Consider the following 72,089-nt stretch of genomic DNA (forward strand, 5'->3'; position numbering starts at 1 on the left):
TTTTATGGATTCATTCAGGCATACAAATGCATCAGAGCCTTTCATCTGCTGTCCATTTTTGCATTTCAGTGTTATTGCAAACTGTTTTGTAAATGCAGGAATAATAGTATTTTTCCTCATTTGTAATTCGACTGCATAAGGAACCAGTTGTGCACAATGATAAGCCCTTCTTTTGTCTTCAAATTCAGGTGCCGGACCACCTAGGCGTGACCATATTTTTTGATTAAGGAAATCTAACACCATACACATTCTGTGCATGATGTCATTGCCCATGTAAAATTCATTTTGTGCTCCACTCACTATCCATACATTATGGTAAATTATTTTCTGCCCAATGCTAATTTTAAGCATGCATCTGCCTGCAATTCGGTTTTCAAAGTCTGGACTGTCCAACCCAGAAACATATTGGTTTTTAATCCTAAATTTCGGGATTTCTTCCCTCTCCATAATTTTTTGCAACAATTTCTCATTAATGAAACTCCTTTCATGTTCAAGTGCTAAAGTGGCTTTTATTGTTTCAAGATAATCATTTATACCAACGTGAACCCATGGTTGCTCATCTTCCATGTGTATTTCTGCCAGAGTGGTAATGTGTTTTTCTGAATCTGTTTTAGGAACAATATTCTGTTTGCATGTATTCTCTTTTAAATAGAAACGTAATGTGTGCTCATTTATAGCAGTCTGCCAATCTTTCCTTAGGTCCAAGTATATTTGTACAGGTAGTTTTTCATTGTCGCTCTGATCTTTGTCTTGACACATTAATATAACAGTGACACTAGGTATGCAGCTATTCTGGAGATATACCTCCACAGCATCATTTGTTTTGGCAACGGTGTGACATTCATTTATATTGCTGTTTTGTGATTTTAGTTTCTTAGGCCTCAATGGTTTTTTGGTTAAGGACCACAGCACTCCATTCACCCCATATATGAGAGGAGACAATCTTTTCAGGCAATCTGTCCCCATCAGAAATGGAATTTCACAAATAGATGTGATCAATACCTCTTGTTTCATTCTGTGCTTTCCTATTTTTATGTCAACCTCAGTTACACCTATGATGGGCACCTCCTCCCCATTAAAGTTATGCACTGGGCCTTGATTTGCCTTCACTGTGTTCTGACTCTGTGGAGGCCTCCCTTCATTGATACTCTTTACCAGCTCCTTGGACATAATTGTGGCCTGTGCGCCAGTGTCAATCATAGCGAAGGTGTGGCATTTTTCTTCTACAGTGATGGGTGCATAATATCTGTCCTCAACTTCCTCTAATACACATAAGAAATGTGAATTCTTACTGATTTCAGGGCTCACCTTTCTCAGGTCTTTTTCACTTTTGGCTAAGCACATTGGTAAATGAAAAGACATTTTTCCCTCCTTTTTACCCATTTCTGTGCGAGATATTTTATTCATTTCTCCATGTTCAGAGGTTTTTTGGAGTGTGGCCACTGTTCGCCCATCCATCTGGGTAACATCAGAGACCCCATTACAACCTTCCAACTGAACATGTGTAACAACATCATTCAGCAATTTGTCATTTTTTAATTCTGTGCATTTGTGATCATTTAGTGTAATACCAGCCCTTGCAGCCTCGTCAAGAATATGTGGCTCAAAGAATTCTTCAGGTGATTGACTTGTACCCTCCTTGTGAGTATTTCCTTTTTCTGTCTGTGTTTGGTCATTGTTTTGCTTGCCCAGGGAAGGAGCTATGGCATCCCCACTTACTCCCTGTTCACTGGTATTCCCCATGCATGAGTCATTTTTCTTAAATCTGTTCCTTTGTTCTTTTGGAATTCCTAATGTTTCTTTTTCATTTGTGCAAATCTTTACTGTTTTATTTAGCTCTAAGTTAAACCGTACCTCTTTTTTAGAAGTATTTGCACTTTCTGTCACAATTTCATTTACTGGTACTTTCATTTTTAATCCATTAGGCATCTCAGAGTCGTTATGCAAATTTATATCAGAGCAATCTGTCATTTTGGCACTCCAGTTATCATGAGTACTTAGTCACTTTTCGGAAGCCCCCCGGTCATTGCTATGGCCATCAGCCCCCTCTTTGGAAGGTTGTTTTTGCGCTGTATAGAGCTTTCCTATTTGCTCAGCTAACATTTTCACTTGGGCCTCAAGGTACTGGAACCTTTCCATCTCTCTAGGATCCTCTTTCTGTGGCCTAGGTCGATATTGGTTGTTTTCCCCCTGATTGGATCTATTCTGATACCTCTCAGGTGATTGATACCGGTTGGGATGGTTTCTGAACTCTTGATTCATTTGTGGAGGGGAGCGGGTTGCACCCATCCTTTGATTATAGTCCCCTGGTGGGGAATCATTGTACTGGCGTGGACTGTAGTTCACGTTTTGCCTCATGTCCTGTCTCTCAGATTGTGGGTACTGGCCCCTATGTTGATTTCCATTATCAGTAAATCGATCCACATATCGGGGCCTATCCTGATTACCATATATCATGGTGCTGGGATCAAATCTGCTCTGTGTCCCCAATGACTGGTAGGGACCATCATTTCTTTGATCTTGATTTTGTCTCTGGTTATTGTTCATACCTGCCATATCAGACCGGTATCTTACCCGGGGTCTATCCCCTAAATATCTAGGGCTGATGTAGCTCTCTCTATTACTAGGATCATGTGTTTGGAACATTGGTACAGGAAATGGCGATCTTTGTTGATTACCCCTTTGTTCAGGTGTCACATTATTTTTACCTTGGCTTTGAGCAGACTCAAGGGACATTTTGGCTGACCTGATTTCCATTACTGTGGCTGAGGGTTCTTTAGATTTAGGCCTGGTATCTTTCATTTTATCACTTTCTCTACCCTGACAATAGAGTACCTCATATAGCTTTGTGCTTTGATGTACAATCCATTCAAGGGACTTGTCACGGTCAAATTCACGGACCAATTGGGATATGATGTCTTTCTGTAGCCCATAGAAGTATGCAGTTTTAAACTCATTGGAATTTGAGTCAAAAGATACATCAAAGCGAGAGAATGCTCTTTTTAAGTCTTGTAAAAATTGGCGAGGGGATGTATTAGGTCCAGCAGTAATAGTGTACGCGACTTTCTTTGCCTCCTGCAATGACTGAAAAGGAGAAAAATGACGCCTAATTTCTTTTTCAAACTCCAGCCATGTCATATTCTGCTGTTCATTTAATCCCCTTATGATGCTGGCCGTCGGGGCATCTAAAGTTAAATGAAAATATTGTCTGTACTGTTCCCTAGGTATCTGGAGTGCTTTAAAAATGTCCTGCACCGTTTCTAAGTGATCCTCAATGCAGCATTCACCTCCCTTTTTAAATGGTTTGATCAGGGCTTTAATGGATTTCATTATTTTTATGGGGCTACTTGTTGCAATGCATGAAATTGCACTATTTTGTGAGTCAATCCTGTTTTCAGGTGTATGAGATTGGTGACTGCCCCCAATGGGAGTATCAAATCCCCCAAGGGCGTTGCAACCAAGTTCAGTCACCGGCCCAGTCACTGGGGCACTAGCTCTTTGGGCAGAGCTAGAATTCACCTCCACTCCATTGAATGTGGTACCCTGCCGCCTCTCCTGGGACCTGGGAATGCACATTTGCTGTTCTAAGTCCTTACACTTTTTAAGGAGTCTAGTTGCTTCATTCTGCAAATAATTATTTTCATCGCTCATTTTATTAATCGCCTCCTGCATGTCGCACATTTGCATTTGGCATTCATTGAACTCTTTATTTCTTTTGTCTCTTTCTTGAATCATTTTAATCATTTCTTGTTCTGCACTCTGGAGATCACCTTCTTTTTCACAATGTTCTTTTTGTAAAATCTGCATTTCTGAAACAACCTCATCTTTATCCTGCCTAATGTGATCCACTAAGGCTTTTAAGTGTGCCAATTCTTGCTCACTATCTTCAAATTGTTTCTTGCTTTTGGATAACTGAGTATCAAAGTCTCTGCATTTTAATTGCATGTCTTTTTGGCATACATCCAATTCTGCTCTCAACATTTCCTGATTTTTACTTGCCCCCTCTAATTCAGTCTTTAACCTGTTAATTAGCTGAGTATCATTCTCTTGCATTCGCAGGGACTTGTTTAAAATAAACCATATTTTGCCGCATAGCCGTATTAAACAGTCTTTCTCTGCATTTTTATCGGCTGCATTCAATAATCTTGTAAGGCAGACCTGAATTATGCTGCCTTCTGCAAAAATATTGTCTAGTTTTTCTTTCTGCACCTCACCCTGAATGCGGTTACTCCATTCTAACGTGCTATTCGAAGACCAATTCCCATGTGCAAATAACTTTGCCTCTAAATATTGCACTAGATCTGAGAATGTGGTTTCCCTTTGTGACATTCTGAAATTCGTTTTTAGTGGCACACTGCTATTATAAAATGGGTTCCCTTTAATGTGCAAATGGCAGTGTGAGACACGCTTGCCACGCCCAGTAGGTACTCTATGATCACTTTCCCGGCCTGCAACGCACCATAAATATGTAGGGTATTTTGTGGAGATTTGGGGCCTGACGGTATTTTATTACCGCCGAAAAATAACTTAGCAATAATCACTCTTTGTATTCAGATTTGGCCATGTGCAACAATAATACAATGGACATGCATTATTTCAGCACCCAGACCTGCATATTTGGTATACGTGGTTGGTGGTATTTTGGTGAGCATAATTCCCTTGTTTTATTTGTGGCCCCAATGTCCAGAATCCCTTATCTTTGCTTAGATTTTCCTGTGATTACTAGAGAGACCTCAGACCTGCATTCTAGGAATACCACATTTTCCAGTGATAGTGTTGGTGTGCCACCATGGGTGAACTCACTGACTTATTTACGACAGAGAGCTATATGTGGTAGTCTTGTGGTAATTTCCACTACCTTATATACGGTAGGGAGCTATGTTCAGAGAGTCTCTCTTCCCGTTGGCTCATGTACCTCCAACAAGCTATGCTACAGTCACTCACAATTATTCATACTGATTTTGACATGCACACATCTGTCTTAAAATGACCATTGCACTGTTTAAAAATCTCCCCACATCATCAGCATTGTAATGGTAAACAATAAACATCACCCGTCTGTTTTCAAATATTTTTCTGTATTATAAAAGTTGTATTTAAAAACGATCTCATTCTTTACAGAAATAAAATGGTACAGTCAAAGCATTGTCTGTGACACTCTGCAAAGAGAGTGGCGGAGAACAGAACTCAAATTGCAACATTAGCACTTGATTAAGACACGCACAGGAATCCTACACTGACTGCATATTACCGTACACACTCAGCTCCCACACTTCTCATTACCTTATCTTTTTAGTTGTTCTCTTTGTGAATGTGGCTCTCTTGGATTAACTCCAGCAAAAAGGAACGCTTGCCTTCTCAAACCGGGGTCATTGCCTGGAATTCTCAGCTTTTGCAGATAGGAATGCCTCAGCCAGTGGAAAGGTCCTTCTTTCAGCTCTCCCCAATCTCGACTGCAGCAGGACACAGGAATCTGCATTCAGTCAGGAGCCCCACAGCCAGGTCTTCTCCCCAATAGTCCAGAAAGATGTCTCCTCTCTTTTTCCCTGATACTGCCCACTAAAACTCTCCTCTCAGCCCTCTGTATGACGTGTCCCAATGAAATCCATCATCTCTCATCCTCCTACTCTTCAACAATAGCTTCGCTTATACATTTGCAATTGTTGCAAATCTGACTTCCTTCTTCCTGCAGTTACTGTGCACAAAAACACGGAGAATCAGGCAGAGAAGAGAAGAAAAAAATCTGCACACGCATTTAAATGGTTTTCAGAGTATGCCTAATTCTGCAGTGGAGAACACATTTTATTAGTGGGTTATGTTAAATAAGGTTTTATTAGTCAGGTTAATTGTTAATAGGTTAGCTGTTAATTTTCAAATGTGTCTCTAGCAATATAGGCATTTCAGGTGAAAAATAGTGTGCATTTTTAAATGAGCACGTGTGCTTTTAACTGTAAAAATAGATTTGCATCTTATATGTTAAAATCGTTTTTGACTGAATAGCCTGTCTTTCCTTGTTAATCTGGTAACCCATATAGCAATGCACCGCACCCTTGTGGTGGTGCTGCAAAAAAAAAAATGTGCTACTTGTGCAGTATTACTGTACTCTGTACTGTAACACGCCAAATATCCTTACAGGCTGCTCTTAGGGCTTTATTTTGTATGAGTTGTAGTTTTTTTTTAATTATATTGTGTGGTAGCTAATAGTAATACATTGCAGTAGTCAAGTCGAGAGAGAATCAGAGCTCTGGCCAGAGTATGACAGTTAGCAGGGGTGAGGAACTTAGCGCAATTAATTTAGCTGTGTATGATGTGGTAGACGAGAGGCTACTGATGTGCTTAGTCATGGTGAGGTTAGCATCCAGGTAAACTCCTAGAGTTTTTACCTGTTTCAGGACTGGTATCATGATACCGTCGATGTTGATGGAAGCATAGTCAGGATGGAGGGCACTAATGTTAGGTTGGGAACCCACAATCAGAATTGCGGTCTTCTCATTGTTGAGACAAATGCTATTTAGGGCCATCCAGTTTTGGCTAAAAGCCTACATTTTGTTAATACGTAAGGTGTCTTGGGTGTAGTTACCTGAAAGTGGGATGAGGATCTGGGTGTCATCCGCAAAGTTAGTGTAGATGACACCCATATCATCTAAGGCTGAGAAGAGGAGCTTTGTGTATACGTTGTAGAGTGTGGGTGAGAGACAAGAGCCTTGTGGCACTCCAATGGGGACAGGGATGGGGTCAGCTGCTTCCTTGCCTATAGTGACTCTAGAGGTTCGGTCAGCTAGGAAGGATTGAATCCACATAGTTGCATCTATGGAGAAGTTAAAGTCTTTTGCTAGTGTGGCACAGAGTTTATCATGATCCACTAAGTCGAACGCAGCAGAAAGATCTAAAGCAGAAGGATACATAGTTTGCCTGAGTCTCTAATGGAGTCCATCTGGATTTTAAGGTCCAGAAGAGCCGTTTCTGTGCTGTGGTTTGACCTAAAGCCAGATTGTCGTAAGCCAAGAAGTTGGTTGCTTTCTAAATGGGCTTGTACTTGATTATAGGCTATTTTATCAATGATTTTAAGTAGGAAGGGGACTGTCTTTATTGGACGGTAATTTATGGGCACCGTTGGATCTAGAGAGGTTTTCTTTAGCAGTGGGGTGACCCAGGCTTCTTTGATACTAGCTGGGACCAAGTTGGCTTTGAAGGAGGCATTCACGAAATTGGTAATGATAGCTGTGACTGTGTGGGCGCATGATTTAACTATTTGAGATGGGACGGAGTCTCTTTTGCAGTTTGATGCTTTAAGTTTGGAGATGATGTCACAGACTGATTCTTGGGAGACTGGGGTGAAGGCAAATAGTGGACTGGTATTAGTAATGGGATTAAGAGGGTGTTTGTTACTGGTGGGTTTGCTTGCTAGCAAGTCCTTTTTGGTGGTAATTTTGGTGTGTAACTATTTGATTTTGGTAGCTAGAGCATCTTGTATGGTAGTGTACCATTCTTGGCTCGGCTTGATAGGGTTAATGATGGGGATTGGGTTTCCCAGTTCTCTCAAGATGGAAAATAATTCTTTGGAATCAGAGGCCGCATTGTTGATCCGTGTGTTATAGGCATTCGCTATGGATGAGATTTTGGTTGATTTATAATTTTTATTAGACAAAAGGAAGGCATTTTCTGATTCTAGTGTGGGATTCTTCCTGTACGCATGTTCCAGGGCGCATTTCTTTCTTCTAAGAGCGACCAAGTCATCATTGAACCAAAAGCATGACCGTTTATTGGTGCGTTTCATTTTGGTGGTTAGGGTTGCTACCGCGTTGATATTAGAAGTAAGACAATTTTTGTAAATGTCATCTAGAACACATGGGTTGTCGCTGGTGATTGACGGGGTGTCTAAGGCTTTGCTCAGTATGGGACTAATGTTATCTGGTGTGAGCTTTCAAAAATTTCTAGCTTCATAAGTGTGAGTTGATTTTTGTTCAGTGGGGAGGGGTTCATCAGTAATAATAGTGAACTGGATGTTAAAGTGATCTGTCCAGCTAAGTGAAGATATAGAATCAATAACAATGGTGGAGTTATGCGTAAGGATCCAATCTAGGGTTCTACCCTTGATGTGGTGGGGGAGTTCACATGTTGTGTAAAGCTCATATCCTTAAGAGCTGAGTGAATCCCTTCTGCTTTGATGTCACGACTATCATTGAATCCTAAATGTATGTCTCTGAGGATGACACATTTAGTATTGGGTTTGATGAGTGGGGCAAGCAGAAGAGGGATATCTATTTCAGGATGGCTATTTGAGTTGGGCGTTCTGTAGATGACAACTAAGTTGATAGTGGTTTTGTCATTGATAGCTAGTTTAGTTAGAAGGAGTTTGTAGCCATCAACACTTTCAATGGGGCATAACCCAGTTGGAGATTAGTTTTAGCTATAATAGCAACTCTGCCTCCCTGAGATTGAGTCCTATTCGCTCTAAAAATGGTGTATTCAGCTGGGATTGCAGTGATAGAAGAGGACCAGAGGCTTGGTGCACCCAGGATTCGGTAATGACAAGGAGATCTAGATGAGAATCTAGTATAAAATTGTGAATTTCAGTTGTGTGAGCTCCTAGGGTTCGGGCATTAATGAGTGCCCCTTGGAGGTTGGTAATGGGATTTTGTTTAGGGATGATTATTACAGTGGATGGCTTAGGTTGCAGAATGGGGTGAGTTTGTTTGGGAGTGATTTTAGGCATGTAGGGGCAAAGGGAGCCTGGGATTTGGGTCTGTCTGATTGAATTGGGGTGGGCCGTGGTTCTATGGCCACGCCATAGAGTGCGGGATCTTAGACGGTGGCATCTCGTCTCACCCAAGATGGGGTGTGAAGGGTGGTTTCCAGTATTGGTGTGGATTTGAGTGAGCTCTGATGTTAATGGCTTAATGTGAGTTGTGCTAGAGTAAGTAAGGTCATTTGGGCTAGTAGTACAATAGTCTGTGGTGACTGCTGGAAAAGGTGACGTGGCGGTTATGAATGGCGTGGGACACGTGATTGGAAAGTGCCGGGGACAGGCCAGTTTAGACATACCATTCATATAAGCTACAAAATGATTCCCAAGGCAAGGTACTCTGTTTTCAACAATACAGAAGGGAAACATGATTGCAGTAAGCCAAAATTGCATGATGAATAAAGGTTGCAGTATTAATACCATGGGCCTCATTACGACCCTGGCGGAAAGGGGTTTGCGGCAGCGTTAGCTGCGCCAACCCCTTTCCGCCAATTACAAGTTCCCTTTCCGCCATGGCGGTTTTTACACCTGCTTTTAGTGGGTGTAAAAAACCATGGCGGTAAGGGAACTTGGTGTTAATTACGCCACCGTAATTTACGGTGGCGTAATTAACGCCTTCCCCACTCCCATTATGCCCTATGGGGCAAAAATGGGAATGGGGAAGGGTAAATGGGGATTGGGGATTTACCGCCCCGCCAAGGTCGGAATGGGGCGGTAAATCCCCTTACCGCCATGGCGTTAACGTAGTTAGCGCCATGGCGGTAAAGTCACGGCCCTGGCGGTAACTTACCGCCAGGGTCGTAATGAGGCCCCATGACTTGCATATTATTGCTAAATATACAACGGAGGGCTAGAGTAGTCACTTTGCATAGCTTAAGCTTAGCAGGCGTAAGCTAATATCAGTTTGCGGTGGCAGGCTAGAAACAACTCAGCAATGGCAAGCTAGAGACAACTTTGCTGAAGGTATGCTAGATAAACTTTGCAATAGCAGCAGACTAAGAGCAGCTTTACAAGGGCAGGCTAAAAACAACTTTGCTAATGTCGGCTAGAGCGACTTTGCAATAGCAGCAGACTAAGAACAGCTTTACAAGGGCAGGCTAAAAACAACTTTGCTAATGTCGGCTAGAGCGACTTTGCAATAGCAGCAGACTAAGAACAGCTTTACAAGGGCAGGCTAAAAACAACTTTGCTAATGTCGGCTAGAGCGACTTTGCAATTGCAGCAGACTAAGAACAGCTTTACAAGGGCAGGGTAAAAACAACTTTACTAATGTGGGCTAGAGCGACTTTGCAATAGCAGCAGACTAAGAACAGCTTTACAAGGGCAGGGTAAAAACAACTTTACTAATGTGGGCTAGAGCGACTTTGCAATGGCACAGGCTAAAACAATTTTACAAGGCAGGCTGAAAGCAACTTTCCTAATGTAGTCTGGTGTAACATTGCATTGGCAGCAGGCTAAAACAGCTTCACAAAAAGGCAGGAAAGAGACAGCTTTGTAGTGACAGGCTAAAAGCAGCTTTGCATAGATTTGACTGATAGGAGCTTTACAAGGGGAAGGTTAACATCACCTTTCAGAGATAGGCTAGAAACAACTTTGCAAGGGTAGTCTAGGATTAGCTTTGCATGTGTAGATTGGTCAATAACAATTTGTGTAGATTAGCTGAGAATCGGCTTACATGGAGGTCTCAGGGCAGTGTGGGCAAAGTATAGGTGTCAAACCACAGTATAGATATCAGAGTGCAGGTGAGAGTTAGTAGTCTGCACATCTACAAGGTCGGATAGAGCTGTATGATATATGCGCGGGGTTTCAAAGATTCAGACAGGCTGTGAGGTAGCGCTTGTGGTCACTGCGACCGTCAGAGGTAAATAGAGAGGAGGCAGTGCGTGCAAAGCTAATGGTGGGTAGTGCCATGTTGTAAAACACTGATGGAGGATGCAGAGTGCATGACGCAAAGCTGTGCAGACCTAATCGGATGGAGCATGATACAATCAGTAGTTGGTGGCAACCGCCGGAATACATGTATTACATCAGGTTATACATAAACAGTTCAGGCAGTAACAACGGGGTAGGCGTGGATGCTTATGGGCAACATTGTAAGACAGCAACAACGTTCATGCAGTGAGGAACGGCAACGTTGTTGGATTGAAAGTTACCTTTGGATGCAGCCGGGCCGCTTTAACCGGGGTCTGGCAGACGGCAAGTATGGCTAAAACAGGCTGAAGACAGGTGATGGCCTTGTTTCCCTTGGGCCTTGGTGGGAGTGGGCCGGCTTCGCCTGCCAGCGCTCGATAGGGGGAAGAAAAAGGCACAGCAGCCAATCGGTGCTCAACAGAGTCTGCTGGGCCTGGTTAGGCAAAGGAGGTCGGGTTTCAGTGGCGGCGGCCATCTTTCGTTGTACTAGGTACATCATGGGAACTAATGGTGGTAGTAAGCACAGATTTGCTACTACCATCCAGATGCTGCAGAAGTGGGTTTTTTTTCTTTTTCGGTCCTCAATGATACCTCATGTGCAATAATGCGGAGGCTCTCGCAGTGATTTTTCAATTTCTTGCGCAGCAGCTACAACGCTTACCACAAAACATGGGCTGGTCCGGGTGACTTCGTCCTGTGATCCCGCTGCTCCTGCAGGGTCAGGTACAGCTCGGTGGAGCTCCTGCTCCACAGAGGGGTAAGGGGAACTGCTCCTCAGGCTGAAGACAGGTGATGGCCTTGTTTCCCTTGGGCCTTGGTGGGAGTGGGCCGGCTTCGCCTGCCGGCGCTCGATAGGGGAAAGAAAAAGGCACAACAGCCAATTGGTGCTCAGCAGAGTCTGCTGGGCCTGGTAAGGCAAAGGAGGTCTGGTTCAGTGGCGGGCGGCCATCTTTGCGTGTACCAGGTACCTCGTGGGTCCTAATGGTGGTAGTAAGCACATATTTGCTACTACCATCCAGATGCTGCAGAAGTAGAGTTTTTTTCTTTTTCGGTCCTCAAGGATACCTCATGTGCCATAATGCGGAGGCTCTCGCAGCGATTTTTCAATTTCTTGCGCATCAGCTACAACGCTTACCACAATACATGGGCTGGTCCGGGTGACTTCGTCCTGTGATCCCGTTGCTTCTGCAGGGTCGGATACAGCTCGGTGGAGCTCCTGCTCCACAGGGGGGTGAGGGGAATTGCTCCTCAGGCTGAAGACAGATGATGGCCTTGTTTCCCTTTGGCCTTTATGGGAGTGGGCCGGCTTTACCTGCCGGTGCTCGATAGGGGGTAGAAAAAGGCACAACAGCCAATCGGTGCTCAGCAGAGTCTGCTGGGCCTAGTTAGGCAAAGGGGTCTGGTTTCAGTGGCGGGAGGCCATCTTTGCGTGTACCAGGTACCTTGTGGGTCCTAATGGTGGTAGTAAGCACAGATTTGCTACTACCATCCAGATGCTGCAGAAGTGGAGTTTTTCTTTTTCGGTCCTCAAGGATACCTCATGTGCAATAATGCAGGTGCTCTCGCAGCGATCTTTCAATTTCTTGCGCAGCAGCTACAACGCTTACCACAAAACATGGGCTGGTCCGGGTGACTTTGTCCTGTGATCCCGCTGCTCCTGCAGGGTCATGTACAGCTCGGTGGAGCTCCTGCTCCACAGAGGGGTAAGGGGAACTGCCATTGCTCTCTTTCACCCACAAAACACTCACCATCATCACACTCATTATGTCCAGAGTAGACTACGCCAACAGCCTAAATCTAGGAATGCCAGAGCGACCACTAAAAGAAGACAGGGCATCCAAAACGCTGCGGCCAGACTCCTGAGAGAATGGGCCGTTAAAGCCAATGTCCACCCCTCGCAGTGGAGGTGAAAGCCATATTAGCACATTTGACATTTCATGGGCTGGTATGGGACTTACACAGCAATGGAGTGATGGATATAGAGAGAGCAGCAACACTGTTACAGTCAAGGTACGAGGGTTGCACAAGTCTCTTATGGTTAGAGGCAGCAGAGGAGAAGGGGGATGCACCGAAGAGGGAGGAGTAGGTTGAGTGGAGCTATCTGTGATTGAAAAGCTGTACTTTTAAGAAAAGGGTATTTGTGTCCTTCCTGAAATGCAGGATGGGGGAGGACCTCAAGTATGGACTGATCCAGACAGTTTGTAGAGGCGATACCTTCTGTGATAAACCCTGTCCCAGAAATCCCCTTTCAATCACCCTCCTTTTCCCAATGAATACATTGACACTGCTGGGAATAATTATTCTAGGCACAATCACAACGTGTCAACGTTTCTGTAAATAGGCTTACACTATCTTCCATTCCAAGAAGTCAGGACATTAGAGGCCGTTCAAAAAATACTGAGAACACAAATGCAATTTGCACAATGCAAAATAATGGAGGTCTAAAAATGTCCTTACATCACTTTAGTTTTAGCACTTCAAAATAAACACTAATAGAAATGTTGTAGGGAGGTCACCTAGGTATAGAGATTGTTCCAGCACCAACATCCGATTTGCTGCTATGCCTGGTGCTCAGAACATAAGGCCAGCCACATAAAAGCAACTCATGTCAAGCTCATAGACGTCATAGATTTACGTGAACCTTTACTGGGAACTGTATTGATTGATTGTATGTACTAGTGTTGTAGTGTTGGTAGCAAACAGAGATATAGTAGGTAACTCGAGGAGTGTGGGGGCTTTTCTATTTGGAAATGCCTCATCACCCTTGCAGGGGCACCAAAAGGTCAATGATTGGACATGGCTAGGCGCAGTCACACCACTATGCTGGTGACTGGTGCAGTATAAATACTTGGTCACATAACATAAAATAACGTAAGTGAAACAATTGACCAAGCGCTCTTGTCTAAAAAAGGCACTGCTAACTAAACTGTTTTGGAACAGTACTTGAGGGGCCACTCTTAGTGCCTTTTGCATTTACATTTGTTCCTGCTGATGAAGATTTTTAAGTTGAGAAGGTGCCTTTAGCAACGCCCCAAAATGGGAAGGGGTTGGCTGCAGGCATTATATTAAACCTCTGCCTATTAGCAGAGCATTAAGGAGCGTGTGAAAAATGTGCCGCCCAGGAAGTCACAGAGTGAGTGGCTGGAACTCTTTATCCAAGCCACTGAGCTCTCCTAAAGAGGCAGCAGCAGGGGGAACACGCATTGGCAATGTCAACAGTTTGGGCTTTTGTGTAGGCATTGGAAAGGCATTTGTCAGTCACTGCCGTAGTGGTATTAACTGGCCATTGATGGTAGCAAGTACAAAATGGAGCAAGTACCTGGGCATCTAGTAGCAGTGCCTGGCAAATGCCTAATACTTATAAATGTGCCAAAACTGTTGGCTTTGCTCATGCTTGTTTTTAACAGGTATCAATGCAGGACACTCGCGTGGCTGGAGGAAACCTATTTAAGACATTTGTATTGCACCAGTAGAATGTTTACAGCTCCATTTAAGTCATGACCTCTCAGAAGATTGCTTTGAGAAAACAGTGGCAAGCAATTCCAGTCTCAAATTTGATGGGAAGGCTTGATCAAAGGTAGCTCAACGATTTACCATGAGGACGTGTTTTGGGTGGGGAGGGGCAGGAACTGGGTGGGAATGGCCATAGGGATTACTGTGGCTAAGGGCAGTAAATGGGTGGGTAAATAACCACACAGCTACTACAAAGTGTGTGTCCCTCTGCATATGCCAGTTCTCCCTATTTGTACTCTAATGGAATAGATCATGTTTATAGGTGGTGCAAGGTCCACCATTAGCCCAAACCAAAAATGCCAGACTGCTTTGACCGGTCCCGGTTTTCTGTAACATAGAGCCACGTTGGGGAAAGCCACCCCCCTCTATATCAGCGGTGCATTGTAGAGGAGGTCCCAGACATGGCCTGCACCCCTTCCCCTCATTTCGAGATACCAGGAGCGTACTCGCCAAGGTATGTGACGTATGAAGAGCAAATGAACCTACAAAGAGCTGCACTGGGACTCTGCCCAGTATACATCAGAAGATCCATACCGGTTGAAGGACCCATAACCAGACAACCCTGGGCAGCACGGTACCCTATTAGACAGCCATACCAGCCGCTGATACGAAATGAGGAGTACCTACACACGGTCCACAAAGAGACCCCCAAAGCCTTAATGGAAGGCCAGTGGAAATGACACAAGTGCCTGAACAGACCTGTGAATGAATAAAAGTAGCTATCGAAGATAACACGCCAGTGTGAGTAACTACGAAAATGAATGCAATATACACAGAGAGGAGACAATGTTACAACGTGAGGAAAAGTGCTACGAGACAAGATGGAAGCAACCGTCCTGTTAAACGTGTGTAAATAGGCTTGAAACGCAAGATGCTAAGAAATTCGATACTGCTTGCAATGCTTAGTAGAAGGTAGAGCGGCAAGCGCCAACCATATATCTACCTCAATAAGGCACATTATACAAGTGCGACTCCATTTTGTAAAAGCAGAAATGTACCCAGGCGGCCAGAGGCCTGACAGGCCAAGTTTTGAAACCCAGCCAAAGGCAAGAGAAGGAGCAAAATCAAAACTCAACAAAGAGCGGCTCATGCCTAGGAAATTGAGGTCATCCAGAGAAGGGGAGGAGAGTGTCAGCTCACAAGACTCCAACTTCAGAGCATACCAGCCTGCCTCATTAAGGTCAAGATAAGGGGGGCCCATGCAGGTGGCTAGGCTGACACAGAATTCAATGCACTAAAAACTGGAAACTGAAGCAGATTCATGGTGAATTAACACGTGATCAGTGAAGGCATGCGTCCCCAACCAGCACGATCCTCCCCGCAATGAGAGACAATAAAGGACTCTCCCAAATCGGGAATAAAGCCAGGACAGAGTGCGGGTGAGCTTAAATGGGAGTTTTTATCGATTAGAATAGGGCATGCAAAGAACTCTGCAAAACTCCGAGAGCGCTCTGTCTGACAATAGCAAAGACAGGCGTATATATTTACAAAAAACGTCATAAGAACCTACACACTATAGGGGGCACAAGTTCAATGGGTTTGGGTGGCGACGACTAACTATAGGTGCTGCTGTGATGTGGTTGGCCGTGGCTGGAGAACGTCACTGGTCAGCCTCGTGGGTTGGGCTGGTCCTGGCAGGTTGGCAGGGTTCATCCGGGCGGTGTTGTTGTGCCATCGCGGCCAGTGTCAGAGATGAATGTCTTTTCCTGACTTATTTGCCCTAGGCCATGCACACCGCAGTCATTCAGTCATTGCAATATTATCTCTTTTAGTAAATCTTCCAATAGGTTATTCTACAGGTTAATGCAACACAGGAGGAATGCACCTTGTGAGGGGTCTGTTGGTACTACGTCAGGACATGGTTACCAGCGTCCTGTTGACCGGGGCCATAGATCGAGGGGCTAAGCTTCAGGGCATGGGACGGACGGTACGTGCCTCCCTGTCTTGTTAGATGTGGGTATAAATGTGCTGCTGTGTGTTGCCACAGTGTTGGGTGTCCTGATTGCACAGGGCCATAAGTCTAAGATGATCTGGTGGGTTGTGGGGTTTACGAGGGGGCGCCTTTGGAAGTGTGGGTTCAGGCAGAGGTTTACTGCTGTGCTGTAAATAATGCAGGTGGCGGCCCATGGCCTTGGGTGCTGCAGAGGGGGCTACACATCTTTGAAGCGGCTCCAGTCTAGGTGGGGGAGGTGGGGCAGAGCGGCGCGGGCCTCTGTTCTCATGTTTGGCAGCCTCCGCAGGGTGGGAGGGGGAATGGCCTTGCGCATATTTACAAAGGTATCTTCCTCGCGTGTTGCCGGTTTTTGGAGACGAAAACATCACAATCATTAGAACACTTTATAATATTTGTTTGAATTACTTGAGAACATACATTTCACATTACTGAAGGCATTTCAATTATTTCAGTCTGTGCACCTTATTCGTACACTATGTTTCAACAATTACAGTATTTAGCTATATGCATATACATCTTGCAGTAAGTGAGGTAGCATTACGGTTGGTGTAGTACACAGAAAATGAACTGCCACCGTATGTGACGGTGGTGACACGCAAGGGGCTTTAAACATACACGCGTAACGAGTGCATTCTCGCACACCCTTCACAGGTGCCCCCTGTATGGTTACATTCGTTTTCTTGTGCATTCTAGCAGCATTAGTTCAGTTATGGCGCGGGACCACGGGGTGTACGGTTTTCAATGATACATCTAAGAAACACTTCCCCGGAATGCTTTTATCATTTGCACACCCCTGTAGGGGTGTGGGTCCTTCATGGCTGGTGTCATACACAATTTTACAGGTTTCTTTAGTAAAACATGGTTGTATGGAAAAGGCTGTACATGTTAGCAGACATTCATATTTGGGTACCTTTCTGCTTTCATCGGATGACCGTTCTACAGATCTTCCCACCACCCAGGCCATGCTGACCGGGTCATTCTGGGAGCAGTGATACACTGCGGACGGTGAAATGTTACAGTGTTAGTATCTTATGCTAGCTCATGTCCGTCCTGTTCGTGGGAACGTGCTCACAGCGGATCTGCCAGGGTGCTGCGGCAACAGGGATAATTGAAACTCTCCGAGGGTGGGGGCTGCGCTACAGTGCGCTACGCTCTCACCATCTTTATTAGACAGAATGGTTTCTGAGGCCTAGCTAAATTCAATACGTGTGGGCAATGTTTTCAACAGGTGAGCCATCCACCACCTGGGCCCGGGTGGTAAGGAGGGGACGCCCGATGAGCCATGGCCCTCGCCTGGGGTGGAGATGTAGGCCAGGGGGGTCCCTTGGACCACTCCTCCCCTACATTTCCCCCCTTTCGTTACTCAAGTAACGAATACTTTAACTCCTCCAGCCTTCTGCATTCTGCTTCGTCCATCACTGCCTCATCCCATGCAGGTGTGCCTTTTATGGGCATCCATTTCCCCTCTTCTGGCATATTCATCTGGGGTACAAGTTAGGTATATACATCCGCCATCTCCCGCCAAATCTACCCACACCTCCTGGTACCATTCTAGTACACGGGGCTCTCTAATGGTGGTGTGCCATGCTTTATCTATGATGTCTTTGTCGCGATAGATAGGCACTAGCTGATATCTGGGTGTGTCATCTGTTCCTGTTTGTACCTGCACTTCCTGCATGTTTTGTATTGTCCCACGGGTGTTGCCCATTGTCACCATCATCATTGCACCATTTGGTACTGCGTTAGCACAAACTCGAAGACCCACCTGGCACAGGCAAAAAATTAAAAGGAGGAATACCACAGCTGGCATCAAAAATTTTACAGTTGTTCCAAGCCACGAGGGGACCCAGGAGAAAATGTTATCGAACCACGTACTGTCTTCTGCTCCACCTTCCATTTTCATTTTTTCTCCTAGGTTGTGCACTGCTTCGATCACATGGGACAGGGAGCCGTTTTCTGCATCTTCGGAAGGTACGAAAGTGCAACAGGCACTTCCTATTTTTCGGCAAACACCTCCATCCATCGCTGTCAACAGGTCCAGGACATACCTGTTTTGCATTGTCATCAGCCGTAAAGCCCTTAGTTCCACTTTGATTATGTTAAACCCTTCTTCAGTGTCATTGGCCAGCTGAATCAGTTCCCAACGTGTTATCTGGAGCCATTTTGCGTTTGCCCTTGCTTGGACACTTGAGATGAGTGAGGCGAAGAATGTTTCTGCTGAGCTGAATAATCGATATCTGTCTGGGATCTGAGCCAACAGTTCTGATGATGCCTTTGATATGTAGTTTGATGCTCTTCTGTTACGGGCCAGCACCTCTCCCTGGTTTCTGGAAGATAGGACATACATCTGTGACTCCGCAGTCGGCTGGGCTGCACTCTGTTGTATGCGTTCCTGTGTCCTTTTGCTTCCATCGATGTGGCTTTCTGGTATTACCATTAGGGCTGAGTGTAGAGTGGCCATTGAGCAGCTGCCACTCCATGACGGGGGAAGGTGCAGGTATGCCTGATTGCCGCATACCCAGTACGTGTCCTTTAGGGCCGCTGTCCCTTTTCTCAGATCTGGGATGGTGAGGGTCTTGTTGCAGCTCTTGTTTATTCCCATGGTGATTTTCCCCTCTCCTTTGAAACATAGTTCATAGTCTATTTCACTCTGTAGTTTGAAGGGTTTTTCGATGGCGGTTACCCAAGTTAGTTTTGAAATGTGTTCCTTCCATACTGGTGTGCATGTTTCTTCTATCCACTGCAGTTTCTCTGGTGCCACACCTCTCAATGCTTCAGCTTTACACATTACTTCTTCATCTTTCCACTTGTTGTCTGAAAAAAGTGTCCCTTGTATTACAAAAAATGGTTCCTCTAGACATACCACCCCTGCCGGTTTTGGGTAGCACGTTTTCTCGTTCTGCAGCATTTTAAAAATAACTTCATGTGCCTGGAAGGTGTTCTTAATCCTGCATAACGTGAGATGAAGGAGACATTGGGCATCTATAATTGGCAACTCTTTGGGTAGCAATACTTTAGGTGTACCTGAGGCATGAGGAATGAGGGAGCAGACATAACAGCTCTAATTTGTTGTTTGTTTCGCGGTGGCACTCATATCTGCATACCACTTATTTGTCTGGTGAGGGTGTCGTGGGTCTTCCATTTTATCTAATCCTAACCCATAGTACTCATCATACTTCCTTCTCCCGGTTTCCCTTTTCCGTCTGTTGTTCGTGTTCCTTATGTACTTCCCAGCCTCCTGGGCGAGGGAAAAAATAGACCCCCCTTTCTCATTCCCGCCCCCCTTGGCCCATTCATCGTATAAAATTTTGTGTGCTGCTATCATCTTTTCCTTTTCGTCCCTGAGTTTATCTTGCAGGTTGTTTTTTAAGACGGGGGCAGGTTGACTGGTGGGGGTATCATACAACCACGATATTGCAGACGGATTTCGGTCATTTAAGCTGCGAGCATTATACCTATACATCACTGGTGGAGACACTGTGTTGTTTTGCATTCCACCCTGTGGCTCTTTCTTTTCTGATATGACAGCATTGGATGGTGTGGTGTGATAACCCCATACAAGTTTAGTTCCATCCCATACCAGAAAATCACCTTCTCTCGTATTGACACTTGTAGTTACATTGGTCCCAAAGGTGCTGTTGATCCCAGTGCTGTTAATCCCTCCCCCCTCATTCATCTCGATAGAGATGAACGTGACAAACCAATATGTAACCAGGCCAAACATTAGCATAAAAAACATCGTAATGCACACAGATAATCCGCACTCATACGAATATGTACATCTCTCAATTAATAATTCTCTCATTCTGCTAATTCTATCCGTTGCAGGCTGCCTGTTAGATGCCATGGTAGTTCCTGTTTGAGATATAAAAGTGCATTAAGTGCATGCATGTAAACATTTTGTTGGCACCATTAGTGCCAATATATATTGACGGGTAATGGAAGCGGGTAGGGTTGCGGGGAAGGGTATTCACAGACAAGGGTGTAAACATGTCATAATTCGATCACTTCATTACTTACATATAAATCTCAAAAAAAAAACTTTTTTTTTTCCAGTAATATATATAAAAGAGAATGCAGGAATACTTCATCAGTCACTTTTCCATTCACGTTCATTGCTGACGTACAAACACAAGTTAATATTCAGACATTCTGTTCAGTTGAATCGGTTGTTGTTGTCTGTGCCTCCTCATCTGCCTCCTCTTGCACATTACTATATGCTCTTCGTACATCTGTCAAGTGTACCCAGTACCTCAAGCCCTTAACTTTTACAGCTGTGGGCGTGCAGAACACTACCTCGTATGGGCCGTGTAACCGTGGTGCATTCCATCGACGCACAAAACTCCTGACATAAATTAGTTCGCCCGGCATTAGCTGTAGCTGTTGCTCAGGCTCTGTGACAGACCCTGTTATGTTTCCCTCCTCTCTAGTGAAGGGTGGGGAGAGCTGCTTTGAAATTGCGCGCGCTGCCCTTGTTAATTTTTTCAAATAGTCCGTGAATTCTTCTCCCAATATTGCGGCGCTCCTGTGTGCATCTGAGTGTTCGCGCAGTGGAGAGTGTGCTGTGTGCATTCGTCTCCCAGTCACGATTTTGTGCGGGGACAAATGGTGATCTTTACTTGGCTGATTTCTCAGTTCAAATAGCGCAAGAGGCAGACAGTAGATCCAATTCTTCTTCAATGAAAAGCATAGTTTTGATAACCTGCCCTTTAACAGTCCGTTCATCTTTTCCACTACGCCATTGCTTTGAGGATGAAAAATCGAACACAATTTATGTTTTATTCCCAATAATGTAGTGACTTCCTTGAAAAGTTCATTCACAAAATGAGTGCCGTTGTCTGAGCGAATCACGTCACAAATTCCCCAGCGCGGGAACACTTCCCTCACTAGGAACTTGGCGGCGCTTTTGGCATCAGGTCGTGCACATGGTCCAGCTTCCACCCACCTTGAGAATGGGCACACAACCACGATCATGTACCGTGCGCCGTTACACCTTTCCCCCATGTCTGCGTAGTCAATATGCAGTTCTCTGAATGGGCCAATGGGTTTAGGAATTGTTCCCCGGAGTGTGCATAATGTCATTCCTGAATTGTAGATCTGACATGTTGTGCATTCCATTGCTAATCGAGATATGTGCTCCTGGAGACAGGGCACGAACCATTCTTCTTGTATTTCTGCCGCAATGTGCTGTTTGGTATTATGTGCAGGGAAGTGTAGTTGTTGAAACGCAATTTCTAGTAACTGGATTGGCATTACCACTTTTCCAGAGTTATTTTGCCGCCACAGCAAGTCGGTTCCCGACTTGCTGCACCCTCGTTTTGTCCACATCAATTTTTCGTCTTCACTAGCTCCTTCCTGTAACTCTAGTATTTGTGATATGGGCATCATGTTGTACCCTTCTGGGGGCTCTTCGTTTGTCTTATGCTTCAGTATATACTCACCTGTGTCATATTTCTGAAAATAGGAAGCCTCCTTGGCGGCAGCGTCCGCTGCCGCGTTCCCCAAAGACACAACGTCTGTGTTGGATGTATGTGCTTGGCACTTAACTATTGCTACTGCAGTAGGGTTTTGTAGGGCCTCAATTAACTCTTTCAACAATTCCGCATGCTGTACTGGTGTTCCGTCTGCCCGTCGAAATCCTCTCCGCCCCCATCTCGCTAGACCTCCATGTACTGTCGTCGTCATGTAAGCTGAATCTGTGTATATTGTCACTGCGCAACCTTTTGCTGCATGTAGTGCTTCTATGAGCGCAATCAGTTCTGCTGCTTGTGCGGAGTAATGTGATGGGAGGCGGTATTGAACTAATGTTTCATACTCACCGTCTTCTAATCTCACCACCGCCATACCAACATGCTTTTCTCCCGTGTCCACATCAATCGATGCGGACCCATCCACGAAGTACACTTCCCCCTCGCTCAGAGCGTTCTCACACACCACTGTGTCCTCCCCTCTTTCTCCTGTGTAGGTGGCGCAATCGTGGTCCTGCATGTCCTCTAGCGTGCACGCTTCTGTAATGAATGTGGCGGGGTTCACTGTCTTGCATCTCACCACATGGATATTGGCGCTAGACAATATAATCTCGTAGGCTGTCGCCCGCTGTGTTGTCAGTGTGCTCTTTGACCTCTCAAGTATTGCAAATAATGAATGTTCCACAAACAATGTCACAGGGCAACCCATTACTATTGTGGCACTCTTCTCAATCGCGAACGCGGCTGCAGCGAGTGATTGCTCGCACGCGAAATGGCCTTGCATCACGGCATCCAAAGTGCCACTATAGTAAGCCAGAGGCTTGTGTCCTAGGGACGTCTTTTGTGTCAGTACAGCTGTCATAAGTGTTCCCTTGCAGTGTGAGAATAGGTAAAATTTGCGTCCATAATCAGGGTTTGCTAGCACTGGAGCGCGTGAAATTAGCTCTTTTAATGATTGGAATGATGTGCTCATTTCTTCTGACCATTCTATTTTTTTGTTCTCCTGTTGTGCTTCCTTGAGTGCTTGTAGGAGGGGCCTTGTGTATGCTGCATAGTCTAATATCCATGCTCGGCAATAGTTGCACATTCCCAAGAATTTCTGCATGTCTTTCACTGTTGTGGGTTCTCCTACAGATCTTATCGCTTCTACCCTGTCGGGGATTATTCTTTTTCCATCTTTTGATATCAGTTGTCCTAAGTATAAGACCTCTGTCAGGCAGTACTGTAACTTCTCCTTGTCTACCTTGTAGCCCTTGTTGGCCAGTAGAGTTAGGAGCGTTGTTGAATCCTTTCTACATGTTACTTCGTCTTGTGCACACACTAATAAATCGTCTACGTACTGAATAATCGTACTCTCAACTGATAGGTTTCCCAAGTCTTCATGCAATATGCGGTTGAATATGCTCGGGCTCTCACAGTATCCCTGTGGTAGTCTGCAGTGTTCATATCTTTTACCCCCCAGTGTGAATGCTGTGAGGTATCTACTCTCTTCAGCCAGGGGTATTGAGAAAAATGCGTTTTTCATGTCTACTACTGTGAAATGTGATGCCACTTTCGGGATGCTGCATAATATTGATGCAGGGTTCGGGACCAGAGGGAACTCCTTCTGAATTACATCATTTAGGGGGCGTAAGTCCTGTATCATCCTCCAAGACCCTCCTTTCGCTTTTTTGATTGGATAAATACATGTGTTACATGGGGAGTTTGAAGGCACTATTATCCCTTGTGCTAGTAGTGCATTTATTGTTTCTTTTATCCCTTCTTCAGCTTCACGGGACAATGGATACTGTTTAACTCGGGGTAAAATTGCTCCTTGCTTTAGTTTTATTACCACAGGTTGTATTCCGTGCAACAGCCCTACATCATGGGGGCCTGTTGTCCATAAATTGTTTGGTACGAGCCTCATGTCGTCATCAAAAAATGACGGCGGTGCTCCTACCACTGCCATCAATTGGACGGGGGTTTCCCTGGCTTGAATCAAAATGTCACAGGGCATCGCTATTTCCATTACTATCTCACCATCCCCTTCTGTGTCTGAAAAGAGATCCTCATCTGTTAACTCTCGTAGGGCGATGTTGGCGTTTGTACACAGCACTGTGCGTCACTCACATCCTTCCCATTCCACTCCAATCACAGCGATCCTTTTCGCTGATACCTGTACAGCGTGCAAGTCCAATGATACCACTGATCCTGGTGCTGCGTGGGGACACACTATGGGGCGGAAGAGGAACTCCGCTGGAATCCTCCAGTCCATCCTTCTTAGCTCTGGAATTATGAGGGCCAAAGTCTTTAGCCCTTCAATAAACATTTCCTCATTTTGTGGCAGCCCTCGTATTTCCTGTGTGGTTGTGTAGGCTTGCACTACCAACATCGCACGCAAGGGGCATATCCCGGGTGTAGAACACACTATTCGCTCTCGGTAAATGATATAGTCATGTTAAGTTTACTCAGGAGATCCCTCCCTAACAAATTTATTGGGGAATGTTCGTAATACAGTAGGGGTGCCTTCACAGTTTTACCCCCCACTGTTACATCCAAAGCTTCGGTGTAAGGAACTTCAATTACAGCCCCAGAGAACCCCTGCGTCTCTAACTTCTGGTTAGATAACGGGAACCGGCCCTCTCTGATACATGATTTCTCCGCTCCCGAATCAACCATGAATATGAACTGCTTGTCTCCTATCTGCGCCCCCACCAATGGTTCCTCTGCTGCATTGTAGGTGGTAGATAGAACTGGACACGCCAAGTGTTCTCTGTGGGCTGTCCTATGCGGGGTGTCTCATCGCCCCCCCCTGATTAAAGACACTTCCTGAAACCACTGACATGCCGTTGTAAGGTGCTGGTGCGGGGGCCCCGTTTGCTGTTGTCGCGAACGGGTTACCTGGCGTGTATTGCATACTGTCATTGTTTTGTGGGTGGTTCTGTGTTCTATACTGGGGTCCCTGTTGCTGGCCAGCATTACCTTGGCCTGGGTTTCTTAGTTGCTGTTGTCCCATTGGGAGACCATATGGGCTTCCCGGGTGGGGATGGCCATATTGTTCTACCTCTTGGAACCCGTTGTTGGGTCTGCTTCTGAACTCTCTAGAGTAATGCCCCCATCTCCCGCGGTTCCAGCAACTTCCTTGCGCTCCTCTAGGACCTTGCCATCCATTTCCTCCCGTTCCCCCGTACCCTGATCCACCTCCTCTTCGGCCCCTGTACCCACCTCGTCCCCCTCGAGGGGTCCACTCTTGCCACTGCGGACCTCCGCCTTGCTCCTGCTCATTCCACTGCCGCTGTCCTGCTCCAACCCAATTAGTTGCCACCCTTCCTTGTATTGCTATCGGCCCCTCCTCCTCCTCATCTCCCTCCCTGCTGTGTGGGAGCGCGGCTACAGCCGCTGCGACCTTCACCAACTTTGTCTGAACTAATTTCGCTTCGTCTGCCAATCTTTTCTGCGCCACCTCCTTCTCCCTTTCCTTTATTCGCTTACAATGGTGTACTATTATGCTCTGAATCTCAGGCCATCCCTTTGCTTCAATACCTGCTATCTTGTCGAGCGCCTTTTGCACTTCTTTGGGGAGCCCTCTTTTTATAATGAAATAAAATAATGATGTCGATTGATACCAGGGCGTGCCGGTTTCTGCTCTCCACATCTCTTGGACCCGAAAAATGTAATCCATAGCCTCCTCCCCGTCATTCATTGACACTGCATCACTGACTGTAAGTCCGGTGTATCTGGGAATGTTTCGCGTAAGGCATCCCACACCCTGGCACGCACTGTGTTAAAGGAGGCCCCATCATGGCAGTCACAGTCTAATGTTACTCCTGGGAAACCGGCCTTGACCCATACTCTGTCAGCCTGGTCCCCCACTGCTGATACAAGCAAACTCTTCACATCTCCTATTGCCAGGGTACCCCGGCAGTGTGTTTCTCAAAGGCGTATATCCACTTACTTGCCCCTCCAGATAACGGGGGCAATAGCTTTAATAAATTGGCTTTATCCATCTGAGCCCATGGAATGTAGTTAGGCCTCCCTCCTCCCCTATGTATCAACAGGAGCTGTAGCCTTCCTTTCGTTGTTGCATCCGGACCCGTTTTGGCTGCTGAGGTTCCCAGTGATGCCATTTTCCCCACTCTGTTCCTTAATCGCCCCGTCCACTCATCATCCAGGGTTCTCATTGAACATGTACCATCCCCCCCTTCGCTTCCCCCTCCCATTGCCATGCTCAACCTGTCGCTTTCTTCTAACTCGTCCCTTATGTCGCATAGTAATTCCTCTCTGTCCCCCATAGGCCTTTCTTCATTGTCAGTATCTCCCTCTCGTCTCCCTATTTCAATTATTCGTGTCGGTTCTTCTTCAATTCTGAACAGTATCTCGCCTTTTTTCCACCCCTCTTCAGGTTTTCTATTCTCACCTGGCGCTCTAGACGTGCGCCCTGATCTAGCCGTATTAAGTGCTGTTTGTCCACACATGTCTTTTATCCTCGAGAGCTCATCTTTTGCTATTGAGAGTCTTGACTGTAAATCATCTGTGAGTTTCTCTATGTCCACCCTTTGTGTACTCGCCTGGCCTCGCTCTCTCGTACTTTCTTATGGTGGGGTGCCGTGGGCCGGTGGGGTGTAGTAGTTGTCGGGGGAGGCACATATGTGGGGTCACTGTACCCTTCTGCGGGCACAGGCTTGTTTAATATCGGGTACAAACTTATTACCTCTACTGGTGGCGCTACACTTGACAATTCTTTGACATCTTTCTGTATCATTAGTGGATTGTCTGTGGTGGACGGGAGATCAGGATTTAATGCTGGTGTTTTGGGCGGTGGTATCTCTTCAAATAACCTCCAAAGATCTAATATTTCCCTCCTATTTTGCAACTGCTTCCCCTTGTACTTTAAACAAATGCATGTGGCCACCATATCCAGAACACTTTTATCAAATGACCCTCCCTCGGGCCATATCTGGGGTAACCCTTCTCCCTTCAACTCGGTTATCCATTGGTCGTGATATTTCTTAATCCGCTCCGCGTACCCTGGGAGATTCTTACAAATATGTGATAGGGGTGTTTCAGCCCCCATCTCTGTGCCCTCCTAGTGCTTGTGTGTCTCTGTGTATCTGCAACTACAATGTAAATGTACTATCAATATTATTTTTTCGTTTTCTACTTCACATTCAATATTGGGCTCCTTTGGGCTCTCCCCCCCTGCCTGCACAGTACAAAACTGGCTGTACACAGTTTCTACTCTATTCTCTTTGGGGGGCACATACAAGAGCAACCCATCATTTATTTTGACAATATCAACCCAGAAATGAAAGAGGTACCCACTCACTCCACTCTATCAACGTTGTCTTCAAAAGGTTTTATCCGGTCACACTTACCATGACCATTTAACTACTATACATTTATAACCATTTTACACCTTCATAACATCAATTTCTCTTCTGACACATACGAGGTGCACACACCTCTTGGTACCACTCAATTCACCATTCAAGCTGCCCTCCCTTTCCTCCCTAGCCGGCTGTCCCTGTCCGTATTATTTGGATATATGGATGCGCATATATATATATATATATTAGCCTGCTCTCCCCCCTTCTAGTAGGACTCTTTTTCTCTTACTTTCTCCCTAAGTTTGTGCTAATCTCACTTTTTATTCTCCCCCTACCCCTAAAGAAAAGAAAAGAAAGAAGTAATAGCGGTCACTAATATATTCTCAGTGCCCCCTTTTGCTGAACACTTTTATCTTATATTCCACTTCCTCATATATTCCCAGTACTAGTCAAGATAGCACTATGCGGCGCCGCCTTCCACCCCCTTTCGGAGCTAGGTTCCCGTCACTTTTATCTCTTATTCACCTCTTGATCCTAGTGGCCATATGCAAAGAAAAAGCAAGGAAATTTTAGGATGATCCTTAGTAGATCTGCGTACCCCTCTTCGCTCCCTGTCCTACACTTCTCCCCCCACCCCCTTTACAATCGCTCGCACTCAGTACTCACGTGCCCGTCTTGAACCGATAGTCTCTGAAACTGGGTCCGTCCAGGCAGTGTCGCCGTCAGCTCAACAGTCAGCCCCGACTCCGGCGAGCGGTACTCAAAGGGGATTTTTCAACCGGGATCCCGTACCCTTTCTCTATTGAGTGCGCACTTCTTAGTTTACCAGTCGCCGTTGGCGGGCAGCCTCCCGGAGCCGGCTCACCGTGCGTATCCCTTCTCGACCGGAGATTCTCGTGCCAAAAGGGGACGGTAATGTTAGGTCGGGGAAAAATAATAATAATAATAATGATCACGCTTTCGGGGTCACCACTGAAGGCATGCGTCCCCAACCAGCACGATCCTCCCCGCAATGAGAAACAATAAAGGACTCTCCAAAATCGGGAATAAAGCCAGGACAGAGTGCGGGTGAGCTTAAATGGGAGTTTATCGATTAGAATAGGGCATGCAAAGAACTCTGCAAAACTCCGAGAGTGCTCTGTCTGACAATAGCAAAGACAGGCGTATATATTTACAAAAAACGTCATAAGAACCTACACACTATAGGGGGCACAAGTTCAATGGGATTGGGTGGCGACGACTAACTATAGGTGCTGCTGTGATGTGGTTGGCCGTGGCTGGAGAACGTCACTGGTCAGCCTCGTGGGTTGGGCTGGTCCTGGCAGGTTGGCAGGGTTCTGTCTTGATATTGGGCAAAATCTTCCTCGGGGCCAGCCCTTTGAGAGCAAAAATACCCAATTCAGCCCAAAATACAGGTTCTATTGTGCTGAGCAGTGATCTCATGCTAGTGACAAATGACACCCTCAAAGTGTTATTAGCATATTTATTCTAAGCAGTGAATTTCATATACATTTGGGATTCAAGTTAGAGAATATTACAAAGCATAAAACAAAGAGCAATGCAAAATATAGTGAAACATGGAACTTAGATAAACATAGAGAAACATAGAGAAATATAGAGAAACATAGAGAAACATAGAGAAATATAGAGAAACATAGAGAAACACAGTCTTACGTCCCTTAATCTCAGCACTGGGGAGACCTTGGGCCCTCATAAGCTAGCTGTAAACAAGCCCCGCTCAGAGGACAATGCTGAAGGACACCGTATGAGCCAATGCCGGGCACCTGTTTCTGCACGAATCAAGTCCACAGGCGATCTCCCCCTGATCCATGTGTGCATGGATATTTTATAACTTCTTGCTGTCAGTCACCATGACGCACAGTTCCAGAACTTTCCCTGTGCAACTGGCTCATGGAAAAAACCCAGCTCTCTCTGAGATGCTCCCTGCTCGCTCCTACCCCCTCCCTTGTTCCCATCTGCGCTGGCTGAGGAATGTCTTATCAGTACCTTCCCAGAGAAAAGGAAGATTAGCTTGGAGCCAGGGCTAACGTTAGTGAGGCTGAATATTCTAAGGGAAGCAGGGATGTATTAACCCCATCTGCAAGCTCTAAAAGGCATGCACTCATAGCTTAGTGTTTATAGCGCTTAAGACTGGCTATCTAAGCGCTATATAGGTGCCATGATGTTCCAAACACTCCAAAAACCTATTAGCTACATGGCTAGGGGCCCTCCCTGCCTGTCTATCAACAATGTTTAATTTGACCTATCTCATACTAGGCCTGCATATTCCTTGTAGCTCACTACTGCATAATGGAAGTGCTACAACAGACTACTGTCAGCATTTTTAGCACATACTTTGAATACACTATTGGCTTTCAGCGGCTAATGCTGTCATCTAAAGCCCTGATTGGCAAGGTTGCAATTTCGTGTATCACTACATTCCACCCCTATTCAACGTTTGTGCGACAAATGCTGACTAATACCTATCAACATAGTATTTAGTGCAGTGATAAAGACCTAGGGGCTTTGCAAGAGGTTTAAGCAAACTATCTTCTAGCGGTTAGTTAGCGTGGCATGCAAGGTAAAACACTACCTAAACAAAAATGTACACAAAGTGAACAGTGACATATACCCTTGCCAGAACCTGGCCTACACAAAAATACCTACGCCAAGTGAACATGGACATTTACTCTAGCCAAAACCTGGCCTACACAAAAATACCTAAATCAATTTTGTATAACTGATTGTCAGTTAAAAAGCAGCATGCAGTTAAAATGTCAAGGCAATCCAGTGTAGTCTAATCTACAATGCACTATTGCATTTATGTATGGTTACCAATTCTAAAACCTGGCAGCCTTTCACCCTAAGGGCCTACCCTCCCCCTGATCCCAGGGCATTCAAGCGTGACTATGGGCTGTGTGACTAGACACTTCCCCCAGGTAGGTGGAACCCAACCAGAAACCATCTAATTTCTTGAACAAGGTGAACCCATGGGCACCAGGTTGTCTAAATAAAAACAATTCTACTAATTTACATCAAAGCATGGCATGTGTTATTCATGCAATCAAAAAAGCAAGCAATTCAATCCATATGTATGCTGGTAACTGTAGCTCTGCGTGCCAGTGTGTGGAGGATGGTCGCCCCCACCCAGTAAAAAGCCAACACCTGCTGATTTAACAATGTTTGCCATACAATGCATTGTGTGTATTTAGCAGTCTTGTTGACCTGCCCTATGGCAGACAAAAATGTCTTCATGTCTAAAATTCTGTTATCTTCAATTGGCTGTCAATACTTGTAGCAGTGCTGGGCATATCAATGGGCCCCACTAGGCCAGAAGTTCTATAGCAGAGCTGGCATCAGAACCCATAGTGGCTAGCTTATAGTGCACAGTTTCTATGTCACAAGCATATAAAGCTCCTGCAATTAATGAATCTAGCTCCCTAGCTACACGCACTCTAGTGATGGGCCATAGAAATGGACTCCATTTGTAGCAGCTTGGTAGTACTAAGGAAACATTGCCTCATGATAAATCTATGTCTAAGTGTATCACTGTAATAATGAAGGTGTGCATTACCAGTCTACAATTTACATGTTGTCTTACCACTGGAAAATCTAACAGGTTCACAGTGTCTACCTTCTGTGACTTGGAGAATACCCTTCTTCAAGTGGGATATCTACCATATACAATATTAACTTTAGCCACAAACACCATACTACTATCCGGCAGTGGCTGTTTCATCACACCATGGAAAAAATTCATTTAGTCAAGTTATAGTTCATAAGATCTTGGCGAGAACACTCGCTGCAGTTCTTGGTCAGAAAAACATCACATTAGACAAATTAAACAAATGGTATCCATTCAGTGACAAAAGATGCCTGACAATGTGCCAGGCCAGTACTCTAGCAATTCCATGTGGATACTCATTTGCAGCGCTTTTCCAAAGAATTATTCCAAATGTTTACAATCAAAAGGTGACTCTTTGCATTAGTGTGCTGGAGACAGCTGTCCCCACAAAAACATGAAACTGGTTGGTTTAACAAAAAACCGTGTCACACTCTGTGTCATAAAATCAAACATCAAGTCAGTCATGGTTTCATTTACCTGCCTTAAGCTGGCTGTAAAAGTATCCAGTGTTTCAAAGATTACCATTTCAAATTATAGCTCACACACTTGGCAGCATTACTTCAATTAAGAATCTTAACCTACGCACAGGTGACTTTGATGTGCGCACTCATCTTATCTCAAAATTAATTACACTCCTGCTTGCATAATTCTGCTGCCCCAACAGTTCATAAATCATTCTCCTGCCTACGTGCAATGTAGAATATTTTTTTTTTTTCAAAAAACAAAACATCTCTGGTTAAAGCCATTCAGTTGGAAGAGTAAAACCATTTGGTTTTTTCAGATTCATCTCAACAGTGCATTTAAAAACCATTTTTCAATGTGTTAGCATTCAATTGCTGTGTCACACAGCTGTATGTGGTGCCTGATGTTACAGTCCACAATTCATTGTCCATAGTCCTTTAAACAAGAAAGGGCAAAACATGTCATTTAAATGTGTAGCATCAAATACTTGATAATTAGCCAAGTCTGCACCGTGCCAGTTCAGCAAAAGTTATTACTCTGTTGGACACTATTCGCAGGTTACAGCATTGAGTGCGGTGCAGGGCACGTTAAAGTTGAAATAGCATGTCGCAGTGGCTCGCTTTCTCTGAGAATGCGTCTGACCCTTCTTTGATCAGTGTCACCCACAAACTGCATATTATCTTCCTATATTATGAAATGTCTTGTCGTGCTTTGCCTAGGCAAAATACAAACAGAAATGTTAGGATGTCATCAAAACTTCAATATCAGCGTTATCCACCCCTTCCCATAATACCACCCCCATCTTCAAAAAGTCTCATCAGGTAACTACACACTTTGTCATTGCTACTGCAATTATTTATCACCTTTCTGCATGTTTCTGGGGGCTTATTCACACTCAACCATACGGGGTGTAACTGCCTAATCACAAACTCATTTGTGCAATGCAATCATAGCTGGTCAATGGTACCTCAGACTGATCTGTGCTTTTACAAAGCCATATAGTAAGTACCCAGGTCGCACAATGCTTTTCTTTTTTCACCAAAGCGATCACCAATGCCAGGCGCCAACTTGCTTCCAGTGTCCCATGATCTTGGTTTAGGTTGCCCTGCTGGCATCACTCCATTTTTCAAAGGTAAAGTCTTTCAGTCCAATACCGCTTGCAGTTGTACGAGCAGCTTTGTTTATTTATCTTTCTTTTCTTAGCAGTGTCTTTTCAAGCCTCTGGTTTTTTCACTTGTCATTTTTTTCAAAGGGCGTTTGCTGTTTTTGAACCACTCCTTTGAGTGCGATAGTCTGAGTCAGTTTCTTTGTTGCTTCAACAAATCATTCATTCTTGCACTAAGCCGTGTGGCTTCTGGATCATGGCTAATGTGCAGTGTTCATGTTGTACTTCAAAGCCCCGCTCTGCATGTTGTCTCTTGCAAAACGGCTAAGCACTTTTGTCAGTTTTGCTTCCATCTGGAAGGCCATAATGTCTTTGTCAGTTACTCCATCCCTGGCAATGTAACTTGCAGTTTGCCAGATGTGTATTTTCTCTTCTCAAAGCGCCTAGAGGTTTCTTCTCCAGTGCACAGCGCTTTACTTCAGTTCACATCACATGGAGCATTGGAATGCAGCTTGCACAGCAATAGCGCTTTACTTCACTTCACATCACATGGGAATGCGGTTTGCACAGTAATGTCTGTTGGAATGGGCAGCTGTCTTTTCTTGGCCCATTCACAGATGCATAGGTAAATGTTCAGATGTGATGTGCCCGTCTGCCATCCTGCATGAAGCCTTTGCTCCGTACCACAGTTTACTGGGCAAATTCTTTACTTTTTGAACAGCTCTCTGTTTTTGCTCCCCCTTCCTCAGGAATGCAGGCATGTTTATCTTTCGTGTGCACCTGGCAGCGCCATTAGCACGCAGCTTATCTCTTTTGCCTATAACTCTTATACTGTGGCGGCTTCACTCGTTTCAGACAGTTCATCCAAATTAACTCTTTCTTGTACTGTTTCTGCTTTTGTTTGCCTTCACGCACCTCGCCCAAGACAGCTTCAAGGCACAAGCTCTGCACACACAGCAAGACTCTTGTTTTTCAAAAGCGGCACTTTTCTTGTCATGTGCGATCTTTCAAGAGAACTCGCAACCCATTAAATCCTTGTGCTATCTTATCACACACAGATGTTTCATTCTGTTGTACCATTGCCAAACTATAACCACTCAGTTCAGTGCATTTAAAAAATAAAAATGCCATATTTAGTGCAGCTCCCTGCACGTTTTTTTTTCTGCAAGAACAACCCACACTCTATTGCTTGTGGGCTGTTTAATGTGTCAACAACATTTTTCCCCATGTATCACAGTCAACAGGTCACTATTTCCAAAGCATACATCACTATTAAGGCAACAGCACAAATCCATGGCATAGCATGGGGACAGTCAAAAATACTCCAGGGGCAATTTAGAAAAATATAAATTGTTTTTCCCCCCAACCATTGCAAGCTGGTTCTGCAATTTCAAATCAGTACACAAAAATCGAAAATCCAAATAACATTCACTCACTTTCCTTTTAAGTGAGTCTCTCACCCAATAAAAGCATGGCACAGCCTAAAATGCAATATAACCATTTTAGTGTGTTTCCTTTAAACAGAATTTGCCACCATTAGCACATGGAATTTTACAGTTGCCAAAAGAAAGAAAAAACTCTTTAGGCTCTCAGCACAGATGTTACTCATTCTCCTAAGCATGGCTCATTCCCCTTCCTCATTATTCAGGAATGCCAACCCTTCAAAAGCATATATCAAAAAAGACGAACCTTCGCCTCCGAACATTACAGCCCCCACTCGCTAGCACACTGGGGCTGAGTCAATGGTTAAATCACTATTCACAATTTGCATGTCAAATCCCTGCAATTATTATTTTTTTTTTTTTCCCTGCCCTCATGACAGAATAGAGATGAGAGCTCCGTCTCACTATGCATTCCAAATTACAACTTTAAACTTGGGAAACCACATGATAAAATTCTTTTTCTAATTGAGCATACATCTTTCTTAACCATTCATCGGAGTGCTTTAAACAAAGCCATTTCCCGCTCGCTTATTGCCTTGTACTCCCTGGCACCAATCCCATGCAATAAGTCAGTCACGACTGATTTACTGAAGGGAGTCTTAACCACACAAGCTATCGGCCACGGCAAACCGACACAACATTGCTGCCTTTTGAAGTCTCAGAGCTGCAGTGAGACCATCAAGGAAATGCGACAGCCTGCTCCCCACTCTACACTGTGTTCTCTCACACCATTTGTCATGTCATGGCACTGCTCTTCACAAATCCCACAAAGCTGCCACCAAATGTCTTGATATTGGGCAAAATCTTCCTCGGGGCCAGCCCTTTGAGAGCAAAAATACCCAATTCAGCCCAAAATACAGGTTCTATTGTGCTGAGCAGTGATCTCATGCTAGTGACAAATGACACCCTCAAAGTGTTATTAGCATATTTATTCTAAGCAGTGAATTTCATATACATTTGGGATTCAAGTTAGAGAATATTACAAAGCATAAAACAAAGAGCAATGCAAAATATAGTGAAACATGGAACTTAGATAAACATAGAGAAACATAGAGAAATATAGAGAAACATAGAGAAACATAGAGAAATATAGAGAAACATAGAGAAACACAGTCTTACGTCCCTTAATCTCAGCACTGGGGAGACCTTGGGCCCTCATAAGCTAGCTGTAAACAAGCCCCGCTCAGAGGACAATGCTGAAGGACACCGTATGAGCCAATGCCGGGCACCTGTTTCTGCACGAATCAAGTCCACAGGCGATCTCCCCCTGATCCATGTGTGCATGGATATTTTATAACTTCTTGCTGTCAGTCACCATGACGCACAGTTCCAGAACTTTCCCTGTGCAACTGGCTCATGGAAAAAACCCAGCTCTCTCTGAGATGCTCCCTGCTCGCTCCTACCCCCTCCCTTGTTCCCATCTGCGCTGGCTGAGGAATGTCTTATCAGTACCTTCCCAGAGAAAAGGAAGATTAGCTTGGAGCCAGGGCTAACGTTAGTGAGGCTGAATATTCTAAGGGAAGCAGGGATGTATTAACCCCATCTGCAAGCTCTAAAAGGCATGCACTCATAGCTTAGTGTTTATAGCGCTTAAGACTGGCTATCTAAGCGCTATATAGGTGCCATGATGTTCCAAACACTCCAAAAACCTATTAGCTACATGGCTAGGGGCCCTCCCTGCCTGTCTATCAACAATGTTTAATTTGACCTATCTCATACTAGGCCTGCATATTCCTTGTAGCTCACTACTGCATAATGGAAGTGCTACAACAGACTACTGTCAGCATTTTTAGCACATACTTTGAATACACTATTGGCTTTCAGCGGCTAATGCTGTCATCTAAAGCCCTGATTGGCAAGGTTGCAATTTCGTGTATCACTACAGGTTCATCCGGGCGGTGTTGTTGTGCCATCGCGGCCAGTGTCAGAGATGAATGTCTTTTCCTGACTTATTTGCCCTAGGCCATGCACACCGCAGTCATTCAGTCATTGCAATATTATCTCTTTTAGTAAATCTTCCAATAGGTTATTCTACAGGATAGTGCAACACAGGAGGAATGCACCTTGTGAGGGGTCTGTTGGTACTACGTCAGGACATGGTTACCAGCGTCCTGTTGACCGGGGCCATAGGTCGAGGGGCTAAGCTTCAGGGCATGGGACAGACGGTACGTGCCTCCCTGTCTTGTTAGATGTGGGTATAAATTTGCTGCTGTGTGTTGCCACAGTGTTGGGTGTCCTGATTGCACAGGGCCATAAGTCTAAGATGATCTGGTGGGTTGTGGGGTTCACGAGGGGGCGCCTTTGGAAGTGTGGGTTCAGGCAGAGGTTTACTGCTGTGCTGTAAATAATGCAGGTGGCGGCCCGTGGCCTTGGGTGCTGCAGAGGGGGCTACACATCTTTGAAGCGGCTCCAGTCTAGGTGGGGAGGTGGGGCAGCGCGGCGCGGGCCTCTGTTCTCATGTTTGGCAGTCTCCGCAGGGTGGGAGGGGGAATGGCCTTGCGCATATTTACAAAGGTATCTTCCTCGCGTGTTGCCGGTTTTTGGAGACGAAAACATCACAATCATTAGAACACTTTATAATATTTGTTTGAATTACTTGAGAACATACATTTCACATTACTGAAGGCATTTCAATTATTTCAGTCTGTGCACCTTATTCGTACACTATGGTTCAACAATTACAGTATTTAGCTATATGCATATACATCTTGCAGTAAGTGAGGTAGCATTACGGTTGGTGTAGTACACAGAAAATGAACTGCCACCGTATGTGACGGTGGTGACACGCAAGGGGCTTTAAACATACACGCGTAACGAGTGCATTCTCGCACACCCTTCACAGGTGCCCCCTGTATGGTTACATTCGTTTTCTTGTGCATTCTAGCAGCATTAGTTCAGTTATGGCGCGGGACCGCGGGGTGTACGGTTTTCAATGATACATCTAAGAAACACTTCCCCGGAATGCTTTTATCATTTGCACACCCCTGTAGGGGTGTGGGTCCTTCATGGCTGGTGTCATACACAATTTTACAGGTTTCTTTAGTAAAACGTGGTTGTATGGAAAAGGCTGTACATGTTAGCAGACATTCATATTTGGGTACCTTTCTGCTTTCATCGGATGACCGTTCTACAGATCTTCCCACCACCCAGGCCTTGCTGACCGGGTCATTCTGGGAGTAGTGATACACTGCGGACGGTGAAATGTTACAGTGTTAGTATCTTATGCTAGCTCATGTCCGTCCTGTTCGTGGGAACGTGCTCACAGCGGATCTGCCAGGGTGCTGTGGCAACAGGGATAATTGAAACTCTCCGAGGGTGGGGGCTGCGCTACAGTGCGCTACGCTCACACCATCTTTATTAGACAGAATGGTTTCTGAGGCCTAGCTAAATTCAATACGTGTGAGCAATGTTTTCAACAGGTGAGCCATCCACCACCTGGGCCCGGGTGGTAAGGAGGGGACGCCCAATGAGCCATGGCCCTCGCCTGGGGTGGAGATGTAGGCCAGGGGGTCCCTTGGACCACTCCTCCGCTACACCAGCCAGGCGCGAAGAAGTACCATCGCCTGATGTCATCCAGGACATGAGGATGCCATAAATTTTCCTGATAAGAGACTACAGTTTCGAGGCCATCCTTAGCCAACTAATTGACATGTCGCCCTAAAACACTGATTGATGGAAGGGAGGCAGGGTGAAACTTGGGACACCAGGCACAGGGGTGTCCATTCTGCATGCTGCTAATTAAAAGTGGAAATTTATGTCTAGGGGTGTAACCTGCCCAATCACAATGGACCAAGTTATCTGGAGTCCTATAGATATTATAACCAATAGGACGTCGTAGCTGTAGTGACGTCTATCATGCGTGATGTAGAGGGATTGGTGTAGACGCCCACCCGATAAGATTTATCCAATCCGCATGCCTTATTATTATATACAGAGATAACACCTATACTTAAGTTACCTTTCCTAACCAATTATATTGCATGATGATTTTTTTATAGAAAATAGACGTCAGTGACGAGGATTTTTGCCTATAAGAAGTGCTGTCCGACTGAAGTTCGTGGAAGTCGGAACGAGACAGGTGATCGCAATGCTGCTGATTTCCATTTGTTTTTCTGTTTGATGTAATTGTCATTAAACAGACTTCCCTTTGCCAACTTACTGAGTCCTCATTATTGAGTCGTGTTGAAGTAAGTGAATCCTGCACCCCCTGTCCTCACATGGTGCAGCTATCTTGTCTTACAAGTTCTGGAGGGTGAGCGCTGACCTATGGGCCCGTCAGTAACTTCTTCCCCTCCTGAACACTAGGTAGCGTGAGGATGGTTTCGGCCATCGATTATTGATTATCAATTGATAAAGTTATAAGACACCTTTAGACCGACGGCACAAAGTAACTCTAGGCCTTTGGTAAGATCACAAGTCCTTTCGCCGTTCCGGCTGAGTAGACTGAGAAGCTCCCAGTGGACAATGATAGAGTAAAACTTCAAAAATCTGCAGTGGGTATGAAGGAACCCACCTTTCCAAGCATAACCCTTCTCATTCCCATGGGCAGCGGATCGGATGAAAACCTTAAAAGCAGTAAGAGGAAGGGGCGGTGATCCGGAAGTTCCAGAGAGGAAAAGATGCGATCGGTGAGTGAAACAACAAACTTGTTACTTTGGCAAATGTCTCGTAGGCATTAGAGTAAGTAAGGGATAGGTAACAGAGGGGGGCAGAGAAAAAATAAAGAAGTTATAAGTAGAGGAAACTGTATATATATTTAGGGTTAATAGGGGGTAATGACTCGAGCATCAGAAATACAGAGTGGTTCCTGGGGGGACACCTGAGATAAAACGTGAGCATTACCAGGGGGGCACCTGAGACAAAATGTAAGGATTACCAGGGGGGCACCTGAGACAAAAAGTAAGGATTACCAGGGGGGAACCTGAGAAAAAAACGTAAGGATTTGCCTTGTTCCTGCGCTTTAAAGAGTGGTCAGAAGGAACCTGCACCCACAGCCCACAGTGGGGGGACAATTTAGGATACGGTAACGATTAAAGACGGCATCAAAGGAGTTTGTTCAAATCCCATGACGGGGTATTGATTAGAAGGCAGGTATAAGTATGATCAGCTGGTGTCTGTCTAGTCTGTCAAGTGTCTTTCATATGTGTCTTGTTGTATGTCAAATGTAAAATAATTGTATTAATGATTGGTTGAAATGCATTTTGGCTTTGCGCATTTCTGTAACTAAGAGGGAATCGCCTTTGAATTGATGGATTTTTAGTAAATTGTTGGTATACATTTTGGCGGGAAAAGATTGGATTGGAGCTTGCGTATGTGGTGCTCACTCATACCATTGGAGGGTTAAAGAACTGTGTAAATACTGTTAGTGACAAAATTAAAAATGGAGGAAGTTACCCCGCTTGCGCATTTGTGCATGCAACTGCCCAAGCATGCACCCAAACTAAAGAAATACAGCCAGGAGTGGGTTAAGGGTACCGCCAATAAGATGTTTATGCCGTGGCCCCAGAACGGGTCACTCTCTAAGGCTGTTTTACAGCACATGACTACCTTCCTACACGCCACATATTTGGGCAAGAAGTTAGAGAAACGTCTTGCTGTTCTAGAGTTGTGGAAAATATTTGAAGAAACGAAGGTGGAAGAACCACCCACAGACTGGATACTAAATGTATGTACAGAGGGGGGTGAGATGCCTACCGCGCCACCAGCCCTGCCTGAGCCAGTCATTGAAGGAAGCAAGTCAGAGGGTCTTTACCCACTAAGAGAACTTAAAGCAGCCACGGGGTATAGCAACCCTCCATATGAGTCACCTACGTACAGTAGTGACGATAAAAAGGGAAAACAACAGGAAAACAATATCATCTCCGCAGTCTCAAGGGACAAAGAGAGATGTGAAGATAAAGGAAAAGATTGGGCACAGAGTTGTGCATCTCCAGATAAGGAGAAAGAGGGAAATAAACATGAAGGAAATGAAGGTAGAGGTGATGAGATAGCAATCGCGAAAGACAAATGGATGGGAGGTCAAATATTACTGAAGTTAGATGGAAAAGGAAGTGATGATTTGAGGCCAAGGGAGAAGTTTGATGAGACGCAAAGGGGAGAGAAAGAGAAGGGGATGGAAGAAAGAGAGAAAGGACTAGAAAGAAAGATAGGCTAAGTCGAGAACAACTATATCGCGAAGAGCAAGGAATACCGCTCAGTCGCACACAGTACGCAGCCTATAAAAAGTACAGGCAGAACATGTTAAGGTTGGAGGAAGAAAGGAGAGTGCACGAAAGGAAAGTAAAAAGGTGGAAGATGAGGAGAGTACAAGGGTAAAAGAACGTAGAAATGAACGGATGAGGGAAATAGATAAGGCTAGAGAAGAAGCAAAGAAGCGAAAGGAAATAGACGAGGAAATAGAACGTAAGCACAGACAGAGGGCACGGGATCTTGAATATTTGGAGCGGGAAGTGATTAAACCCAATCCTACAGTAGAATGGGAAGACATAGAGGCGATGCGGTACCAGGTACAAGCGGGACAAATATTGAAGATGACTTTGACACCAGAAGCATCGGGGAAACGATCGATAAAATATACAACGAGATGGGGCTAGAGCAGATATCCGATGAGGGAAGAGAAGATGAGCGCTTAGAGAGCCCTCAGCTATATGACACTGAGAATGTCACCCGAAGTAGTGGGAGCAGGGGACTGTCCCTAGACAGGCTGGAGATTGGGCGAAACGAAGAAGATGCTAGGAGTTGTGTAAACTGGGAGTTTTCAGAAAATGACTCTGGTGGGGAAACGGAGGATGAAGAAGGGAGACGGTGTGATAAACGGCTCCCAGGGGACTGAGGGGTACGACGGTCAGATGCTAGTGGGTCCACAAGTAGGGCCAGAAGTCTACCGCGCAGTCCGGCCATCATGAAGGAACACCCCACGGTCAGAGGGGGGCATCAGCACCTGCCTATGCAGACAGATTAAGGGCATTGCCAGGTAGACGGCAAGGCAGGAATGCCACACCAGCGACAGACCAGAGAGCTATGGGGAAAGAGAAGGAGGACTGTGCATTCCAATTTCCGTTGCTAGTAAAGGGGGGAACCAGACCACAGTATATTCCATGGCCACATATGGACCTAGATAACCTTAAAAATAAGCTTCCAATGCTGACATCGGGAGCCGGAAAGTGGATACACAAGTTAGAGAAAATAACGCGGGGTGTCACCTTAGCTATAGGGGACATTAAGGGCCTCCTAATTGCCATACTTGGTGAAAGAGCAGATGATGTATGGAAACGGCTATCCTAGGGTAACCCTAACTAACATCTCCCATGACGGAGCACTGTTTAATAACTGTAGGGCAGCAGTGTGGAAAGCGCTGCAAACGCTATATCAAGACACTTCTGATATGGGGGCTATAATGACTCGAAAAAATGAAAGAGTCAGAGGACCCGTAGATTTATATGCAGAATTTTCAGGACGCGTGGGTGCTCGAAACGCATGAGACTTGGACGAAATCTATCCCTGTATTCTACCACATATTATTCCAAGGGTCGCCTGAACCGGTGCAGAAGCAGCTCAAAAACATTGGTAGGGGTAGAAGCAAAACCATGGGCTGAAACACAGTTGACAATTGCACACTACTGTAGATTGTTGCAAGAAAAGAATCAGGAAAAGGAGGCAACTCGTAAGGGCGAGGAGGCGAAGCTGGTGCAAAAGAAGCTCTCGAAGTATGCTCTCGAGGGAGCCATGCTCACCAGTCCAGCCGAACCAAGCGCACAACAAGCGACCAACCCATAGCAGAATAATCAGGGTAACGCAGGATTTACCCAAGAGGAAGGGGTTTTGGAGGAAGAGGATGGCCGAGTAATCAAGGAGGGTTTTGAGTTAACCAGGGGGGCTTTCAGAATAATCAAAATGGCTTTCAGAACGTGCAGATGGGCAGTCAAGCTATGCCAGATGGACAGATGCCCCGACCACTGCCAGCGTGTTGGCTGTGTGGAATGACAGGACACGTGGCGCGCATGTTCAGATGCCAAGGCATGTGGCAAAACAGCCAAGGGATGGGGGCAGGCATGGTGAATCAGCCTGCCATCCTGCAACCGGGCAGTGCACAAAATTACACAGTGCAGCCACAGGCGTCAGGCGTGCACAGCAAGTAGTTCAACCACCAAACATGGGGAACTTGCTGCAGGGACAACCCCAGCAGGCACCACCGCAAATGTCACGGGCACTAGCTCCGGAGGGGGAGTTAACCCTGGGACTGGGGGAAATCAACAAGTATACATTGGGCCGAACTTATATATAAAATAGTACAGCTCACCGGGGACTCTGATGTGTTCTATCCTATCAGTGACACCAGACCCTAACAGGGAACCAAAGGTGAATGTCACCATAGGGGGGAAAGAATATTCCTTCTTAGTTGACACGGGTGCAATGCATTCGTGCATTTGAGAAGGCAAGTTTTCCTTGTCCGGCGAGGCTATAGATAATCAGAGTTTTACTGGAGCTCATAGTAGAGTTCCCTTTTAGAGACGCACTCCCAGTCTCTGTGGGAGAGCGCAAAATGAATGTACCTCTGTTATATTCGCGTCAGACCCCAGTAAATATTCTGGGTCGGGACCCGATGACTAAATTAAACATGACCATCTCGTTTACCGAGAATGGTATAGTGTGCTCCACTCCAGGAATGCATTATTCAAACATGTGCGAAATGATCAGAGCATACTCAGGATGTATAGCCATGAGAACTAAACCATTAGAACCAGAAGTCTTTGCATATGGTGTTCGGGTGCTTATGGCGGGATTGCCAGGCCTCGCAGACAAAACTATGAGAACGCCTGATGATTTTCTATTCAGACCAAGAATACCCATGCAAGAAGAGGAGGGACAAGTATTCCCCTTAAAGATACAATCGGCTGCAGTGCGAGGAAAAGTGGTATTGGTCGAAGGATATGACGATGAAGGCAGACAATGGTGTGCGATTATCGTCATTGAAGAAGGGTATCGAGTGACTGATGTCACTCGATACCCCAGTTCTCTGAATCCTAATTACGCAGAGGAATTCTGCCTGTTCTCGCACACCGATGGCAATTTTATGACGGCAGTGCTCACACAGCAAACCTTGCTGGGGTACAAGCCCCTAGCATATTACTACAGTGGGAGTCTGGACCCAGTCATGAAGGGCCACTTCCCATGCGAACAAAACCTAGCCGCTGCCCCTTTCACTATCGAAAAGGCATCATCCATTGTGACATTGTATGTTGAGCACTCACTGTTCGCCATACTAGAGAAGCCAAAGGGCACACTGACATCTCAAAGAGCATCCGCCTATGAGGTGATTATCTCTAATTCATCGATCAAGATAGTGCGGTGTAAAACTGTAAACCCTGCTACGTTCATAGCTGAGGCAGTCACAGAGGGAGAACCTATACATGACTGTGCAAACTATGAGGAATTCTATGATGAGATCCCCAGGGTAATCGAAAATGCCCTGGCGAGTGGAGAGATCGTCTTCATTGATGGGGCTTCGAGAATTGACCAAGAAGACGGACAAAGGTATACAAGTGTGGCCGTGGTGAAATACCTGGCGAACGGGGAGTTTCGAGTACTCGTTAGTGCAAGAATACCATCCCATTATTCGGCACAGGCTGCAGAACTATTGGCATTGATACTCGCCATTGAGAATCATGCAGACCAGGAAGTATAGTGACTCCGCCTATGTGACATCCACGGTGCACGCTGGACTAGCACGCTGGAAAAGGAGGGGCTACCTCCGAGCAGACGGCATACCAGTGCAACATGCAGCCTTATTGGACAAGCTGATAAAACCACTACAGCTCCAAGTGGGCATAGCGGTCGTGAAATGAGCCGCTCATACCAAGCGGGCGGGTTTCGTGTCACGTGGAAATCATGAAGCGGACACGGAAGCCAAGCGCATGGCATCCAAAACTGAAACAATCATGGACGTGGAGGTGGCACGTACCAATGAGAGGATGATGGTAGCGCGAGCCAACCCAGAAGCCTATAGCAATATGGTGCAGACTCAGCTAATGGAGCTCCAAGGGGAGGCACCTCAGGAGGAGACAAATCTGTGGAAGCATCAAGGGTGTTCTTTAAACCCCTCTGATGGGCTGTGGAGGCAAGACAGCACTGGTAAACCAGTAATGCCTGTCGCCCTTCTAAAGGTAGCTTTAGAACAACTACACTACCCCATCCACATGACAAAAGAAAATCTTGCTGCAATGCTCGCAGAAGACTGGTTCACACCGAATTTAGCAGAGCATGTTGCATTTTTCATGGTGAACTGCATTATCTGCCAGCAGTTCACTGCTGGGCACACATTAAAAATAGTGAGAGGAATCATTCTCAGACCAAATAGACCATTCCAGCATTTGCATATCGACTACGTTGACATGATTCAAGTATGCAACGGGTACAGGTATTTAATTGTGGTGGTGTGTCCATTCTCTAAATGGATAGAAGCAGGTCCCTGTACACACCCAATGCTACCTATGCTGCCAAGTTCCTAGTGAGGGAGGTGTTCCCTAGATGGGGGGTGTGCCAAGTAATGAGACCAGATAACGGGGCTCACTTTGTAAATTCAGTTTTCAAACAGATTAGCTTGTTGCTTGGTATAAAGCACAGGTTCTCGTCGGCATATCATCCTGAGGGGAACGGGATATGTGAACGGATCAACGGCTTGCTTAAGGAGCGGATAGCCAAGTTGAAGCTCACATTAAAGAAGGGATGGCTGCACTGTCTACCATTGGCATTGTATGCACTTCGGAACCAACCAGGATCCGACCATCATCTCATGCCGCACGAGATAGTTACAGGCAGAAGGATGAGGACCCCTCTTACCCCCTGAGATAGAGCTAGTTGTGATGCCCAGCCGACTGGAGAGGTCCTGGGAACAGAGATGCAAAAGTACCTAGACTGTATGACATCCAGCACCTCTGTCATTACAAGCCAGCTGCAGCGACGGCGAAAAGGGGACGCCGCAGCATGAAACACAACAGGAAATGCTGAAGCAGGTGCAGCTCAAATACTTTGTGCACCGCTCATCTTCCCTGGTGATGCAGTATTGGTGAGAAACCACACAAGAAAAAGGTGGGATGAGCCAAGTTTTAATGGCCCCTTTATCGTAGAGGACTGCACCCCATCCGCTGTCAAGCTCCAGGGCGGAAGAGCATGGATCTTTCTAAATTACATTAAACCCTATATAGGAGAGTCCTCCTGCTGCATCCAACTGTAAAGAAACCACAGACAACGGGGAAGAACCTCAGCACGTGCAGACAAGATCCATGGCGAGGAAGAAGGACGCATGAGCAGAAAACCAAGCCAAAGAATCCGGATGCAAAGTGGCATAGAACTGGACAGGTTCCCCAAGCAAGGGGACATAAGGACATAACGAACACTCTGTACATCCCAGTTGCAGGGTAAAGAGAAGCACATCCTAAGCCACAACAACATTGATAAAATGAGCATTTGAAAGCACGACATGCTCAATTAGTACAAAGAATCAAGACGCTGATAGACTGCAAATAAGACATTGCCTGAGAGTGTGAGACAGTATCCTGAAACAATCAGTATTGAGACTTTGTTCACAGAACTTATGGTACATTCCGGGAGAAGTCTCAAGTGGGATGTGCTAACCTATTTCCAACTTGTGGTGCTATCATACCCATCACTCATAGGAAGAGGAGCCAGTGTCACAGACTTTATCCAAGATCCGGCCAACAAGAAAATAATCTGGCAACTACGGACTGTCATCACGGAAGCCTTCATTTTACTGCCCAAGTACGGTGAGAAGGACACAAATGCGTCTACCGCCAATAGACATTGATGAACTCATGTTTAATTTATTCTTCCAAATAGTCGAGAAGTGCCCAAGGCTCGTCGGTAGAACAACTGACACACACACTTATATCAGAGATCTAAGAAACCTTGCTCAACTGAGTCAGCTATGGACTAAATTAAATCATTTGGCGGTATTACACGCGACGGGAAGGTGCAAAGACTGTGCGAATCAAAAGAAAAGCTTGTGATCAGGACACAGCCAAACAGGACAAATGTCCCTATGACCCGAGGACACCCGGCTGGCGCAGAACGTTCTGTTTAGGTTAGTCACAGACTATCCAGAAATGGTAGGAAGGCCTGCAGATGTTGACGTCATCACCTTCCTTAAAGATCCGGCCAACGCCCCACACATGGGCACACTTCTCCATGGTATAATGGTCCAAGTGGAGCTGTCCAACTTCAAGCGAGAATTCCTAAGCAGATTCCAATAAACTTTCCGCCGAGGACAGATCGAGAAGAGCAGAAACGAGGATTACGACATCATTGATCCTAGTTATTTTTATTTTTCTTCTATTTTTCTTATTATCCTTTTCGTCATCCTTCCACCGAGGAGCAGATCGAGGAGAGAGACACTGTTCTTCAACTTGTCGCCGAGAGACCGAGTGAAAGGAGCGGACACAAGAACTTCACCATCTTATTTTCCTTTTCCTTAATTTTTCTCATTTTCTCCTTTTTTTTCATATGTTCACTTTTATTTTTATTTTTGTTTTATTTTTATAACATTTTATTTTTATGTGATTTTTAGAAGTTCCATCTTGTAATTCGTTCACATTGAGCAAGTTCCAGCATGTCCTCAGGACCAAGACAAATTCGAGCATGCATTGGGACCTCACTTTTATCAATATGCAAAATGAATGTGATGTACCAAAGTTGCTAGCCTAACCCTTTTCCAAAGTCTAGCACAGGGACTGGACTGAGTACCCAGAGTCTACCGTCATCACTCACGTGAGGGGGGACATTTGGAGAAGCACTCATCCCTCTAATAGTAACAAACTCTCGAAATACGAGACCAGAGCAAAAGAAGGAATAAATAATTGACTTTGAACTCATTCGAACAGTAACTTGGTTTTACCCCCAGCAGAAGGGCGTCCCCACTTCCCTGGAAGAAAATGCTGCAAATTGTCATTCCGAACGATTATATTTATATGTATAGTTATTATTATTGTTTTTCTGTCATTAACAATCTGAACTGCTTTCTTTATCGGTGCGCGAAGTGCCCCAATCCCAGTGCACCCACCAGATAATGAACATCTGGGGCCTACGAAAGCACCCAGACCCTATATAGACATCCCAGTCCCAAGAAAACTTGATGATAAAAGTAACAAACTCAATTTAAATGTAATGAGGAATGATATAGACACATTTGAGGTAACAAATGAAGAGAAAAGCTGGAGACAGGGTCAGCACGGGATGAATGACAATGTAGCACTGACCACGGCACGCACCCACACACAGAACACACACAACCAGGGCAAGTGTCAATGGCTACAAGGCCTCCAATGAAGGCAGCAGAGAAGGAGAGACTGCCTGCCGAACATTCAATTCCAGAGAATAGTGGAAATAACCAAGAAAAGCCAAGTGAATTACCAAAGACGGAGGAAATAGCAAAATCCCTCAAAAGAACAGAAGTGGCAACAAAAGAACTCACAGAGAAGACACACATGCTAATAGATTATTTGTTCCCATTCATAGTCCAAGCAAAAAAACTGCACGAGGAGCTGAAAAACAGAACTATATAAACTATAACAGCAAGCACACCTGTTCCAATGCAAGGAACAAGCCGCAAGCCTACAGCACAGCCACGAGTTGGGAGGTTGGTGAACCAATGGTGGTTACGGGAAGTTTATGGTAGACTACCGAAGGGAAGGAAAGGAAGCACAAATCCTCCTCCTACCACAGCGATGCAGTCAAGGCAGCCTGCTCCACCGAGATATCCGAAGTGGAAAAGCAGCACAGATGCATTCAGAGACGTAGTCATAGCAACCTACAGAAGAACACTGAGAATCAAGAGAAGCCCTCATGAAGATAACAATGAACTTAATGATTACCTGCACAGCACAGCCCATCTCGGAAACAACATATGGTACCAGCACATGAAGCAAGTAGGACGAAGTCGGTCAGAAGGAGAATGCTTTGTCTGTGCACTCCTGCCATACAGCATGGGAACATCCAAGATCTTTGTGGCTGTAGAAATTGATGTCCCTACAGCACACTGTATGTCACATGTAGTAATGTGCAACACCAGAGGACAATTTATGGGAAGAGACACCTTGTTGATATGGGCCAACGAAAAGGATTACCCGGATGAAGATGGCTACGTCCAGGACATTAAAACAAGAAACCGAGCGCATATAAGGAATCACGTGATCAGGTACGAGAAGCCTGGCATCAAAAGATCAGGGATAAGATGGGAAGTTAACCCGAGACTGAACTTTCAAGGAAAGACTGCAGAAGAGGCTCAAATCTGGAAGAACAGAGGCCAAATGCAGATCTGGGGGTCAGTGGTCTCCCCAGATTGATGGGAAGACGGAGTAGTAATCTGCCGAGCATGGATAGTCCTTGGAGGAAGCAATAGAGAATTTGCAGAGGTTATGCAAACCTCTGTGGCCAAGGTTGGTAAAACTGCTACCATGGGTTGAAGATAGAGGAGGACCCCTGCAAATAGTACCATTGGAGAGCCCGAAACTATGTTTCAGAAACAATAGCACAAGGAAGATGGGAGAGAATCAAAACTGTGGACGAATCTTTGAAGCTCCAGGAATGACACAAGGAACCGCAGTTATTATGGACCATTACTGGGCGTGTGGATCCAAGGCATACATAAGGCTGCCGAAAAACTGGGGAGGCATATGCACACTAGTGAACATCCACGTTCCCGCACTAGTGATCCCTTAGAATGACTTAAAGTTGGACAGTTTCCTGAAAGCAGATGCTCATCTAAGAAGAAGGAGATCTGCGGAACTGGTATCCAGGATGAAGAGGGAAAATTACTTTTCTCCCAAATCAGAAGAGGCATTCCGTGCAATCCCGTACGAACACAGGCTGTTCAGCCTCACCTCAACAGTATTCACAACACTACTCCTGCCCCACATCCAAGTTGGAGTGAATACTAAATGGTTGCAGATAACCAAATGGGAGTTATTGCAGACCATCAATACCACTATAAAAGGATTTAATGCGATCAAAGAAGAGCTGAGAGCAATCAGACTTATGACCCTCCAAAACAGATATGTGCTTGACATGATCACTGCAATGGATGGAGGTGTTTGTGCAAAAATCGGAGAATCATGTTGCACATTTGTACCATCACACGATGAAGAAAACACAACCCTGACAGAGGCCATAAGCATGCTGACAAGCCTGAAAAACCAGATGATCGATGAAAGTGATGAAGTAGACGATGACAGCTGGTTTGGAGACCTATTCTCGTGTGTCCCACAAAGGATGGCAGATATATTCAAGTTTCTGGGAGCTCTACTAGCAATGGTATTACTAGGATTCTGTGTTATCAAGATAATCATTACACAGTGCCAGAAAACTGCGAAGAAAGCCATAGGGATGACAATAATGATTGATGTTGAACCAGGATGGAAGCCCAGAGACCTAACTGATGAAGAAATAAGAGACTTTGTGAAAGCCAGCAAATTTGCGCCAGAGGGAACAAAGTTCACATACCCTAAGAAACAAAGAAGGTATGAAGGAAAATGGATCTACTGCAGCCCAAATGGACAATGTCAGCTAATGACATGGACCAAAGACGAACATCTGAAAACAGCAGGGAGTTTGAAGGGAGTGATAAAAATATGGACTCCAAAGGCTCACACATTCACACCATCATGTACCAACGCAGAGGATGATGAACATGACATTGAAGAATCAAAAGAAATTAATGCAAAGGAGATTGCAGAAGTGGTCGATGAACCGACAAGAGGGGGGAGTGTAGAGGAGGTCCCAGACATGTCCTGCACCCCTTCCCCTCATTTCGAGGTACCAGGAGCTTACTCACCAAGGTAAGTGATGTATGAAGAGAAAATTAACCTACAAAGAGCTGCACTGGGACTTTGCCCAGTATACATCAGAAGATCCATGCTGGTTGAAGCACCAATAACCAGAAAACCGTGGGCAGCACGGTACCCTATTAGACAGCCATACCAGCCACTGATACGAAATGAGGAGTACCTACACACGGTCCACAAAGAGACCCCAAAAGCCTTAATGGAAGGCCAGTGGATATGACACAAGGGCCTGAACAGACCCATGAATGAATAAAAGTAGCTATCAAAGATAACATGCCAGTGTGAGTAACTACGAAAATGAATGGACTAGACACAGAGAGGAGACAATGTTACAACGTGAGGAAACAGTGCTACGAGACAAGATGGAAGCAATCGTACTGTTAAACGTGTGTAAACAGGCTTGAAACGCAAGATGCTAAGAAATCAATACTGCTTGAAATGCTTAGTAGAAGATAGAGCGGCAAGCGCCAACCATATATCTACCTCAATAAGGCACATTATACAAGTGCGACTCCATTTTGTAAAAGAAGAAATGTATCCAGGCGGCCAGAGGCCTGACAGGCCAAGTTTCGAAACCCAGCCAAAGGCAAGAGAAGGAGCGAAATCAAAACTCAACAAAGAGCGGCTCATGCCTAGGAAATCGAGGTAAACCAGGGAAGGGGAGGAGAGCGTCAGCTCACAAGACTCCAACTTCAGAGCATACTAGCCTGCCTCATGAAGGTCAAGATAAGGGGGGGCCCATGCAGGTGGCTAGGCTGACACAGAATTAAATGCACTAAAAGCTGGAAACTGAAGCAGATTCATGGTGAATTAACATGTGACCAGCCAGGCGCGAAAGAAGTACCACCGCCTGATGTCATCCAGGACCCGAGGATGCCATAACTTTTCCTGATAAGAGACTACAGTTTCGAGGCCATCCTAAGCCAACTAATTGACACATCGCCCTAAAACACTGATTGATGGAAGGGAGGCAGGGTGAAACTTGGGACACCAGGGACAGGGGTGTCCATTCTGCATGCTGCTAATTAAAAGTGGAAATTTATGTCTAGGGGTGTAACCTGCCCAATCACAATGGACCAAGTTATCTGGAGTCCTATAGATATTGTAATCAATAGGACGTCGTAGTTATAGTGACGTCTATCATGCGTGATGTAGAGGGATGGGTGTAGACGCCCACCCGATAAGAGTTATCCAATCCGCATGCCCTATTATCATATACAGATATAACACCTATACTTAAGTTACCTTTCCTAACCAATTATATTGCCTGATGATTTTTATAGAAATTAGACGTCAGTGATGATGATTTTTGCCTATAAGAAGTGCTGTCCGACTGAAGTTCGAGGAAGTCGGAATGAGACAGGTGATCGCAATGCTGCTGATTTCCATTTTTTTCTCTGTTTTATGTAATTGTCATTAAACAGACTTCCCTTTGCCAACTTACTGAGTCCTCATTATTGAGTCGTGTTGGAGTAAGTGAATCCTGCACCCCCTGTCCTCACATGGTGCAGCTATTTTGTCTTACAGGTACTGGAGGGTGAGTGCTGACCTATGGGCCCTTCAGTAACTTCTTCCCCTACTGAACAGCATACACTTGTACATAAGAGCCTCTACCTTTGCCCACTATTGACTGTTTTAGAATTCTTGCCCTCAGGCGCCTGTTGGAGTCACTGCACTGTCAGACTTGACATTTTAATATACTTTTTAATCATTTCTTATATCAAACTTTGAATGGAGTTAAACACCAGTTAGTAAATTGGCAATCATGAGATGTTTCATCTAGCTCTGCTTTTTCTTTTGATTTATTTTGTTTATATGTGTATGTTTTCAAAGGCATCCCCTGTCAAACCACAGGATATTTAGAGCAAGTAAGCAAAGGGAAGGGTCATTGCTCCCAGCACACTGGGCAGGTATGGGTTAATGGAGTAGTCCTCCACCAGTTTGCCACCTAGAATCACAGACTCAAACATGGCATTATTCAGGAGAAAAATAATGACTACTAGGAACTCGCAGCTTTTATATTCGAGGTGTAAAAGCACATAAATAAACAGATATCCAGGTCAAAGCTGTGCGTGTGTAGCCAGTGCTTTAAGTGGGATTAGAAATCGAGGGGGTGGGGAGCTCTCATTAGGGGGTGTGGCCTAAGTACGGGTGTTCTTAGACCATGCCCCCTATGGAGAGCCCCCCTCGCCTAAGGGGTGGGGGCTGCTAAAAGTAGAGCCGGGGCGCAGTGGCATTATTATCTTTGATGTGGCCAGCCCCTCCTTTTAAACAAAAGAAGGGGCTAGGCACAACAAAGGTGTGACACCAGTGTGCCGCAGCTCACACCCTACAGACAGCCTTTTAATTAAAGGAGCCAAGTGGTGCAATGTTTTACCACGGGCTCCTTGAATGAAAGTGCTAATTGATGCTGATGTCTCTGTACTCAAACAGGAGGAAGGCCGGACTGACCAGCTCTACTTTTGTTTCTGAGTAAATAGCCATCAGCCAGTGTGAGGAGCCAAGGGGCTTCATGCTGGGTGATGGCTATTTACTCAGAAACAAGAGGCGGGCTGGACTCCTCCTCCTGTTTCCGAGTACAGAGCCATCAGGCATGGTTACACCTGCTGCTTGCAAGTGTCCGCACTTCAGTTTAGTAAAAAGTTCATTTTTCTAATCTGTAGTGCTGACACCTGCAGGCAACTTGTGTAACAATGCAGTCGCTACATGGGCTGCCTCAGGTGTCAGTATTGCAGGGGCTAGTCGGAAGGGTGGGCCCCGGCAGGGCTCCGGCTCGGGAGCCTTTTCTGGAGACTATGGGGGCTGGGCCTTGGCTAGCCTAGGCCCACTTAAAGCACTGTGTATAGCCACTGTTTACTTGAGATAGTGCAGTTTGCTTGAAACATCGAGCAGGTGTAAACGTACAAGGAGTGAAGACACCTCATATACAGGAACATACTAAAATCAGAAATAAGCCCGAGTGTAATTGCAGGTTGCTGTGCGTGGACAATTAGAAAATGGAGGCAGCCTAGAAAATGAAGGCAGGCTGAAATCGAGCAAACTGAAGTTTGTTACTAGTGTTGCAATTGTTGCAGTGATGCAACGACAGTTGGGCAGATCGGGCTGTAGCACCTATGGACATCATTTGGGGATCACCAGGGGTCATATCCGAGACCCCTGTGGTCTCCCGTGATACCTCTGCATTCTCCCTTGCTGCACCTGTATTTGTAAAACAAAATGGAAAATCTTTGGCAGAAGAAATGTGACTGAATGTTCTGTGTGGGTGTGTGCCTGTGTGGAGAATGCAGTGAGAGTGGAAGTAAGAGAAGGTACATGAGTGAGTAACTGGTAAGTGAATGAGTAGGAATGTGACAGTGTGTGTTTGAATGTTCTGGGTGGAAGCACAAGTATTAGACACACATGAAGGTGATAAGCCATCACTTCTTGTGATGTCACTTTGGGGTGGGATCGAATGACATCACTTCCTGCGATGTCATCTGAAGTCAATGGTCATGTGATGTCACTTCAACTACTCCTAGCATTTTGGTGAAATTACGTCCCTGGTAGTATCCCCTAAATGTTGGGTTATGCTGACTTGACCTGGCCAATCTACAGCTGGACAGTAAAGGTCACAGACAATAAATGTTGCCCAGATCTGCACAGTTAACAAATGCCTGGCAATTACTAATGTAAAATGTTCATTTGTTAGCACCTGCATTCTTATGCATAGCTGTTTAGGCAATTGAAATCGTGATGGGGTGGTAGCAGCTGCATGTCAGGGGAGTGCTTTCAAGGGTAGGGTAAGAGGAGACAGCACATACTGACAGCAGTAGTTACGTGTGTGGTTTCAGAAGTGAATCAGAGTGTTAACTGCTTGTAACATTGAAGCTGCACCAGAATAATATCCCGAAAATCTCTGAAGATAATGCCTCTCCTAACATTTGAAGTGTAAGCCACACATCTGCCCCCTCACCCCCCCCCACACACTTCCATGAAATATTAGCCTTGGTGATCCCCTGGTTGTGAATAAATGTTTCGTGGATATTAATGAGAAAATAAACCAGAATAAATTAAATATTAGCCTTGGTGATCCCCTGGTTGTGGATGCATGTTTCGTGGATATTAATGAGAAAATAAACCAGAATAAATTCCAAAAATGGGAAGCAGCTCCATCAATCTACTTTAACTAAGAGTTGATATCAGCTTTCACAAAATCAGCAGCTTTCGGTTGCGTATAAAAAAAAGCAGCCTGGCGTTTAATATATGATTACTTTGAAATAAAGCTGTGGGACAGCGGTGTTTTCAGTTTGTTTCTCAGGGGAACCAGCCGGATTGATGCACTTAGCAACTGCCAGGCATTGGCTGCTGTTTTAAGCCACACATCAGGTGCAGTTGGGGAGTGCCCATTGGCGGGTGCAAGCACTCGGATATCAAGGAGAAAGCTCCATGGAAGCAGGACTGTATGGGTGTGGGGAATTCAACCATCCGTATTGTGGACATGCACTCGCCAGGGCTTTTTTGACATTCTTTATTAAATGGAATGATGGTAGACCAACCTCAGGAAAATGTGTGGGGCTAATCCACACACATTTTCCTATGCTCACACCATGAAAAAAGCATAGACCTGTATTTTCCGGGATGGACACCACCTAGAGGCACTGTCTGCCCCTGACGTATTTAGTTGGAATGTGACAGCCAAGGAGTGCACAATGTCATCCTATGAAGAGAGGGGCCAAACTTCCCCCTGCCATGGACATCGAGATTAACAGACAAAGGCTCCATGGAGCCGCCCTCCTCTTTTTAACATACCAACAGAGGGTACTTCAAACAGGCCCCCAGGGGTCTGACTGTAGAGGATAACAAAGGAGACAGGAAACCCAATAATCCTTTGTATGCAACTGTGTCAACCGGATGCCAGCTCCTGCCTCTCAGTATCAAGGGAAGTGAACTTTTATGTGTGGGTCTGTTGTTTACAGTAGGCTACCCCACTAGGCGGACCCCATTCATAAGGTACAAGAATGTGGTTTGCATGACCCAGAGAGTCTGTCTTGTCTCAGCTTGAAGAGATACCTGCCACTTTAACATGGAAAACAATTAACCAGAGAGACTTTTTGAAAACAATAGACAGGAAGATGGGTGGGACTTGGAGTGACAACCGAGTGAGCCCAGAGCTCTTTCTGTTGAAAGAAGGATTCCACCATTTTAGTTATGGGGCACACCTTATTCGTATTTTCACCCCTTTTACCTTTCCTGGTGTGAAGCACACTGGTTATGACCTCACCCATACAGGAGATTGTTGGTAGCGACCCCAGGATTGGTTCAAAAAGGTTGGCTTAGCTTACACCAATCACTGTGGCCCCCTTGGCTTTAAAAGAGGACCTACCCCTCTTTTTGGAGATCATCTGAACGCTTCACCAGAAGCAGAAAGATTAACTTATTCTTGGACCTTGGCTGAAGGTTCAGTATCCCTTACGTCTTCCGCCAGTGAATGAAGGCCAGGATTTCCAAAGAGCAAAGCAAGATCCCTCCCTAAACATCTCCCAGGGAACAGAGGGAGATACAGAACTTAAAGGACCCTCCAGCCCCTCCAGAATCGTTACCCAGCCAGCACACAGCATGCCCTGCTAGGATCTGCAGCAAGCTTTCTGCATAGGAAGTGCCAGAAGGTCTCTGAACCTAAAACCAAGGACAAGGCAGCTGCTTGGAACACACTCCACACCTGTGGGCTGTCCACCTTAAAGGACGACACAAGTCCATTGAAGAAGCTGGGAGAAGTGCCTCGATGAGCATCTAACAAAATCCGCCTTAAAGGATATTTTTGAGCCATTCGAGTTCCTCGATCCGCAACCGAGAGTAATCCTGCCCGGTGTTAAGATGCCAATGCATAAAGACATCTGAGACAGCTATGCAAGTGCTTCAGAACTGCTGAACAGCAATGATACAACGATTCCTGAGCCCAAGCCTCTGTGTAGGCCAGGCTGCAGCCGTTCATACAGCTTACCTCGCCGAACCGTCTTGCTGCCTAATATCCGCAGCTGACTCCTGTCTAGAACTTTTCTCATAGAAGCCTGCAAAGCACTCGGAAGCCCACTCGACCCACTCGACCGTGTAAAGCACCAAGAACACCTACAGCACAAGTTACATTGTGGTACTGCTACCCTGATCCTTCCCCGAAAGCCCCTAGGGACACATAAAGACCCATTGTTCCCTTTGTGCTGAAACCAAGAAACCGTAAACTGTTGTGGTTATTAATCATACTGACTACCCTCCTATCAGCATCCAAAGTGCATCCCTTTTCCTTATTTGAAACTTTCTGTTCTCTGCATTCCTTTACAGGGTGGGTTGTCTTTCGAAGTGTTGATAGACTGTCTGTTGTGATATAAATAAATTAGATATTTGGTATACAACCTTGAGTGGACAGTCCCTTTCATCGTTGGGTAATAATTATATTTTCGCTGTGTCACAATTAACCAACGATCCATGACCTTTCGAAGATAAGCCTGCCGTTCGGTTCACATTATCAAAGATGGACAAGGAGGCTTATAATGTGCTTGTTATTCCAATCTTTTCAGATCCCTTCTAGTGTATTAGAGTTGTGGGGCTGATTGAGGGTTTTTCAAACCGATATTCACCCCTGGACCATTTGTACCGCGGAAGTTGATTTGTCACAATGTGCATGCAGACATTGAACCCGGGTCAAAGGGAAAATGCACATGTCATCACTGTGCATCTGGCTTAATTTGTGAAAGTGCAATTTAAGTGAAGTCAAAAGCTGCAACGTAATTGACTGCGACTCCACAAAGGCGTGAATTCAACAGTACAGTTTTTACTCAAACACACTCAACAAATGGTGTGACACATAAGCGTGAACAAACTGGTTTGGGCACACTCGTACCACTTGAATTTTGCGCTGTTGTGAGTGTTAAAAATACATTTTGATAGGTTTATTATTACAAATCTTTTATTTCTTTTGCAAATAAGATGTTATTTGAAAGTATATTTATATATTTAATAATAGTTTACATGTTTGAAAATAACAAATATGATCTATTAAGACATTTTTAAGATGTTTAAACATCATACAGACTAACATTTTTCTGATATTGTGCATGAATACAATTGTTTACAATACATTCTTTGTTTTTTCTATTTTTATTTTTTATTATAAGACGTAAATCAACAAAACATAAATATGTTACTTTCATAAAATATTTTACGTCCCTTAACATTGTGTAGCTTCTTAATGTTCTTTTTAGGGAACACATATTACTTCAATTCTTTTGAAGGTTTCTTCCACCACTTCCAGGAGGGCAAAAGTGAGCAAAATGCCTGTACCTTGTTCATATATGCCCATTTGTCCTTTTCGCTCATAGTTTGAAAGTGTCAGAAGAATTTTCCCATCAGATTTCTCCTAAATGTTTGATTCCGGAGTATTCCATTACGAGATGATATATGGTCTCGTTATTATCCATACATAGTCTGCAGGTGTAATCTCTGAGTTCGGATTTTTTCCTTGTCTCAAGAACTTTCTTTGTATCCAAGAAGCTGAGACGAAGTCTTTTGAATTGTTGACGACTTTTGTCTGAGGGGAATTTTTCCAAATAGTGTGGCAACAAGCCTCCCCTTCTGGTTTCAACTTCACCTTTTCCATAAATCTTATATTGGTGTACCGCTTCCAAGTTGTTTATCCTGTGAAAGCAAAAAGACGATATCAAGGATTAGTACCCCAAAAAGAAATACACCAAACGTGGGTTCAAAAGATACACAGATCTTTATTCTACAACTGAACAGTTTCAAAGGACAAAGCAACAGATAGCTATCAGGCCCTCAGTACAACACAGCGAAAACCAGCCCTGTTCGGTGTGCTCAGTGAGTGGGACTGTACATCAGAATAATCGCACCTTTTATACACTCCAAAACATGATGTTCAACCCACTTGCAGGTTAATGAATCTTGGATCTAGGGTTCGTGCCGAGTTTGTTCCTAACTTATGCATCCATACATTTAGGAGTTACCCTTAGTCCATTCACCTAGAAATTACAATAGCAACAGTGTGTCTTCCGCTTTTTTTCAGGTTGAGCCTTTGCACACATCTTTATACAATATAGTTAACATGTGTTCACATAAGCTGCTCAAACAGTATTGTACACGATATATGTTCATGGATTAGTATCGATGTCGCAGATGATCCTCTATACACAGGTCAACGAAGGACAAGGTCTCAGTACATGACCCTAACATTTGGCCTGCGGGCAGTTTAGACATTAACTTGTACACAGAGGTCAAGACGGCCATGTTACATTCAAAAACGACATTGTCTACCATCTTAGAACACAGGGTGACTTTAGAATAAGAATCTAAAATGGCGGATGAACCTAAAATGGCGGCTTACACAGATCTAAGGTCAGGACCTTGCAACGCGGATTTCCTCACAGAGCGACTTGGCCTAGGCCAATTTATATATATATACACATACAATTAATAAGAGGGTATAATATGGTTTCCCATTCGACAAACCCTCCTTTTGACCTATGCCAAGCGCTAAACTACTTCTAATCACTTTACGAATGACTCCATTCAACGTCCATATACCCTGAATTACCATCAGAGATGTCTATTGCCATTAGATCCGTTACAAACATTTCTTTCAACACATATTCATTAGAGTTCTTGTCTGGGGCGTATACCTTGCGTCCTAATGTACCCATTGCCTATGCGCAACATTTCTCAAGCATCGAACATATACCAGGAATATATTATATACAACAACAAAGAAACAACAGAATTCCCAAAATGATCAGCAATACTGAATGTACCTTCCAACCCCAAGATCGCAAGAAGTCCCAGAAACAAGCGCTAAGATCCCAGTTTCCCTTGGGAACATGCACTTCTGAACTTAGGAAATGCAGATTCTGTATTGCCTTCAAGATAGTTGGGGAGGAATCTGGCACGAAAACACAGCAAGCGGACCCCACTAATTTACATACCCATCTACGTTCAGCCAGGATGACATCTATTGCCATCCGGTTCTGAAGTGGTACTAACATTATTGCTTTCTGTTCTAAAGTCATGTTATAGAGTATGTCAGTGGTCCGGTTGATGGTTCTCTCCAGTACTCTCGCTAGTCTCCTGACATCCTCAGAGTTCATTATTTGTCCCCAAAATGGCACAAAGGATTTAGCTACGTCTCCCAGAACTTGTGCTGGAGTGTCACCATTCTCGTCCCGCCGTGGACGTGACTTTGAAACTTCTACAGTACTAGCTATGAATACCCCGGGTAACAGGATCCCTAAATAACAAGTTCCCTGCCAATCCCTGGGTAACCATGGAAATACTACATTATCGCAAACAAAGGAGACAGGCTCGCCTACATACAAAGGTCTGTCTTCCCCAGTCAAATTCGTAACGTTGGCGCAACCTCTAAAATCACCCTTTGACTGAGTACCATAACTTTGTATGCAGAAAGAAACTGACTCGGGGCTATGGTTAACAGTGTAGGAAGGAGGCGTGGCATCCTTATTGCCTATAGGAGCCATTTTACAAGAAATCAAAGATTGAAAAGGACAAGACAGTCTATCAGAAGGCCTAATAGAAGCAACATTAAGCTTACTCCAATTTGAAAAGAGTGAACATCCCAGGGGAGTCAGAACACATTTCTCAAACTGATTCAAATTAGTCCCATCAAAGTTCCCTGAAATGCTATTGTTCCAGCGACCAACGAATAGTGCTCTAAGAGAAGCATAGCATGCAGTTGTCAAAGGTAAAGGATGCCCCTTATCCCCTTGTTGCGGTAAATGTGAACAGACCCAACAGTTGGACTTATTAAAGATGGCATGTGTAGTATTCATGATAAGTAATAATGTGTTGTTGTGATATCTCTGTCTGTGCTGGCACTCCCTAGGAGATAGAGTGTGCAGATGCACAAAAGGAGTAGAAACAGTAGGTACATTTTCAGTCGGCAACAAATTCTCTAGCGGATGTACTTCTTCTAGATACCAGAAGCCTAAAAGAATGACTATTATAGAACTAATTAACATTGTCACAAAACAGCAGTATGTTTTCGGGGCCCACATAACTAAATGTTAATTTCTGTAACTGGTCTCACAGTCTTTTCTCTTTTCCATATGAGCGGAAGCGGTTGCAGGCATTGTAGTCTTCAAACGAAAAACACCAATGTTTTTATCTGGCGACCTCCAGGCCGAAAGTCTTCTTAATCCTTCCACAAACCCTAGCCAACATAATCCCATTTTTCAAACAATTGATTGGGCCAAAAGCAAGCCCTTGATGATTTTCTTCTTCTCCGAGCGCACAGCCGAACCGTGCACACTTTCAATGCTAGTTACTGCTTCGGGATCGCTGGTTGCAGTACTGGTGGGGGGTTCTGCTTCTTCTGTAACGTATGGCACTGGGTGTGGAATTTTCTTAGTGTGTGTTGCGTGGATCAAGTTTTTCCTGTCTGCCACTCGCACCGCAGTCTGTGTGACCAGTAGGACCTGGAAGGGGCCCCGCCAACGAGGTGTAAGGCAAGACGATCACTCAAAGGATTTTGTGAGGACACACTCCCCAGGTCATATGCTGTGACCGGGGGCCCTCGTATCATACAGGTAAAGCCTCTCGCTCCTGGTGATAAATCAAATCCAAGTTTTTAGTCAACTGGCTACAGTAATCTGAAAGAAGTACATTTTCAACATTTCTCAAGAAACAACATTTTGGAAGATTTCCAGATATTAGCAGGCCTTCCCATTACCACCTCAAAGGGAGAGAACCCAGTCTTAGTTTGAGGGGTTGTACGCGTTGATAACAACACGATCGGTAAGGCGTCCGGCCATTTTAGTTTGGTGCTGGCACACATCATAGCAAGCTTGTTTTTGATGATGACATTGTCTCTTTCCACTAGAACGGCGCTCTGAGCGTGTCTGGCCGAATGGAACCGTTTATCGATCTGTAATCCCACGCATATCTGTCGAATTACAGCAGCAATAAAATGTGGGCCATTGTCTGACCAGATGACTCTTGGTAGCCCGAACCTTGGGAAGTAGTCTTTTAACATAGTCTTTGCAGTAGTCATGGCTGTAGCGTCTTTAACAGGAAAAGCCTCTACCCATTTGCTGAAAGCACAGATGACAATTAGCACGTACTTCAGGTAGTTACATCGTTGCATTTCAATAAAATCAAAGTGTATAACGTCAAAAGGGACATAAGATGGACCAAAACTTCCCCTCGGAGTTGATGTTCTCTTTCTCACATTATGCTGTAAACAGATCATACAGCCTTGAACAAAGCGTTCAGCTACCTTAGAGATTTTGTTTACCCATACTTTTTCCCAAATTTTTGTGATTTTGCATGCACATATATGTGTGGGACTATGAGCCATAACAATCAACATCATAATGTACGCGTCGGGAAGTAGCCATTTCCCTTCAACTCTGTCCACCCAACACCCATCATCATCAAGTTTCCCCAAGCCCTTAGCCCACTTCTTAGACTCTTCTAATGTGGCATTGGCTTGGATATCCCTTATAGAATAAATACCCTCCTCCATAGTACAGGTATTTGTGGCTTCCCTCGAAGTATACATGTCTGAAGAGAGATCAGTGGCATTCTGTTTAGCTATCTGATCAACAAAAGCGTTCCCTTTTCCTACATCATGTACAATCTTTTGATGCACTGCTCATTTTACAATAACCAACTGAGTAGGGAGTGCAAGCGCTGAGAGTAGCCGTACTATCAGGGAGACATGCTGGATCTTTGTACCATGTGAAGTTAAGAACCCTCTTTCTGACCAAAGTCTACCAAAGTTGTGAACTACCCCAAATGCATACTGACTATCACTGTATATATTCACAGTAAGCCCTTTGGAAAGTTTTCAAGCTCGGGTCAAAGCTATAATCTCTGCGGCCTGCGCAGAGTTATGCGTGATTCTCTTTGTCTCCATGACTGTGCTCAATGTAGTGATTGCATAAGCAGCTGTGGATGTACCACTGGAAGGTTGAAGCAGGAGCCGTCGCAAAACAGCTCCCCTTGTGGACTGTTCAAAGGAGTGTCTTTTAGATCAATTGTACCCTTTGTCTCTTGTTTGGTAGTGTAAAGACAGTCATGCGACTCTTCGTCACTGCAAGCAGTACCTTGCTGGAAAGGTAAAAGTTCAGCCGGATTAAGAACACAACACCTCTTAATTTGAATGTGTGGTGCAAACAAGATCAATTCATATCTCGTCAACCTTGCGGAAGTGAGGTTTTGCGTTTGAGTTCTGTTTAGTAGAACATCTACAGAGTGATGTACCTTCATGGTTAAAGCATGGCATGTTTTACAGGTGTAGCAGCAGCAGCGACAGCTCGCAAACATCTTAGCAAAGCACATGCTACAGGATCGAGGGCGGTGGAAAAGTAACCGCACGGCCTATTCCTCCCTCCATGTTCCGTTGTTATTACAGCCAAAGCACATCCATCACATTCATGCACAAACAACACAAAGGCCTTTTCATAATTTGGTGTGCCCATAACCTGTGCCGAGCACAATGCAGTCTTGAGCAAATCAAATGCACGCTGGTGCTCCCTGTTCCACCGCAATGGCAAAGAAATGCCCTTCTTCGTCAGAGCCAATATTGGCTTAATCGTTAATGAAAAGTTGGGGATCCACTGCCTACAGTAAGAAGCCATTCCTATCAAGGCTCTAACTTCTTTCTGTGTATTTCGAACAGACATGCTAGAAATGAGTTTTATCCATTCAGGCATCAATCTTCTTCCCTCCTTTGACAGGAGATAGCCTAGATAGGCGACCTCCTGGCAACAATATTGACATTTTTTTAGCAAAGCTTTATGTCCGTGTTTAGCCAGGTGAATAAGTAACAACACAGTGCCGTCCTTACAAGTGCTTTCTGAGTCGGCAGCTAAAAGCAAGTCATCAACATATTGAAGCAGTGTACAAGTAGAGGGCAACTCAAGGGTATCGAGCTGCTCTTTCAAAGCCCTACTGTAGATGCTAGGACTTTCCGTATACCCTTGTGGTGCACGGGTAAATGTGAAGGAGCGTCCCCCCAAGGTGAACACGAACAAATATCTACTGTCCTTGTGTATAGGAATACTAAAGAAAGCATTCTTTAGATCCACAACACTAAAGTAAGTAGCTGAAGCTGGAATCATAGTCAATATCGTCGTCACATCAGGCACAATTGGAAATTGTGGAGCGACGATCTTATTGATGGCATGCAAATCAATTATGAAACGAAAAGGAATTGCATTATCGCCTTTTTTGTACACGGGAAAAATCGCACTGTTGCACAAACTACCTGCAATTTTCTCAATCACTCCTCGATGCACAAAATCGGAGACAATGCATTTCAAGGCTTGCTCACCATCAACCGAAATCTTATACTGTGGAATACGTGGCAGCTTCACTCCATGTTTCAAGACAATTTTAACTGTCTCAATTTGAAAAACACCGACATCATTGTCGTCAATAGCCCACAGACACTCCAGAACATCACTAAATTCCGGCCGCAAAGGTCTGGTCAAGAATTGAGAAACAGAAAGTTGCTGTGGTGAAATCGTCAAACGCACTCCATCAGAAGAACAATGAATTACCGCATTTATTTCCTTCAACAGATTCAACCCCAGCAAATTTTCTCCACAATTCGAAGACAAAAGGAATGGACAGTGGTCCATAAAGGGACCCAAAGAAATAGGTAAAAGCGAAGAAACTGGACAGACAACTGGTGTGTCAGAAAACCCTACAGAAACATTGGTTTGCCCTGACAGCGGAATGTTTGGAACCCGAGAATGATCGATGGAACACTTCTGTGCCCCTGTATCTGTCAAAAATAGATGTTTCCTATTTCCCACTAACATTTCAACGTAGGGACCATTCTGAATAACGGGAATAGGCATCGGTTCCAAACCCTGCTTCGGGCAATCCTAGCGAAACAAAATGTCAAAAGGAAGTTATTTACAGAGGTAAGCAGCAGAAGGATGGTCAAAAATATTTCTAGTATCCACACTTGGTGCGTGATTATCCTGTGAAAAAGGTTGCAGTGAATCTTGTGCAAACTGCCCTCTACCAGGGCCCCCTACAACCGGGCGACCTCTGGATCGTCTACCAATATTCCCAATTGCGTTGTTTGACTTCTGTCGGAGGATCAGGCATTGTGCACGCCAATGACCCTCTTGCCTACAATAGGCACACTGGTTAATGTTTACAGGACCCAAGGGCACATTTCCTTGTGGAACATGCTGACCTCTAATTTGTGAATTACCCCCTCTAGGGCCTCTAACAATTTGCTGTAACAATACTTTTGTCTTCAAATCATCTTTCCTCTTTTCGACTCTTTCCATTTCGTTATTTACACGATTCTCATAGTACTGAGCCATGTGCAGTACTTCTGATTGAGACTTCGCTTGCCAAGCGCTCTCAGAAGACATGATTTGCAACTGGATGTCAGGCAACAATCCAAGCACAAATGTGTCTACAAATAATCTTTTCCCAGACTCTGTGCCCAAATCTTGTCCACTGAAATCCGAGAATACTTGTTCGAACTGATTAAAGAACTCGGTAACACCCTCAGACTTCCCTTGGACACAGGCAGTAAGCTTGTCCCAGATAATTCTCTTTTCGGGAATTATAGTTTTCAATTTCGCAATGATTCTGTCAGGCAAAGTTAGTATCACCTGAGGCGGTCTTTCGCCAGCTGGCCTTTCTCCATCGAGTCTGATTATGTTAGCCCATGTATCTCCTAACCCTGCTACATCGTCTATAGTTCTAACCTGTTTCCATAAATCTAAGGGCAGGAGTACGGGAAATAACAGGTCAATATCACTTAAAGTGAATACTGAGGATTGCAAAACAGACTCTATTTCTTTATAGAACCCTGTCGGATTTTTCCTAATGTCGGGAATATATTGCCAAATGGTGTTCGGATATCCTGAGCTGGCGTACCTGCTGCAACGTTAGCAGGGATCTCAACTTTTGGGAAGAATGTCAGAGGAACCTCTCTCATAGGCAACTGAGAAGTAGGCAACTCCGAACGCTTACTAAGCAACAGGGATAAATCGAGCACTAAAGAGGCCGAAGAAGTGTCAAATGAAAAAGCTCTCTTATAGATACTCAATATCTCTGCGGGACAACAAATCTTTCTTTTTACACACTCATCCTGTAGGTATTCTACCATGACCTGTATCACTCTCCTTTGCATTTATGGCGTATACTGACTATACTGACTCATAAAGAGATTAGAAGGACTAGGGATAACAGACACTGCCCTACTATGGATCAAATCCTTCCTAACTAACAGAACAGAAACAATATGGATGAAACCTTGTAAATCCAAACCCAGAGTCTCCATGTGCGGAGTACCACAAGGACCATCCTTCTCCCCGCTTCTATTCAACATCTACATGTACCTACTAATCAAACTCATCAAAAAACACAGCCTCACATGCTACAACTATGCCGACGATACTCAAATAATCTTCAACATACAAGACACCCAAGAGGAAAACACCACACTAGATAATTGCCTTCGTGACATATTCAACTGGATGAAACTCAACCATCTCAAAATCAACCCAGGCAAAACAGAGATAATGATTGGTTCAAAAAAGTGAGGAGACATCAACTACATCACCCGGCCAAGAAAGCTCGGCACCACACCAGAACTATCATCTACTGTAAAAAACCTAGGGGTCCTGATGGATAACAACCTCACTCTGGAGCCACAAGTAAACTCGGTAATCAAGAAATGTTTCTTCCTCCTGCGAGCAGCAGAAAGGATCCTACTGTTCCTGTCATTCGCCAACAAAACACTTACCATCATCGCTCTGATCATGTCCAGAGTAGACTATTCCAATAGCCTATACCTGGGCATACCCGAACGACTTCTAAAAAAACTGCAGTGCATACAAAATGCAGCAGCCAGACTCCTCCTCAAGCTACCCAGAAGAGAACACATCACACCCGCGCTAAAAATACTACACTGGCTACCAATGAAACAACAAATAAAGTTCAAGGCCATGTGCATCACGCACAGAGCAATACACAAACAAGGCGCAGAATTCTTAAGCATCAAACTACGCCTACACCAACCGACAAGAACACTAAGATCAAGCACGGACATACGCCTGGAACCAAAACCCTACAACAGAAAAAAACTTGAAGGATCATCTTTCTCTCACCAGGCACCCAAAACCTGGAATTACCTATCTAAGAATATACGGAATACAACAAACCACCTAGCATTCAGGAAACTCCTCAAATCATGGCTCTTCAAAACGTAACCACAACGGAGACGCACTAGAATGCCCATAATTTAAAACAATGACGAAAATAACTCCAACCTCGACCGCTCTCAAATTGGACAAACACTCAAATCAAAGAACCAACCATTCGACAGAGCATAAGACATCATGGAAAATAGCCACAAAGGAAGGCTGCAGAGACTGACCACATACCTAGACCCAGACGAAAGCCCCAAGTGACACTCCCACTTGTACGTACCGGACGAACATATCCAGACCGGCAGACGCATCTAGATAGACGTTGGCCTGCGTCGCACCTGTATAGGATCGATTGAAGGATAACATGCCCGCGCCTAGGAAAAACGTTGATGCTAACATGTGCCACACCTAGAGTTGTGCCCACCAGCCTGCGTGGCGCTCAGATGGAGTTGTGAATGTTAGCATGCCCACACCTGGACGGGTCGCTAGACACTAGCCTGCGCCGCATCTGGATGGGGGTGTGAGGGTTGGCATGACCACACCTGGATGGAGTCCTAAACATTGGCCTGCGCCACGTCTAGATCGGAATGTGAGGGCCGACAGGTGCAACACTATGACAGAACTATAAATGTTAGCATGGTAAAGGTCAGGTAACCCACTAACCAATATAAGCTCAAACTCTGCATACTTATCTCACTCAAAAAACTCACACAACCATCTCTCTCACAACAAGCCGCACGCACTTCACAACACTGCAACAACACATAAACCGGAACAACAGCACACGCGGACTGACTCCGATCCGATACCCGCACCAAAGCTCAGCACCCGGTGTATACTGAGTTGAAGCTGCCAACAGAACACCACTCCTCTCACTATCCTACTCCCTTCTTCACCTTACTAACCCATCCCACCTTTATCGTTTACAGATCCGCCTGAGCGCCTGGGGATCAATTCCGTTGGTGACGGTGCGCGGTACAAATACCTTTAACATTTAACATTTAACATATACTTCAATATGAGTTATCGATGTGTCTGAGATCCATCTTTCGTGCAGATTCACATTTTCTCAGATATCGATTTAAGACAAGGAAGGAACCGTTTCTGCACATACATAATGTCCAAACTATCTCCATCTTCATCCTCATTCTGTAACCTTTCCAACTCCTTTCTATACTCAAATACCCTCTCAACATTATCTTGTACTCTGTCCGCAGTGTCTCTAGAGAACACTAAGGTGTTCAGATCCCTCAACCCTTGCAGGAGATCTGTATCGTTTAATCTGTCCCACATTACACACAAATGAATCCCTAATCCCTCAATAAAAACATTTTTCTCAGGAAAATTGTCCATATTAGAAAGTGTGGCTAAAACACCAGCTTGATCATCCCTCTCCAAACAATGCTTAGCCCATACAATCAACTCACGTTTCTTCTCTGGAGGTACAGTATTGCGAGTGACAACCCTTGATCCCGCTCCCTGATCTACTACAAGCGGCATAGAACCACTTGGAAGAGGGAGAATAGGCACATTTAAACAGGTAAAGGTGGAAGAGCAGATGGAGGAGCAGCGACAAAAGGAGGACCAACAACTGGAGGAGGGGGAACAGCAGAAGGAACGATAGGAGCAGCAGGAGAAATAACAGCAGGAAGAGGCAAACAAGCAGGAAGAGGAACGTACGGAGGTGGCGCAGTGGCACCAGGCCTTCGTTCATTTAACAACTTATCGATAAGTTCATCGGAAACATGAAAGTCTTTAGAAGGATAGATTTTCTGGATACCAAGTGAGAAAGCCCTATCCATATTCCTAGCCTCAGAATGTTTATCTTGGTCATATAACAACGCTTTTTCGGCGTTCGTCGTATGACGGCGTGCATGTTTTTCTCTACTTTTAAGCTGCTGTAAAACTTCTTTCTTCCAATTCTGTAATACATCAAATGCTGCAGGTCTAGCCTTTTTCTTTAATAATATAGATTCTAAATACTCAATACGAGGGATTTCAAAACTACCATTGATTGGCCACTGAAGTTCAGAAGCATGTCTAGTTTGTCTGTGCCAAATATCATTAAACACCATACTACCAATGTCATGCTTACAATACATTTTTTTTTTAAACGGTTTTTATTATTTTTTAGAACAAACAAACAATACAAACCAAACTGGCAGCGCTTTTTGCAACAATCACATGAACATCAATTAGTCAAGACCACTGCTCCCCCAATCCCGCCCCCCTCAAGAGCTTGTTTGTCCTTCTCATTCCGTTTCTGCTGCGTGTGGCAGGGTATCACCTCCTTCTGAGACTGCAGAATCCGTTACTGTTCCGAACAGTCCTGCTATTAATACTCTCCATGCCAGCAGGGTACTCACTTCTTCTTCCCCACACATGCTACATGCCTCCTTCCATACCACCGTTTCAGCCTCCGCACATTTCTGCAATTCCCGCCACCATACCTCCACCCGTGGCTTATGCCACTGCTTCCATCCCATGGCATCCTTCGTTTTGCGAGCACATATGTAAAGTCCTTCTATTTCCCAACATGTTTAAGTTTCCATGGTCTGGGAAACCCTCCCAACAGGCAGGCCCAGGCCGTATCTCTAATGAGCGTGACCCCTTTGTCCGCTAGTTTTTGCGCCACTTCTCCCCAGAAACTCTCAATCACTGGGCAAGACCAAAACATGTGTGTCATATCAGCATTTTCCTTATTGCATTTTGGGCACGCTTGTCATCCCGCATTTACAAACTTCGATATTCTCATCAGGGTCATGTAAGCTCTGTGCGTTATATACAACTGTATTTGTTGTAATCTAGCATTTCTTGACACCTTCTTGTGGTATCCCATAGCACGCTCCCACATCCCATCTTCCATCTGTGCTCCCACCTCTGTTTCCCAATCCAACCTCAAATGCGTCAATTCCTTCCCAAACCGGGTCATTACCACCTCATACAATCTAGAGGTCTCATGCCCCCCCTTCTGATATGTCATATATTGTCCCCATAGTGGCGTCTGGTTCCTCCTCCAATACAGTCTCAGGCCAGATTTTACGAATATTCTGCACCAGCCTTAGGTATGTGACATACTGGCCTCTATGCAAGCCCGCCTCTTCCCCTAGTCCTTCAAAATCCCCAATGGCCCCCTCTTGCCAGACATCCCCCAATGTAACCAGCCCGACTGACTCCCAGTAGGTCCTGATTATCATTCTTAGTTGTTTGTCTTCCCCTGCCAAAGCAACCAACGGCACCTGCGGGGAACACGGGTAAGGGGTCCCCCATCATTCGACATACTCTACGCCACATCTTCCACCCCAGCAACATCATTCCCGGGCGCTCCTTCATTTCTGACCTAGGCAACCAAATAATTTCCTTCAGGTAGAACGGAGTGCAGTCCTGTCCAAACAGCCTAAATTCAGGAGTTACCTCATCAGAGAGCCATTTGACCACATATTGCAACTGACCAGCTACATAATAGGCCTCAACATTAGGCAGCTTAATACCCCCCCTTTCATAGACATTCTGCAACTTCCATAGCGCCATTCTATTCCGGGTGCCATGCCATAGGAAGTCTCTGCACATACTATTCAGCTTGGCAAAAAACTTCTTAGGTATCATATACGGAATATTGCTGAAAAATTGTAAGAGCCTAGGTAGGACCACCATTTTGAGAATCGCCCCCGTCCCATCATCGCCAACGGCAACTTCTCCCAAAACTTCATGCTTATACAGATTTTTCCCACAGCCACCTCAGTGTTATGCAAATGTTCCTCCTCTACCGTGTGATACACATCTATTTCGAGGTAGCGGAAGGAACCAACCGCCCATGGTATCGGCAACACTGGCAACCGCTCCGGAAGGGTTCCTCTGTAGCTACCCAGTGGGAATATGCTCGATCTTTGGGGGTTCACCGCTATGCCAGACAGTTCTGCATACCTTTACATTACCTCCAGAATATATTGAAGATTTTCCTCCGGATATTTCAAATATAATACCAAATCGTCAGCATACGGGGATATTAGGTGTTTCTCTCCCCCTACCTCAATGCCTATCATGTCATAATGTTGCCGAAGGTACACTGCCAGGGGCTCCAGGGCCAGAATATATAACATCGGGGACCAGGGGCACCCTTGTCTGGTGCCTCTGCTAAATTGCCACCTCTCGGATATCATCGCTCCTATACGTACCCTAGCTAGCGGCTCATTGTACAGCAACTTCGCCCACCTAACATAGCCCGGCCCCATCCCGTATACTCTCAGGGCCTCCAGGAACCACGACCACCTGACTGAGTTGAAAGCTTTGACTGCATCTAAGGACACAACCACCATTTCGCCCAAGCTCTTGCTCCCCCATTCAATCACCCGGGGGAGTCGCCTGTGGTTGTGGGTTATATTCCTGTTGGGGACATAACCTGTTTGGTCCGGATGTATCAATTTACTAATAATTCTCCGCAATCTATTAGCCAGGACCGCAGTCAATATCTTGCCGTCCTGGTTCAGCATTGACAAGGGCCTATAGCAGCCGCAGCTATGCCCTGGTTTGTTGGGCTTAGGGAGCGGTATTATTATCGCTTCTCGAAGCGATTCCGGCAAACGGCCCACCTCAAACGATTCATTAAGCATTTCTAGCATGGGGGGGGTACCTCCTCTCTAAATGCTTTATAAAATTCGCTAGGAAGTCTGTCTACACCCGGGGTCTTACTGGTGGGCAGCTGCCTCACCACCTCCTCCAATTCCTCCAAAGTAATCGGTGCATCCAGCTCCTCTCTTTCTTCGGCACTAATCTTAGGTAATTTCATATCTCTTAAAGTTTCCCTTATCTCCTCTCAGCTGCCCCCCCCTTTGTCCTCATATAGTGCCCTGTAATAATATAAGAATGCCTCATTGACTCCTTCTTGGGTGTTCGCTACCTCTCCATCCTCTCTGGTTATCGTCCTAATCGGGGGCCTAGGGGTTTCACTCTTGTATAGCCACGCCATGAGACGGCCCGTTTTATCCCCACCTGCATGCTGCCTCTCAACATACTTCTTATAGTTAAGGTTGCAGAGCCTTTCCCAAAGTTCCACACACCGCTGCTGTATTTTAAGTACTGGCTCCGCATCGGCCCCTCCCCTCTTGAGTTCCCGTTCCAGTTCATCCTCAGCTTCTCCTAACTCTGTTAGGACCCCTCCCTGCAGGCCCTTTGATTTAGCAATGGCAGCACCCCGCAATACCACCTTAAAGGCTTCCCAGAGTGTGCCCGCCGAATCCACACTGCCAGCATTCTCTTCGAAATGATGTATGATCTCGTCCCTGATATCCTCTCTGAAGACCGGATCCTTGAGCGCCTCAGCCCGGAGGCGCCACGTCGGTATCCGTGCTCTGGGGCGGCAGTACTGCCATCCCAGGACCAGAGGCGAGTGGTCCGACAGGACCCTCGCTTTGTATTCTATTTGGGTGGTCTCTACCACCACATCTGGCGTGGCAAAAAAATAATCAAGAGAGTATGCAGTTGTTGCGGGGCTGAGTAATGCGAATACTGTTCCTCATTAGGATGTTTCAGACTCCAAACATCTGACAGCCCAAAGTCGTCGAGCAGTGTCTGCAATGCCCTGGCCGCTGGGGTGGTCCTATCAATCTTATCATCAGATCTGTCTACCCTGGGGTTCAGCACACAATTAAAATCCCCTCCCCAAATAACCGCCCCACCCACACACGTACCTAGGTTGGTACACAGAGTCCTAAAATGTGCCGTCGTGTTTTGATTGGGGGCATACGTATTTACAAAGCACACCTCTTTATTCTCCACCAGTGCCTTCAATATGACCATCCTCCCCTCTGTATACACCACCTCTTGTGTAAGTAGGAGCGGAACATGCAGTGACACCCAATCCAACACTCCCCTAGCGTAGGCAGAATACGGAGAACCCACTACAATACCTCTCCACTTCTTCCCCCCAGTTCCAACTTTTCCCGAGTCAGATGCGTCTCCTGCAACAGTGCAATATCAATCTTCTGTCTTTTCTAATACATCATGACCTTGTTCCTCTTTAAGTAACTATTGAGTCCCCTAACATTCCACGTTACGATCTTAAGATCCCCCATAGCTCATAAGTATCCTCCCCCCTTCCGTGCAGCAAATCCCACCTGCCCACGTGATACAGATACAGCCCTCTGGCTTTTTCTTGTAGCTTCATATACAAACTCGAACTCCCCATAACTATGTACACCCCAAACTCCTCACTTCCCTCCCCGCCATCTACCCATCCCTTCCCCAACACCACACTCCCCAACTGCTGCCCAGCTGCATCCATGGAACTCAGGCACCCCCACATCTAGTCCTGCAAGCACCAACCAATGCCCAGAGCTCAGTAGGGTGAAGTCGCCCTAATGGCCACTTAACTAAGGTTACTAAGTGGGGTAAAGAGATCCGCTCTGCAAGGCTCCCCTAAATACAACAATAGTCACAGTGCTCATAATATATTGTGCAACAGTCTGACCTTCTCTGCCTAAGGCTGCTCAAATGACTATAATCAAGTCCCAGAGACCT

Source organism: Ambystoma mexicanum, chromosome 11, assembly GCF_040938575.1.
Source record: "Ambystoma mexicanum isolate Mex_15411 chromosome 11, UKY_AmexF1_1, whole genome shotgun sequence".
In the NCBI taxonomy this organism is placed as follows: Eukaryota; Metazoa; Chordata; class Amphibia; order Caudata; family Ambystomatidae; genus Ambystoma; species Ambystoma mexicanum.